We start from the raw sequence: 72089 nt of genomic DNA on the forward strand, positions 1-72089 counted from the left end.
AACAGAGGTGCTTTTTGTCCGGAGTCGTCTTTGTGAAAGTTTTTAAAGTATCACGACGTGGAACAAGTGTGTAAGTCCCCACACATACCGCAGTCAAAGATTCATGAGCTTCTGAGAGCCTTGATGGCTTATTTATGTGTCAGCAACTTCTGCAGCCTAAGTGCGTTCTAAAAACCAGACGAGGGTCAATGGGAGTCCCATGGACATGGCTTAAACGGAGCAGGGCAGGCAGGAGGATGCCACCCGGGCTGGGGGAAGGAAATAGAAAGATCACGAAGATATCTAGCCAGTGTCTTTTCATTTAAAGTGCTGGGAATGGACCCGAGCTGGGCTGTTTGCTGCCGGTCTGGTCCCATTGCACATAGCCTGTGAGAGCGGTTTGGGATAGGGCTGGGCCGTGCAAGCAAAGGGAAGATAACAGCCTTTTGGGACAGGTGGCAGAAGTGCTGGGTCTGAGCAAGCTGGGCAGGGCTGGGCCAGGATGGGGCTCACGGCGGGCCTCCCCTCTCTATTCCTGCTGAGTTTCGCCCCTCCTGAGGGAAGGATGTGGTTTTAGGAAGCGGTGCCATGCTTCTTACTCAGGCAGAGCTCAGCTGCCTCCACCTTGAACTCACCTTGAGTTCTGCTCTTGTCTCTCCACGTTTAACGTCACTTAAGACAATATCTGTCTAAAGGGGAGAAACCCGAAGTCAAGGAGGGAGCAGAAAGATGAGCAAACACCCTTATCTCCCTTCCCAAGATTTGTTCCTCCTGTATCCCTGCCTAAGGTATGTGAAGGATGCCAGACATGAGCCTCCCTTGCCTTTCCCAGCCTGGAGCACAACTTTTGTCAGAGCAGAGATGACAGGGAAACCTCCAGGGAAACCTTCATCCCGGTTCCCAGGGACAACACGTGTTACCCAATGTTGCCCAAATTGCCCACAACATCGTCAGAATAACTCCGCGGCAAGTGGCTTTTGCATTCCCCAGGGAAACCGATAGCTCTTGAGTGCTTTTGATCCCGGATTCCAGTTTAGTCAAGTTTCGGGTTGGAAAAGATAAATATGAAGGCCTGAATTTTATGACTTGGGGATCTGAATATGAATCTGCAGTCTGGGCATGAGAACACACCAACCCACTGCAAATCAGGAGGGGAAAATCAGCAAAGGCTGTCACTGAGGCTGTTTTTCTGGCTTTGAAGCAGAGTCCAAGCTCAAACTTTTCTGATGAATCGAAGTCGTTAAGTTTTAGTGCAGATGAGTTATGGCTCAACTTCCAAAACAGTACAAATGTTTAATAAAAATCATCTCATTAGTGGCCTTTTAGAATTGTCTTGTTTTACCAGTGAAAATTAAATCTGGGACATCTCTCCCCTTTCTAAATGCCATCTTCCCAGTACACTCAATTTATTAACACTATCAATTCTCTCTTTCAAATCTGTCATTGTCATGATTCTGTCGTTGTCATGATTTAAGGAGACTCTTTCTCTTAAACCGGAGATTTCCCAATCGGAAAAACAGCCGACTCCAGTCACGCCACTGCGTGATTTCGGAAGTGCGTACAAAAGGCCCCGGGGGTACTGAGAGCATACGGGTGACAGTGGTCCCACCGAGGGGCTGCTGCGGACCCCTACTGTGCCCAGGTGCGGCAGGGCAGGGCAGGATGCGGGGTCCCACGGGGGATGCCCACTCTGGGTTCGTGTGAGTGTGGGTTCCGCTCACGGCTGCACTTGGCCCTGGGCTGCACCACATCCCCGCTTCCTGCAGCCGGGATCGCAGGGGTAATGTGTGCATTCGACATGAATTTCAGTGAAACCAGATGCCAGCGTCTAAATTAATACTAGTGTTTTGCAGATTCTATAACCATTAAAGCATCGAATTAATTAAGTTCTGCGGCTTTCTTTAAGTCGAACGCTATCGCTTTATTCCCATCGATGGGAGGCGGGTCAGCGCACTTGGGCACAGTCACCAGATACTTTCCAGAAGTTTATTTGTACATCAGAACACGTTCTGAACCGATTCCAGGAACACTCTGCTTCTTATCCATGAAGCCTGCAAGCTTTGGAGAGCTTGGTATAAATAGCGTGCACCAGCCCATAACTCCAGCAGAGCAGCCCCCAGCCCTTGCGACATGGCCATTAGAAGGCATGTTTGTATTTTTGGGGGGAGAAGGACGTAGATTCCTTTCTTCCTTTCTTCCTCTCTTCCTTCCTTCCTTCCTTCCTTTCTTCCTTCCTTCCTTCCTTCCTTCCTTCCTTCCTTCCTTCCTTCCTTCCTTCCTTCCTTCCTTCCTTCCTTCCTTCCTTCCTTCCTTCCTTCCTTCCTTCCTTCCTTCCTTCCTTCCTTCCTTTTTTTTTTTAAAAAAAAAACTTCTGGTTTACTGTGTTCTTTCCTTATTTTTATTTATTTTTTTAAAATTACTGTTATTTTTTTGGAGAGGCACTTTCCCCTAACCCCTCCACGACACAGCCAGGTAAAGACAACAGACAGCGCCTAAGTAACAGATGTTCATGTAGGAAAGGGGCTGACTGAGGAACTCTCTCGTTCATCCCCATGCAAACAAAATATAAAAAGTTTCCTAAAGCACAGGAAAGCCCCAATGACCTTACAATTCACCCCACACATTAAAACAATGGCTGCACGGCTGCCTGCCTGGGAAGAAAAAGCAATAGACTTAAGAGGAAATTGAAACAAAGACATCGGAGTTGATCTGGTACATCTTTTGGATCAGATCAAAACAACTGTGTTTGATTTTGCTTGGCTTTACAGGGAGCACTAGGAAGAGCAAACCGCATCAAGGTGGGGCCCGGGGCTGCCAGAAGGGCAGGTTCGGCTGAGCCTGCTGCTGAGCATTGCAGGAATGTCTCTGAAGGGCTGTGGAGCTCTTTGCTAAAAAGGGCGAACGCATGCTCCGGCAAAACCCAGCCCTGGGGCCACGGCTTGGGTCCCAACCTCTCTTCTGCCCTCTCCCGCCGAGCTTCAGAGCTGTCTGTCTATCTGTCTGTGTCTGTCCGTCTTTCCGCCGGGGTCTCCCCGGTCCCGCATCGCCCGCTCGCCACGGACCAGCTTTCCCCACTGCTGTGGGGCGGTGGGGATGGGGGGGGGGGTGTCCCGCTCCGCGGGGAGCTGCGCCTCGCAAAGGCTCGTTACAGCCCTTTAGCGGAGAGGATGATGGGTTACAGGAGGGGGGCAGGGGTTACCCAACTCCGAGGGTCACAGCAAGAAGAGCGCGTTTTTGCACAGACTTTCGAGAGAAACCAGAGGAGGAGGTCGAGCCTTGCTGCGCAGGACAGCAGCGCTCTGCGCAGCGACGCCTGAGCAGCGGGAATGAACGCGCACAACCTATTCTTTTTTCTCCCGTTTAATCCCACAATTACCATTACCCCTGCATGCCTTCCCCTGCGTGTCTTCATTCAATTAATACAAGGAAAAAAAAAAAAAAAAAAAAGAAGATAACTGTACCAGAGGCCTTTGAAACGTCGAGCGCATCCAGGGGTTGACGTTAGGAAAGCGCTCCGCGCCGCGCTGCGCGCCCGGGGACTGGGGCTGGGACCAGGGACTGCGGCTGGGGCTGTCCGGCCGCCCCGTGCACCCCTCCGTCCCGACACCGTGTCTGTCGCGACAGCCGCCCAAGGAGGATGTTGAAGAGTGCTGCGGTGCAGGTCGATTCCCTGGACATTTCGGATGTGGGAAGGTTTTCTGGCTTTGCATGGCCAGATATGGGGATGGGGCTCGAGCGAGCTCACCAAGACCCTCTGAGGAATGTAAATATTTCTTTTTTTTTTTTTTTTAATTTTTTTTTTATTTTTTTCCCATGAGAAAAAAATACAAAAGCTCTCTCTGGGGTAGGTCCCTGCGCGGGAGTTTGTTGACCGCGTTCCCTCGCTAAGGGACGCAGGCAAACTCTGACGGCAAAGGTTTCTCCCTTCGTTGCCAAGGGCCACATTTCCAGCAGCAAAGTGCCGTTAATACTTTAATTAGATTTAAAGAACGTCCCGAGTATAAGGATGCGGTTTATTGGAATATTGCGAGCGTATTTCAAAGAAGTCAAATACTGGGAGTTAATCAATATTCAGACACTCGAGGCTACAAAGCTAGGTGAAAACAAAGCCTTTTTCAGCAGAGTAGCAGTAATATGCTGCACCTGAAGTAAGTCACTGCTGGGGAGCTCTGTCAGACACTGCTAATTAACCTACTTTTCAACTGACTCGATGTCAACTTTTTGTAAGTCGGGAGAGAGACGCACTTTCTCCGGATTCCATCGTCGCCCGCCGCTATCCTGCCCCGCGCATCCCCGCGGGGGGTGCCGGCTCCACTCGGAGCCCCCAGTGCTCTGGGGGCCAGACAGCGTCGGTGCGGCGATCTGAGCGGCACCCGACTTTTTATTTTTTTCCTCTCTCTTTTAAGTGGTTCTTGGAGCGTGTTAGCCCAGCGCTGCTGGTAATGACTTCTTTTTTTTCCCCCTGGATTGACCCCTGCCTCCTAATTGTTACAGGAGGGTGAGCAGCCGTGGGACAGCCCCTTTCAAAAATCGGTGGCTCAGTAAAGAAAGCCCGTTTTCCAGGGAGATGCACCACGATGCTGCTTGTTTTACTTTAAGAAACCTCATTCGAGCAGAAAGACAATGCCGAGCTGTCCATTACAAACCCAGGAGCGCCTCTCATGGATTCTTTAATTCAACAACACGCGAGGCTCCTGAACATTGTCCCCCTTTCCTACATAAACAAGAGTCCTAACAAAAACAAACAAACAAAACAACAACAAAAAGAAACCCAGACCAAACAAATTAACCACAGGCAAAACAGACCTAATTATTATTATTTTTTTTCCTCTATGTCTTAAGCTATCAAAGAAGAAAAAAATTTCCTTTCCCTTTAAATTTACTTAATGCTTTGATTAGGCACAGCCCTGTGCCAATTTATACCACCTGCAGGTCTGGCCTATGGCTACATATAGAAGAGCACAGTCTTACAGCCTTTCCTTTAGTAAATGCTTCTGCTAAGTGAGAAGGAACAACTGGATAGTTGGTGGCAGGTGAGCTATAAATAAAGGGAAATGAGGAAACCATTTAAAAAATCAACAGGTTTGACTGCAGCTCTAGGGCATGATTTGTGAGGAAACACTGCCTGAATAAGATTTGGTCTATAGAGGATGACAGCCTAGGAGAGCCTCTGAATGTACTAGAAACTCTTGTTAAGAACACAGTGAGTGCGAATGCTTTATAGAGTACTATAGACAGCAGAAGAGAATAGGCTTAAATTATAGTAAAGGACTTTGGGTGGAGATGTCCAGCTGAAAGGAGAGCTGAGTGCTTGGTCTGACCTGGGAAGCTTCTGAATCTCCATCCATAGTGAAAAGCCAGCCAGAGCTTTAGGTGTGATGTGAGCATAGGGATCCTGCCCCGAAGAAGGAATGTCACACTGAAATCTCCCTGGCTATGTGCTATGCATCTTGGGCAAGGGAAGTGTCAGGTTCAGTGCTAATGAAAAATAAAGCCAGAGAACTTAATCTTGTAGTATTGGTATACTCAAGGGGAAGGAGCTTTCATTCTGTGCTCAATTCCTCTGCTGTTACTTCCTAGCAAATAGGGCTAGTTTTGTGGAAAATAAAGCAGGCTTTGGCAGCAGAGGGAGTATTTTAAGTATTTAATCATGGACTTACCATATTGAACAATTAAGAATAAGGCAAGTGAAAGAGAGAGCTTTGCTAGGTGAGAGTATTGTGAAGATGTCCAACGAATGTGTGCTTCACTGAAGACAGTGTCCCAAGGTACTGAGAAGTTCCCAACTTCAAAAGTGCATTGCCATGGAGGCAACAGCTTTCCTGAAGCAAGTGAAAGTCTGTCTTTCAAAATCAGTGTGGGTGTTCTCGTTTGAAATGTCCAGGCTTCTTAGTTTTAATTCTTTTACCCACCAGATGACTGGGGAAGGGAATCAGCACATGGCCAGACTCTGAGACCTAACTGATTTTGCACCTGTGTGAGTCTGAAATCAAACAAACAGCTCTTTCACAACTGGGGGCTGAGGAAAAACAGCGTGTGTTATCTTGGGTCTTGGTTTCTCAGTGTACCAGAGGAAGTTTACAAGGGGTGGTGGGAAATATGGAGGGAGCTATTTCTAATGGAAAGCAGAGCACAGCTCAACAGTACTCTTCCCTGGAATTTAGTTGTCATCCAAGTGTTTCCCATAAGCAATCCCATTCCAAATATATCCACCTGGTAGCAACGAGTACAGCTTTAGAGTTTAAAATGATTTTTTGCTTATCTGAACCTGAAAACATTCTTTCCACTGAGAGACAAGCTGCTTGGTGGTGAACTCCCACTCTTTCCTCTGCTTTGATTTAAGCTTTTTATTTTTTTCCATTTACTGACATACTTATGGAAATAATTTGCAGACATATTGTATGTTTTAAAGTTTGAGATACTGTGCCATTTGTTCTTACCCAGACTCTCAAGTGAAGTCATTGTGGGGGGTTCTGCTCTAACAGTGGGTGTGAGGAAAGCTTCATGTATTTCACAGGTTTGTGAGTATGGGTTTTGCAATGTTGCACAATTGTGCTTTCACTTTTTACTTTTCATTAAAAAAAAAAAAGTGAGTCTAGCAGCCCCAGTCAGAAAAAAATAAAAAATGAATTTGAATCCAAAACCGATGCTTTATTCCCAGTTCAGGTTGAGGAGAGGCTGCGATCAGCTGTAGTTATGAGGAACCCCATGTACCATAGCGGATAGCAAATTTGCTATGCGAAAATCAGATTGGGACAAATGTGGTATAAAATAAATACCATATGTGTGGCTCATCAGCATGTTTTTTCTTTTCACGTTTAATTATAGCAAGGCTTTGAGATCTGTCATTTGTCTTAAACTACTGGTGAGGGTCCAGCTTTAACAGAACACAGTCAGATTCAGGGATTTCAGTCCCATCATCCTGCACGAGATTAGCCAGACCGTGTGCTGCACGACAGAAAGAATAAACTTCACCTGTGATAATTTCATTTGGAAAAGTTTACTGTGCATATGTTTTGAGAAGATAAACAAAAGCACATGAGCAGTGCAGCAATTACGATGCCAGGCAGTCATTTGTATTGAATAGGCCGTTTAGAGTGGAGTTCTGGCAAGTGTAAATGTCTGCTGTGCAGCTTACAGCTTCTCTGGGGCACAATAAGATTTGTGAAAATGTTTCCTACTTTGTGTTTCTTGAGCAAACATTTTCTTTGGAGGAGTCAGGGATGTGTGTTTTTTTCTTGTTTGTTCTCCCTGAGCACAAATGACAACATAATTATTACATGCAAGGTGGTGGTGTTGAGGGACTTTCTGCATGTTTGTTATTTTCTCTTAATTAATTTTTTTTTCCTCTGGCTAAATTTTTTCAGATATGTATTAATTGTCTGTATAGCACTCGTACAAACCCTACAATTTATGAAATTACTATTATTACAGGGGATGGATACTGTCACTTTTGCTTTCATATTCTGAGAACTTGTTTGTTCTCTTTTTGATACCATGAAATGTCAAGGCTTTCTGTTTAGGAAAAATCTTGCAGCTTGGATTTTGGTTGCATGGACACCCACAGAAAGAGATTTTTATTTGTGACAGATAAGTGCTCTATTGTGAAAATCTGGTGCGGTGACACCTGTGCAAGCAGCACAACGCAGGATGGTACTTTATGTTTTGGGAATAGGATTTCTTCTGTCAAAGATTTTTATGGAGATTTTCTGAACATACAAACAAAAAAGGTGACCTGAAGATACAGAGAAGTAAAACTCTCATTGTACAGAACTCTCACTTAGAAGAAAAGTGTTTGCAGCAAGAATTCTGTTCTGCTACAGCCAGTGTCATTTTTAGATGTCACACATAGCTGGGGCAAATGAGATGGGAATGTTGAAGGTGACAGGAAATGAGCTCTGCAGAATTATTACAGCAGCAACAGATAGTCATGTCCAGTTCTTACCATGTGCTACCAATTCCTCATGAGCAGTGACTCAAAGGTTAAACCCAACTTATGGGGCAAATATTCTCTTTGTTCCCTGGACCCTGGTCCTTGATTATGCAGAAAGCCAGTGAGGCTGATGTGTGCCATGACAAGACCAGTGGGCAGCAGGTGGGAAAGGCTTTGTGCTGCTGCCCAGGATGAGGCTGTGGCATAGGCTGTGAGCTGGATCTTGGACTTGCTTCTGAGTCCCCAAGGCTGCAAGCATCAACTTGTCCTTGCCAGATCTTATTGCTGACTCTGAGGCTCATACCTAGTTTGGTAGAGATGGTAAACTCTTGACAAATCAATATAGTTCTGACACATCAGAGGATGCTTATGTTTTTTCTTTTTTTAGCTGCTACTGGCTTCTGTGTTACATGTAGCTGAGTTTGGTGGAAAAAATAGCTGGTACATCTGGTTTTGTTAAAGAGCTGGTGATGTCTGGTGCAAACAGCCTTGCTGACACCTGCACCATTAATCTTGTCCTGTAAGGGCTGGTCTGCTCTGCTTTCTGATTCACAGATTGAGCCTGACTGCTCAAGTATTTGCTCAGTTACACATCCGCAACCTGGCAAGCAGGAAAAATAGCTGTCTGCTGGTAAGTCAGAAATGTGGGTTGGCTGCTCACATCTGTAGTGGTTGTGGCATTGGATTCGATGCCTTAGTTTCCGAATATGAAAGTTGTTAGTAATGCAATGCCTGAGCATTTGAAAGATTTTTGATGTCCTCCGAACCCCACAGATATTGGTCTAATCCTTACTGCTTGTGACAGGACAAGGCAAAATGACCGTTCTAGATACCACAATCCTAGAAGCATTTCACACACGTTGGCACCTTTTTTTTTTTTTTTTTTTTTTTACTTGGCTTACCTTCAATACTTTTGGGGAAAGTGGTTGTATCTCTTTAGAACAAGATGTCCTTTTTTGCACATTGTCACTTTTCTTAAGCCTGAAAGTGAATATCCAAGTTACTTCATCACCCTGATGTGTCCTACATGTTCCAATTGCACTGCTGTGGTGTAAGGCTGTTGTAGTTATTTTTTCTTTGGCTTGCACACATTTTTTGGAGCATTCCTGACTATGTCATTCATTGCATTAGATCATGTGCCAAATGTTTTTTTCCTGAGGATCAGCTATATGTGTGAGCAGTGAGATAAATTTCCAGATCAAAGGTTTCTGATGTTCTAGGGGTCTCTGCTTTCAGATCACTACCAAAATGGTGAACAAAAGGATCTCATCTGACTTCAGATTTATGTATATGAGAAAAAAAAAAAACAAAACAACAACCAGCTGGAGCTTTTGGATACGATATGTCTGGCCTAATTCTGATATGGTCCAGTTAGCTGTGCAGTGTTCTGCCTTATTTACTGCAGGGTAAACAGTGTCTGATCAACTCTCCCATATCAGTGTGTTCCACTTTCCTTAGGTAAGGAAACCAGAGGAACTGCTGATCCCCATAGTTAGAGCAATGTCCTGACCTTCCACAACTTCTTTTGTTTGAGGGACTTTCCAGCTATGTCTCCTGTGTTCCCTTGGATGGTGCTGCTTCCAAAGTGTGCCGCCCCTTCTCAGCGTGTTTCTGGTCAATCTGTGATGTTACGAATACCCCAGGATATATGGATAGCCTTTATCACAGTTTGCTTGCATTCTTGCTTTATTTTTAATGATTCGCATGTATCTGATAAACAAACATTTGTGTTTGTCTGAACTGTAGACCAGAATGCCCCTTTTGGCTGGTTGCTTGTTTGTGTGCAAAGTACAGAGTGTTTTGTAGAAATTCAGTACTAAGAAAAAAAAAAATACCTTTCAGATGTGCTTTCACTTAGGAAAGAGAAAAAAAATTCTCATTTTCCAACATTATGCATAGTTATGGTATTCATATTTAATTACATACAGAATAAATATAATGCAGACCCCAAACTGGTGAGATCAGCTTTCAATCACAGCAGGCCATAAGCTCTAGTAATTAACCATACCTCCACAAACCATCCCTACTAATAAATCCAGGGAAAAAGGAACACAGCAGAGGAGAAAAAAAAGAGAAATGAAAAATAGAAGACCTTATAGCGAAGGGCCAAACAGCACCCTGTTGTATACACAGTGCATCCCTCAGAAACATACAGTAGTCAGGAATTTGTTTTTCAAACTGAAGTGCCTGAGGCTGGGGGTCTGTAAGCTGTGTGTAAGTCAGCATTCCTTTGAAATGAAGATGATGGCTGAGCAGGAAGGTTGTGTGGTGGGTGACTTTCTGCCCCTACACCCATCACTCCCTGAGCCCCTTAAGGGAGCACTGAAGAAGATAGAGAGGCACAGAGACAGCGTGGGCAAACTGCTTTATCAAGCAGCTGATTTAAAGCAGTGAGGTCTGGGCTGAATTACTGATTTGTGTGATTGAAAGTACATGGAGACTGTCCTCTCCTGTGAGGGATGCTGGAACTTGAAGTGAAATGTCATGCTGCTTTTTAAAAGTGTTTAAAATAATTCCTCTCCGCTTTATATGCGGTGTGCTGCCTTTGGAAGTCCTCAAACCGGAGCTGTAACAAAAAGAATGTAAGCTGAGGAGTCATTCTCCATTAAAAAAAAATAAATTCCTAAAGAAATTCTAAATGAAACAATGGTAATTGTAGAAAGATCACCTGTTTCATTCCAGTCATGCCCCCAGAGATATTAAACACACTTACTTCACAGACTTAATTGCCTCAGGATGAGGCAATCCTGTATATCTTTTTTAGAACCATTAATAACCTACTTCACCTGATTGCAGCAAGTATTTTATTAGAAGATTTGTCAAATGGTAAATGCAAGGACTTTATGCACAGATAAACAACAAAAATTGACCAAATTTAGCCTCCACTTTACAGCTAAAGCTCATTTTTTATTTTAATCTTCCATTTAATTTGAAACTTAATAGCTTTTCAAAAATTAAACCTACGTGATTTTCCTACAACACTTATTTTGATTAAATCAAATATGCTCACTTCTTCAATGCTCAGCACCTTGTTACTGAGCATTGTTGAACATGTGCAACTTTATATCCACTTTTTATTTCTGATAATATATAGAAATCATTCTGAGTTTATAGAAGACAAAAGGAACTAGTCACCCTCCACTTATATTTCTTGATAAACTTGAGCTTGATGGCCATTTGAAAGATAAAATCATTAAGGTTGGAAAAGGTATCTAGTCCAGCCCTCTACCTACCACCAAAATAGCCTACCAACCGTGCCCCTCAGTGCCACATCTTTATGTTTCTTGAACACCTGCAGGGACAGTGACTCTACCGCCTTCCTGGGCAGCCTGTGCCACTTCTCTTTTGGAGAAGTTTTTCCCAAATTGCAGCCTGAACTTCCCCTGGTGCAACTTGAGACTTTCCCCTCTCATCCTATCTGAAGAAGTCCAAGCAAGAAGGCAATGGGAATGTCTGCCTTGATACTGGTATGGTGGAAAAGAGCCTGCAAATTTCAGGAGATTCAACTCAAGATAGAATTTATCAATTGCTAGAAAGCAATGCAATGATACTGCAAAAAGTAGAGCTGTCATCACAGTATGATTGGATCTTTCAAGCATGCAATATATCCAAGCAAAGGGAGGCCACCCTGATAGGCCATGTTAGGAAAGATGCAATGAAAGGCAGAGCACTGGGAAATGTCACTGACAGTGAAAGGTTGCAGTTAGGTGCTTTCTTCAATACTATGGCTCACACTGAGATAGAAAAGATGAGGTTGGATATTAAGGAACAATCTCCAACTGCTGGGATGATGTGACAGGGTACAGTCCATTATGGTAGGCATAGCAGCCTCTTTGCTGGAAATCTGGAAAGCGAAGACAAGAGTGGTTTGGAGCTGGTTTGGAGGCAGGTCCAGCTCCTGCTGCAGTGTGGCCTTGTCTCTAGCTCTGCTCCCCAGTGTTCTGCTCACCTGCCTCTGCCCTGTGTCAAGGTCGGCTGATCACGTAGGCAGAGCAGCAGGGAGACTTTGCTATGAAATAGCAGCAATTGTCTGATCTTCAGTGTGTGACATGCATTTCTGGCTGGGGGTTAAATCATGGAGTGGGAATGATGCCTGTCTGACCTACTCCACTGCTCCTATTTAAACAGTTTTTTAATTACAAATCTATACTCCCATGTTTTCTTACTTTTAATTAAATGAAAACCTAGCATGGTTTTGACATAGCCTTCCCTACCCCCAAATGTTTTCATCTGAAAAACCTCCGTGGTGCCTCATCGTGTGTAATTTAGTTTCTCACCTCCCTGCCTTTTGCACTATCAGCCTGCAACCTTCAGAGTGCTGCAGTCAGGAACTCCTGTCTTCTGATGGGGGCACGGTTGAAAATGGAAAGAAGAAGAGAGCATGGGGATGGGAAATTAACCTCTGAAAGAATACAGCATTGGCTTTTCATGGTCTCATTATTTTGGTTTTCAACTGAAATATTAATTTTTAAAGTCATAAAAGAAATAAATATTCTCATGGTTATTAAAATTGCAGTTCTCATTTACCTACAGATTCACAGAGTACTTTCTTATGTACATTTGAATGGAAGCCCATGAGGAAGCTGTTAAAAATAAAGGAAATTCCCACTATAGATAGATAGATAGATATAGATAGGATTTCTGTATGAATATATTGATTTACTCTGTTGTCTACTGATGATTTTTAGGAGAAACATTGGAAGATAAGGGCCAGTTGTAAAGCCAGTGTTAGTGAAGATTAAGGATCCCCCATAATTCTTGATGAATTATTCTAAGAGGGAAATATGTATCAGCAGTAGATCTTGACTCTGCTTGCTTTTTGGCAGAGAAGGAGAGGAGATGGCTTTTAAACAACACGCTGTCTATATTCTGAGGAGAGTGCACAGATGTGTCATTACACAAACTCACTGCTTCAACTAACAGGCCAGAGGAGGAAGATATCTTTATGTAAAAAATGCCCTTTAACCCCAAGCTTTTCCTGAAGCTTCTATATTTCAATTAGAAATCTAACCTTGGGCAACATTAATGCACTTCTCTTTCAAAGCCATCTTTATTGCATTACAATGAGATGGGATATGTGCATTTACCCTATAATAACAACATGAAGAGGTGAAAATAAGCCTTTAATAATATTACCATCTCATCAGTTATGAACTTAAAAGCATTCATATATCAGTGATAGAAAATCCAACAGTTTCCTCTGTGGATAGTCCTTCAGCAGTCAACAAAAGGCAACTAAGCATGTTCTGAAGGTGGCCAATGTTTATTTTTTCTTCTTTCTAATGATTGTATTTTTTTCTGGATGGTGGCACATCTTCAGCAAAATGGATAGAGGACTTCCTTGTCAAAGGGTCCTGTTGCAGATATGCTTAATAAGCTTCCACTTCATAGCCTAATGAAAGGTAGGATTTGTACACAAACTTCTTTTTAGATGGATTGTCTTTTAGGATGTTATTTCCTAAGTGCTCCAGATAGAGCCTTTATTTAATTGTGCTTTGAAATCAGGCCACTTCAAGTCAATGAATGTTGTGGGGAGTTCAAAATCTGTTTGACTTGTGCTTTGTGAATGCCACTTTCACTTGCTAGGAAAGGAATTGGTTTCAATACTGGTTTCAATATCTTCACTGGATTTGGAGTGGGCGTGGTGCCACAATGATTGTGACTGTTGGTGTTCACATACTCTTTAAGGCTCATTTTAGGTGGTTTACATTCTGTTTGAAACTGGGATCAAAGTATCTGTAACAAGCTTATCATTTTGCAGAAGTATTTTCTTGAATAGTTTTCTAGAAGATTCTGATCTGCATCAGCTTCTGATAGAAAATCATATTTCCTTCTGTTAAGGAGCAGGATCATAAAGTTATAGGACCAGGGAATACTTCCAGAGATGGGTCACTCAATCTTCCTTTTCCAGCTATAGCTTTAACCATTTCTTTTGGTGTTGAACTGTATGTGGGAGACAACTTGAGACTTTGTAAAGGAGTCTGGATAACAAATAATCTGATTTCTATTTTAGGATCTGGAAAAGCAGAACTAATAATTGGAGTGTGAGATTTGTAGTTTAAAATTGTACATTTATTTCTCTCTCCACGAAGGCACCATCTTCAGATTCTCAATATACTGTTAGTTGTAAGTGATATTTAAATTTATAAAAGAACCACTGTATGGGAATTGCTAGGTCACAGCCTAAAATTAACAGTGATTGAGCACCAGGTGGAGGGACCGAGCCAGCCCTGGGAGCACAGGTGGAAGCAATTCACCTGTGCAATCAGAGGGGGGTGGACCCTGTGTCCACTCCTCCCTAACCTCATTTAAGGGCTGGCACCCCTAAAGGAAGTATCTCTACTTGGAGATCACCTCTTTTGGTGTATTTGGTGCTCCCTGATCACTGGACAGGGGTAAGTGATTCCTTCTTTATTGCTGTATTGTAACTGCTACCTTTCTTGAGTTTAGAGCAACTGTATCTGCTGCTACCAGTCTTATAATCACCTATGTTAGTACTTCACCAGCTAAGTTTTGAAGAACGTCCCTTCTCGTTTTGTTGATTGCTACTCAACAGTATTGATAGCAGAAAGTCTTTGTGTTACTGTTTTTTGTGACTCTTCGCATAGCATTAATTCATTTAATCCTGCCAAATTCATCCTGTGCTCTGAGACCTTTTCACGTGGTTTCAAGTTTAAAAAAAAAAAACTTAATAATTTCCTGCTATCATTATGAGGTAAGCTCCTCATACTGATCGGTTCCTCAACCTCATTTACAACTGGCTGACTGGCAGAGCGCAGAGGGTCGTTGGTGGTGGTGCAGAGTCCGGTTGGAGGCCTGTAACCTGCGGTGTTCCTCAGGGGTCTGTGCTGGGTCCAGTCTTGTTCAACATCTTCATCGATGACCTTGATGAGGGGATAATGGCCACTCTCAGCAAGTTTGCCGATGATACGAAGTTGGGAGGATTGGCTGACACGCCTGAAGGCTGTGTTGCCATTCAGCGAGACCTGGATAGGCTGGAGAGCTGGGCAGAAAAAAACCGGATGAGGTTTAACAAAAGCAAGTGTAGAGTCTTGCATCTGGGGAGGAATAATTCCATGCACCAGTACAGGTTGGGGGATGACCTGCTGGAGGGGAGCTCTGCGGAAAGGGACCTGGGTGTCCTGGTGGACGACAGGTTGGCCATGAGCCAGCAGTGTGCCCTTGTGGCCAAAAAGGCCAATGGCTTACTGGGGTGCATTAAAAAGAGCGTGGCCAGCAGGTCAAAGGAGGTGATCCTCCCCCTCTACTCTGCCCTGATGAGGCCTCATCTGGAGTACTGCGTCCAGTTCTGGGCTCCCCAGTACAAAAAAGACAGGGATCTCTTGGAAAGAGTCCAGCGGAGGGCCACGAAGATGGTGAAGGGCCTGGAGCATCTCCCCTATGAGGAAAGGCTGAGTGAACTGGGTCTGTTCAGCCTTGAGAAAAGGAGACTGAGAGGGGACCTGATCCAGGTCTATAAATATCTAAGGTGTGGGGGGCAGAATGGCGAGGCCGGACTCTTTTCAGTGGTGAGTGGAGACAGGACAAGGGGAAATGGTCAGAAACTGGAGCATAGGAAGTTCCGCACAAACATGCGCAAGAACTTCTTTACAGTGAGGGTGACGGAGCACTGGAACAGGCTGCCCAGGGAGGTGGTGGAGTCTCCTTCTCTGGAGATGTTCAAGACCTGCCTGGATGCCTACCTGTGCTACCTGGTGTAGGGAACCTGCTTTGGCAGGGGGGTTGGACTCGATGATCTCTGGAGGTCCCTTCCAACCCCTACAATTCTGTGATTCTGTGAACTCAGTTGTCAGAATAGACTTTTCGAAGTCAACTTGAATGGTGAAGTATTAACTAATGACTGGTTTATCTTCTCAGATTTCTCACTGCCCAGGGAAAACACCTCCACTGTCTGTGAAAGGATTTGTTCAATGCATCTGTGGCATTGCAAATCATCACTGCTCACTGTTTGAGTGAAAATGTGTGTTCAAACACCAAAGCTCCAATCTTTGGTTTCTCTGCTTGACAAACACTTCTGTTTTCTTTGTGGTGCCCATTTGCTCATTGAATATGTGAAGATATTAGCAGGATTACTGTAGTACAGATATCGTTATACTTCTAGTATATGAGCAATGTGTACTGATTATACTGATCTGTTCTTATTTGTATGTGGTACTGATGTTTTCTTATTATAACTGGCTTATCACCAACGTACTTGAATAAATCTGAAATCATGTGCCTGGTTAGGGCAAATGAGAAGACATGGGTGACAAAATCTCATACAACCCTATTTGTTAGTGTTGGGTGTGCTGCTACATTCTCAAACTTTACACTTGGTGGTGGCAAAGCTTGCTAGCGAATCTTACTATGACTTCAAATTACATCAGCTCTCAATCAAAATTAGTTTATGATAGAAATAAAAAAAAGGCAGAAATATATAAGGATTGTGGGGAGGTGAAAAAAGATTTGACCACTGTTCATTTTGGTTCTCAACAGGCACTTGTTAGATAATAGGTTTTTGTCATAAAAGCCTATTATAGTAGTTGCTAAGGATTTCTTTTTCCTTTCCATTTGACAGTGGAAAGATTCTGTTTTCTTTTAGATTTACGGTCATAACTACTATTTACTTAATTTATATACTTAATAGTTTTGCCATTGTGACCTTAGTTTAGCTCAACATGACCTAGTGGAACATCTTACAGCCACTGAAATATTAAGATGCACTGTTCACATTGTAAACAGGTTTGGTTGCTCTGAGTAGATGAAGTAAGTCTCTGTGTTCATCAAACATTTGTGCTGGAAACTATATTGCTCAGTTGGTGTTTCTTGGCCCTTGAACCCAGAGCTACAACTCAGGAAGTATTGTCTCTTCTCCTTATCATTGTGTTGAGAGTAATACTTGGTAATCACAGTATAATCCAGAGTTTAAAGGAAGAAAAGCATCTTCCAACATGACTGACTGATGGTTCCCTTCATGGTCTCACTCAGCTTAATTAATCAGGACGCTACTATTGACTGCCTATTATCTTTATGTATGTCTGGTACATTCCTTTAAAAGTGAATAAATAGCATGCAGTGATGACTTTATAGAATGTGAGGCACGTAAAATTGCCAAGCAGCAGGTATTAAAATACCTTAACATTTATTTTCTATCGTATTATAGCATACAAGAAAGGAAGGGCTCAAATGATACTGTGAAGTTGCAGTTTGAAATAACTGAAGTTAATGCTTTTCTTCACAGTCTGTAGTATGTAACTCTGCCACAGGATACTAAGATGCTATTTGAGTTGAACAAATTATTGGACAGTTAAATAGAACAAAATGCTATCAAGAGCCAGAAACGCCAGTTTCAATATTCAGGAAGTGGTTCAGGAAGTCTCTGTGCAACAAATGGCTGAAATTGATACTATTCCAATTTGTCTTGCAATGTTCTTGGCCTCCCTCCCCAGGCATCCTCCATCAGCCACTGCTGGAATAGGATACTCCAGCTAATAAATGTTAGCTTTACCTACCACAGCTGTTCTTGTCCCGAAGTAGGTTAGTTGGATAATCAGCCAAGAGACACCACATTCATTCATAGAGATATGGCTGCGTAACCTTTAAAAAAAAAAAAAAAAAAAAAAAAAATTAGAGCTAATTCAAACCCTCTGTCCTCACTGACTCAACAAGATGACTCCCATTTTATAAGTTGGGCTGAGTGCTGTAAGTTATAATAGCAAAAGTGGAAAAAATGCAAGTTATTTCTACTACTGTGTTAGTGGCTTAAGCTTGTGATAAACTGTAGCTTAAAGGGTGGAATAGACAGAGCATGACTTTCAATTTCTTGTAAAATATTATAGTTCTCAAGTATATTTTTGTACTAACATCTGGTTATTTCAATCTCCGAAGTAAACAGGAAAGAAACAGAAACCACCTGGATTTTCTAACTCCATATGTAGATGCAAATACAGTTTTGCCTTGCTTCCTGTTTTCTTTGATTTTTTTTTTTTTTTTTTTTCTTTTCCTGCTCAACTTTTCTCTTACAAAGCCTCCTGATTGCTTTATTTTTGAGTTTCCTTAAATAAACGTAATGCCTCTGCTTTAGAACTGTTATTCTGCAGATGCGTAAGGAAACTCTGACCTCTACTGAAGCCCAAAGGAGACTTACTGTTGGTATGACCCCACTACAGGCTTTCACAGCAATAATCACTAGGCCTAGGAGGCGAATTTTTATAGTTCAGCAATGTAAGAACCGACCTATTCCACTCCAAATTTCTGTTTAGCTCAGGATATGTGTTTCACTCTGTTTCCAGTGTTGAGTCTTCTCATTTTGTTAATTTGTGTAATGGACAGTGTAGAAGTATTGCCTTGGGAATTCAGCTGTCACACAATATTTGGCTCACTAGGCTTCAGTACAGTTAGACGAAGAATAAATTTAGAACACTGAATTGAAATCAATTCAGTTAATTGAAGTCAGTCAAAAGGAGCTTTTTGTACGTATTTAAAAGAAGAATGCGGACCTTTTTAACTCTAATCAACTACAGAACATTATTAAGTTCCCATAAGAAATGGTTTAAGTGCAAAATGATAATGAAAAATGTGAGTGAAAAAATTTTGTTCACTTTGAGTAGCTCTACAGTCTAGAATCTGAAAAGAAACCACTTTACATAATGGAAGGAGATACGTACAAAGCAGTCAGACTGAAAAATACCTAGAATTATAGGGAGTAGCAAATTAGAAAAGAGCTTGTAAAGTGATACAGCAGCAAAAGTAATTTCAGACTGGAGAGAGATCTTTTTAGAAACCAAGGAGGTGCTAATGCTTTTATTATGTGAAATGGTGCCTGCAATATACCACACTGAGTCCTGGGAGCCTCTGATAGTAGAAAAAACTATCATCAGTGAGAATCAATTTACAAAAGGGAGCTGATCTGGGAAATTCTTTGGAGGCTGTGGCGGAAGTTTACAGCAAGATGTTGATGTTTTCTCTGCTTTAGAAACACTTAAGAATCTGATACTAGGTATACTAAAAGATGAATGTGACAAAATTATATGAATAACTAAATGTTTACCAACTTTTTTTTTTTAATCTCAAATTGTGCGTTAACCAGAGAGGAGACTTTGAACTGGATTTTTAGGCAGACTGGTTGGTTCCCTCACTGTATAGTGCATTGCCTTTGAGAATCCAATGCTGAATTTATCTGTGCTCAGAAATACACTATTTCTTCAAAATTAATCTCATTCTCACAATTCCGCACTTCTTGCCTCATTGATGAAGGTATTGAAATGAGTAACGTGGCTACAAGGTTTTCTTCAAATTGTATGAGTGTCTGCAGTAGGCCAGGATAATGGTCTATCTAGTTCAATATTCCATACTTGACTATGGCCATGGATGTGTGCTTAGGGAAGAACATAAAGCAACTCTACTTTGATACTTCTCTGACTTGTGCTCTAAACTTTTTGTGGGGTTTCCTCCTGTAGAGATGTAATATTTCACTAGTTTTGACAGGTTTCTTTTACAAGAGTATCTTCAGTTGCTTTCTGAATCAATTTTTGGTGGATTTTTAGTAGTTCCAGTACCTTCCAGGGTTCCTTACCTTAATGATTCTTTCTATATTAAAAATTCCATATTTTTCTTCAAGCTTGACAAGTTTCACCTGATAGCCCTTCAGTAGTTCTAAAGTAAACAATCATCCTTCATGTACCTTATTCATGGTATTTTTGATATTAAAGATCTTTAGTCTGTTTCTGTTAGTCACTTGAGATTACCATTCTGTTCTAGCTTCTTTTCTGGGTATGTACAGCTGTTTGTGCTCTCATCTTAACTTAGAAATTTGGATTCTAATTGTGCAGTTGGAGTCTGATAGAGTGCACCCTGATCAGATAAATAGAGCTCAATACGGATTTGTTGAAAAGATCCAATGAAATGAGAACTGAGGGGAGGAACGTGCTCCTTTTGTAGATGCACTGGGACAGTTCAGACAGAGCTGTTTTTGCTGTTCCTTTCAGTGTGCATTTTTGTAAATCTCCAGCTTACTATTAGTTACAGAGAAAAAGAATCTTGCAGTTCTTTTAAGCAATTGGACAAAACACGCTGCACGAAGATATGAATTATATTTGTTGGATAAATCATTTATTTCCCAAACTTGCTTTCCTCAAAGAACAAAAAAGTTATCTTTAAATCTTTCCCTTTGGTTGTTTTTGATTTAATGCCCTGGAGTTCTGGAAAACCATAAGGTGAATAATAGTCAGCTGGAAATGACCACCCAAAAGAGTGATTAACAGGGAAGGCAGGAATTTAAATAATGCTGGAGCAGCATTCTGCAGATGCACAGGGTTTCAGCAGAGTGGCTTATGGCTAGGGAAGTTCAGCATGTTTATGAGCCTTTGCAGGACTAGGGCTACGTGGAGGATACATTTTCTCCCTCCTCAGAACTACTTAAACGATACATCTTGGATAAAATTCATCCCTGATGTACAAGTTAAAAATAGAGACTAGAAACAATTCTTTATAGATCTAAACACTTGCACAGGATAAGGACTATTGAATATTAAAAATCTGTGAGGTAACATAAAACAGAACTGGGCGGACGTTCTCAGAGGGCTCTGTAAAAACGTAGAGAAAGCTGAGGTAACAGTCAGACTAGGAATAGTTTTTAAAAATAACTTTCTCTGACTTCTTCAGGGTCCAGTAATTTTTATGTATAAAAGAAATACTCCATACGTGATCTCAACTCATTACAAACAGAATTTCTCTTTGATTTCTGGTGTGAAAAGGATCCTTTTCTAAAATACCATATTTGCACACCAGGTTTATTTTGCATGCGTTTTTCTTCCATCTTCGGGATGCGGAAGGTGAATTCTGCTCTGTGCTAATCAGCCTGGATGGTTAAAGCCCAATTGTGTTAAGCATTTAAGTTTACAATGTTATATAAATAAAGTGCTATATACAAATGAAATCATTAAACACAAAAACATAATTACTGCCGTTTGCATTAGGTTTATGTTGTGTTCTCAAGATGTGCAACCAGTTTGTGTGTAGCAATTGAAGGTTATACTCTTTAGATTAGAGGGAGTTCAAGCATGTGGTACAGGAAGAAACATCAAAGGTTAGACTGTTATTATTAGGACACTTCAAAGAAAAGAATTTCTGAAGCCTTTAAGTTTTACAGCAGGTGCATGAAGAGGTGCCAGGTCATCTCAGGGTGGTCAAGAGTAGAGTACATTGAAACTAGATTGCATAGGACTCCTTTTATCTGTCAAAGACAGTTGGGATCCCGACTTAGAGTTTTAACAGTGATTTTGAATACTGGACATCAAGCCTCTCTAATTTCAGCTGCTCTCAGCATGGAAGCTTGCAGTCATGGTCTCTACCAGTGGGCACATCTGGGTAACAGAAGAGTGGTCCTCCTGGTCATGTCACAGCCACAGAGCCTTCAGTGTGCACCACAGCCGCGCCTGGGTCAGGCAGGCTGAATGCTTGGTGAATGCTGTGGGTTTTGAAGTAGATCTTTGCTCTGATAATTTTGGCAATGTGGGGGAATAACCTCTGGCTCTTACCCAATGCCTACAACCAATTTGAAGACAAAAGTGCTGTTCTGGTATTTCTTATTTAGGAGAAATGCAAATGTAGGATAATTATATTTGTAGTTTAAACAAACTAGAACAATAAATCCAACACCTGATCGAAGTGTGATTGTATGCCCCTAATGGTGTTTTACATAAAGCTATATGGAAAATAATATTTTTACAATCAAATTAAGTGACAGTGATGGTTAATTTCAGCTGATTAGAGCAATGTATGTTCAGAGCTTGGAAAGAAAACATTTATTTCCTTTCACTGTATGGACTTTTCTTTCCTGGAGACTTGTATCTCAGCCCTGCCTGTGCTGTGCTACTACCCGTCAATTTAATACTGCTTAACAACTGTATTCTTCTCTGGAACATCATCAGCCAAAATGACTCCATCCTAATAAAATGAAAAAAACAAAATTAATTATATATAGCCAATGAAAACATATTCCCTGCAACCAACTGCAAGAGTTTCTTTCTGCTAATGAATTAATACATTAAATAATAATAGTTAAAAACCATTTTGCATTGCTTTGATCATTCACTTACACGTCATTAACTAGACTGAGCGTCTTAGTGTGAAAAGGCTGTGTTTACAAATTACACCAGAGAACATGCTTCACGCTGAAGATCAGCACATATATTGTGTTTTATTTCAGCTGCACATGACACAACCTTAATATTAGAGCCAGATGATTAAAAGAACATTACCTGAGCCTTGAGAGTCACTGAATGAGCTATGCTAAATTGGTTGTTTTCTATTTTGTGATTAATTGTGCTTCTAAACCATATTTTAGTGTGCTTTGTTTTTCTGTCCCCAGTCATCCCATATTATTAAAGAGAAATTCTGCATATCTCTCCTGGAGTCCAATTAAGGATTTGCATCATGACTAGATTTTTCACTTTAATTACTGTATATAAAGTAGGTTTTGACTTATTTCCATATTTATCAAACTATGCAGAAGAAGCAAAATTCATCAAATAAACAGATATCTGTGGCTATAATTGCAGGCTGCACTGAGCATGCAGGAAGAAAATATGAGGGTCCAAATTTCATTATGTAGAACATAATAAACATCTGAATAATTAAACTGTGTGTAAATCACACGCTTGGCAGTAGTAAGAACAGAGAAGAGATACCTTAGCTTGATAAGGAAAAATACCATATTTCTAAGTGTATTTTAAGAATATATTTGAAACATAATTCAATCAGCAGTAAGTAGAAAAACAAGAACCGAAACCTTAAATTGGTGGCTTGTTATCAGTTGAGGGAGGATGACACGTACATTTAGACACATTTTTTCATTAATAGTAAAATATGCTTAGCTCTACCTTTTGCACCTGTATCGCAAACGTGTTGCAACCTAGAGGATGCTAACGCTGACATTGAAGTGGGAGGCTCTGTTGGGACGCACAGCCAGCACTGATAAACTGAACTGAATCAAAGGTTTGAAAAACATGCAGTTGTTAAAGCAGAGGTTTAGTCAAAAGTAAATGTGGGAAGGTTTTTTTTTTTTTTTTTTTTTTTTTTTTTTTTTTTTTTTTTTGTTTAAATATCTTCACTTAGATCCTAGTTAAAAGGAATACAAGAAAGTTTCTTTCTTCAGTTATTTTTACTTGCTCTGAATAACTTTTTCTATTTTCTGTGAACTAGTAATATAATTTATTTCTATCACGTATATTTTGAAGTATGGTGGTGTTAGTTCTATAGGAATTCCAAGGAAATCACATTCCCTACAGAAATTTGGAATATTGTGCTAAAATAAATATTAAAGTTTTGGGACCAGGCATAACCCAGTGTAATATATTAGAGATGCTATAACAAAGAATAGGAGTGCAAAGAACTTTTATGACAATCTGCACTTAAAACAACAGTCTACAGTCCAAGATTGTTGTAATTCCTCTCTTTTGAAGTGACTGCAGTGTAACACACTTGGGCAAAATTGAATCTACTCACTCCAGAACAGAGCTGGAGTTTTAGAAAATGAGTTTGGATTGCTATTTTGATTAGAATTTGCAGCTGCATCAAGTATTTTTTAATTCACTGGAAAACTTGAAAAAATATTGATATTAAAAATATTTTATAATATTAATGAACAGTTAGTAGCTATTCTACCATAACTGAACTTTTTCATAGACATGACAGACATTTCTTTCCTGGAAATTAGAACTTGTTTTATAAATTTATTTGGACTACTCTGCCAAGAATACAAACAGTAATGGAGAAAGAGAATGATAGAAGAAGAAGAAGATAGAAATGATAAGGCAGAGCTACAGAACTTACAAAACAATGTTTTAAAAAAGCACCAAGAAAAAGAATTAATGCCTGTGCAGGCAAGAGAAAGGGAAGCTAAGGAAAATAGCTGCATGTGAGGAAATTCATGCAAAATTTTAATCTGTACCCATCAACCCACCAAATTCATACACTATAAGGTAAGAGGAAGATGCGCTGTTAAAGCAAAGTGTATCTATTCTTGTGGAAGGAAGACTGGAACTGTGCCTCAGCATGTATCCTAAATTGAGACCTATCCAACATTCTCCGTGTACAGCCATCATTCAGTAGAAAAGTCCAAAGGACTGTGGGAGATGCTGAAGGCCTGGATAAAAGCATATATAGGGCTCATTCTTAAATGAAAGAGAAATAGTCACACAGTGAGCATCCATTACTTATAACATCACTTTTAAATAATGTACTGCAAAGCCTTGACAAGATGCAACATTACCATGAGCAGCTTAGGTGTGGTTAAGCTTAGCTTAACCATATTAGGGACCATTATCTGTTATTACATATACAGTATGCTGCTTGCGTGTTGCACTTAGCAAAATGCTAACATGCCAGTTCTGAGGTAGATAAGGATGACAAGGAAGGCAGGAAAATCAGAATGACGAGAGCTAAATAATGAGGCATGCTCTTGAAAAAAGTTTAGAGTACCTATCTGTCAAGGTAGCAAATTTCTACAGGGAAGGTAAGAAGAGTGATGATACAAAGGATAAACTTCACACATTTTCCATAGGATTAACTGTGTGTACTCACCTAAATCTCCTAGTCAGTGGTTTCAGAGAAGGTAGAAAACCTCTGATCAAACATACCAGTGCAGATTAATATTCTGATTAGGAGAGTCTCAGTGGAACAATTCATTCCTTTACGCACACAAAAAATAAGAAAAAGATTGAAGATGTATCTTCCTTCTTGGGTATTCTCTCTTCTGCCTGAGACTGAGCAACGTCGTTATGAACTAAGGGAGAGTTTGCATTACTGCTCATTGTGTTTATTTCAGTATGCAAATGACTGAATGAATAAAAATGAAAGAAAAGAGAGAAAGAGGAAGGAATACAAAGATGTTAAAGCTGCAATGATTGGCAAAAACCAGCAATAACTGATAAAATAGCAAGTTAGCCTTTGAGGAGACTGACCTGCCAAATCTATATATAGGTATAAAAATATTAAGCCAATGTAAATTTTCTATGGTAAACAGTGTTAACAAAGTCAAATCTTAATGCTGGTGATCAAGGACCAAACTCAAAAGTTCTCTTTCTAAATCTTGAATTTTTTTTTCAATGCCACAATGTAAGTATTGAAGTACTGGTTTTGCACTGTCATCCAAGTTGCTGAAAAGAGAAGTGGTAGATAGCAGGGCTGAGGAAAGCCAGCTGTTCTTTACTGACCATAGTGAGCAAAAATCTTGTGCTCACAATTTCTGGACTGAGATTGAAAGCCTGAAGTGGAAGTCATTATTCATGGGAATAGGAAAGGAGAGTAAAGTAGCCGAGAGAGCAGTAAGAGCTTGGATATTACATCTGTGCCAGCAAAGAAGGCATACAGGGGAAAGGACAACATCCTCTTGTTTGAAGAGGAACGTACTACATAGAAATACATTCAGGTTTACTGACTCTTTCATCTGTTTTGCGTCTCTTCTTCCACCACCATCCTCCCCAGGGGCTCACTTTTGCATGGAAAGTATTGCATCAATGCCTGTGATACAGAGGAAATGGAGATCCACATCTCATATTTCTGAGACCTGGTTACAATTTGGTTGCAATGCACAAAGTGGCCAACTGTGTAGTGGAGTTTATTAGACTATCCAGGTGTTTCCTGTACTTCCAGGGAAGGATCAAAGTTTGTAGTTACAAGGGTGTATAGACTATCAGAGTGTATGAAATATATCACAAATGTATTCATTGAAACTCTGTCAGAGCTACTGTTGGAACTGTACTATTAGCCTTAGACTTCAACATCCATATGAGCATCAAACCAGATGAAGCAACATCTGTTTTCCTGGTAAGGCTGAGCTCCCTCAATTTCACCCAGCCACTTGACAAGCATTCAGAGGACAGGAAAAGGTATTTGATTTTATTTGTATGTGGCCTAGCTGTCTGAAGTACAGAGGGGCTATTTTGGTTTGGTTCAAATATTTTTCAACTACATTTAAACCTGCGAGTTATTCCAACCTCCCTAATTGAAGCAGTGTCTTCAAAATCAGCTGGGAGTTTTAAATCTAGGCTTTTTCCTTTAGTGAAGTACCAACTTCATCTTCCTAGGTTATTGTTAGTGAAGACAATCATTCACTGAGTTGTGTACAATACGGCAATCAATTGAATCCTGGTATTTGTCCTTGAAAATAAATTGTGTACTTGTCCAGTGGTTGAAGTTCACAACTTCTGGCTCAGGAAAGTTAGATGACATTTCTTTGACATTCCTGCTTCTATTGACAGATTGTAATATTGACTAATATTGAGACTATTTTTCCTCAGTTGTGGTAAGTTAATTTAAATTTTCTAGTTTTACTAAAGTGACCCAAAAATGCAGTTCTTCAGATTCAGGTGCAACACTTTTCCTCCTTTGTAGATGCTTTTAATTTGTTCTTATTATTCTCAATAGTAGTATGGATATGCTAATTAATTAGTTTTTTTTACCACAATGCTGCATTTTTATTGTGTTTTAGGATGCTTTAGGTTGTTTAATTACTTGACATGCTGAGAAATAGGACAGTTAATATTATTAATTACTGGCTTTTGTTTTTTTTATTCAAGGTGATTTTTGTCCAGTTTTTCAAACTTTTTTATTGTTTCATATTATATCCATTTTATTAAGCAACTATCTTTACAAAATATTGCTTCTGATATTCATGACCTTTCATGATATTACTGACCTTTTTCTTCTTTTTTCTTTTTTTTTTTTCTCCCTGCCAGTGGGTTCTCTAGATTTTTAAACTGAAAATCACTTTGGAAATAAGGGATAAAATCTTGAGTCAATACCTGACGTTTGCTGTTGTTGCCATGTAGTTCCTGTTCTAGTCACTTTGATAGCTCTGTGACCCACTGAATTGTAGCAAATAGTAACAAAGAAATGACAGAAAATAATACAAATACTTATAATGATGGATTTAATAGAATGCATTTTATGGTAAAAAGTGCATACATTCAAAAAATATTTTTCTTGCACTACAGTGACATTTACCAATCTGTCACTCTTAGTTGACTATTTTGGTATTATTCTCTTTGAGTCAATGAGACGTGATGCAAAATAAAGTGAACTGGACAGCATTCAAAAGCTTGTCTTTCTTCGCACAGGGTGGTACAAAGGAAATCTGTCTTACACATAAAGCTGTTTTTTGCCTAGTGTGAAGGAATCCTTGAATGGCATAAAACCAAACAGGCCCTTCCAAGATCTCTGGTTTAGGAGCAGCAGTGAGGCAGGAGCCCTCTGGCAGTGGTGGTTATGTGTTCCTTGGCACCTTAAGGCAGAGCTTTTCTCATCCACAGGAAGTGATGCCACAAAAGCAACAGCACAGAAAGTTTTTCTGAAGGTCTTCGTATGATCAGTCCCATTTGACTCTGTTTCAGCTTACTTGGTGGCATTACATGTCTTATCTTCTGATTCTGCTGCTCACGCTTGATGTGTAAAGTAAAACTATCCAGAGTTGCTTCAAGTTTACATTAATGCCTGTTGAGAAATTTCTAGGAGGAAAAATGCACACGTAAGCTTCTTTACTGCACACGTAAGAGTCTTTCTTCATGGTATCTTTTGTAATTCAGCCGACATTTACATAAAATACACTATTTTAATTATAATAATTTCTACAAAATGTAGTTAATAAAACACATGCTGCTTCAAAGTTTTTCCCTGAAGCTACTTATAGCAGACTTAAACTGTTAGAAGTGAAGCAAAGGGAATTAGGAAATTCTTAATTGAAAGTCACTCCTGCTTCTTCTCTGGAGAATGGGATCACATTGTGTTGACATTACTTATTTGAATATATGAAATGCATTTTGGCTATCTAAAGGGTTTTGTAAACACTGTAGTAAAGTTCTAATTACCTGTTTACACAGTACCAAGCAAAAGGCAACTGCTGTCACCACTAAATGCTAGTTTCTTCTTAGTGGTATAAATTGTATACTGCTAGCTAGTAAAAATACTATCAGAAAAAGCAAAATAGATGAATACCATGTGGTATTGACAGTTTGTTGTGAGACTAAGCTATAAAGAGGGAGCATAATTCACGTAATTTCGATCTGGGAGTGCTGGTGTTTCTTCTCACTTTAAGTTTCTGTTACAAAACTTGCAGCTCCTGGTTTGTTGCCTCTGTGAAGCGGGAACTGTAACAGACTGAAGCTGCTTTTTTCATGTCTTGCTCTCTTTATCATGGTGAAAAAGAGGGTAGGTGGTTTTAGAAGTTGTCTAATACTCTGGAGCAAGGCTAACGTGGTGAGGAGGGATGCAAATACCCTCATCTCCATCAGCTGCCTCTGCCAGCAGCAAAGTGGGATGCGTGTTTTGGGCTGCGTATCTGCTGTTAGGGGGATTAAATGCTGCTTCTCTAATGTTCATGGCAGGTAGGAGAGGATACATTGGATGTATTTTTCAAGAGATGCTTCTTTAGATCTTTGTCTTTCTGGACATGATGTTGCTGCTGACAGAACAGTTCAGAATTGTCCCCTACGTAGTTCCTTCCATTTTGCTGCAAATAGGCAGTATTAATGTGTCAGGTGATTTCTGACTTCTGGAGAACTTGGAAGTTCTAATTTCTTTCCAGAATAATTTACGCATTTCGTATTTTTGCCCACTTTTTCATGAGCATGAATAAACAACCGAAGGAAAGTGTTTACACTTTCGATACCACCAAAGAATACGTAGCTTGAAATACTACAGGCCTTTTAAAACTTAAGCCCTCAAATTCAACGCTCTGAACACAGGGTTAGTTTGTTTTTATTTTATTCTTTTTCCTGTGTGATTATTGCACTTGTGTGCTGCTTGCCTATATTGGTTTTCATACAATGGTGTAGCAGTGTAGCCAGTACTTACCCACCTGCATTTTTCTTGCGCTGTACGCTGTATTTTTTTAATGCCAAGTTTTACCCCTAAGATATAATACCTTAGCACTGGTAAGGGATGGATTATCGCCTAAGCATTAAGTGCCTTCTCTGATGTCCATCACTTCACTTGAACTTGCAGGATGACAGACTGAAAATTCTCCAGTGGTTTGCATTGAAGTCCCCTCTCAACCTGCCTTTGCCGTTCCTCCTGGATGGGTCTATTACAGATAATCATGTACTGCATATTTCAACGATTAAGTTAATCTATTAAAGTTAATCTTGGATTCTGAGCTTTCCACTCCTGTTTGCCGTGATAATCCTGAGTGCTTTGCGCTTCCAAATAGACTGCAGAGCACCTTGAAGTTACAGTATTGTAAAACTGATGGTTTTTTTTTTTTTTTACCAACGAACTACCGTGGTATAAGCAAAATAAGATTTGTCATCCATTTGCAAGTTGGAACTTCACTATAAATAGAATGTGTTCAAAAGGTGTTATTTAGTCGTTTGTGTTATGCAGCTGCCTATTTAAATCATTTAATTTTGGCATCTACTCTAACTCCCGGTCTCCATCAGAGACAAATAAGAAACCATATGTGAAGGCATCTGTGAAAATCTTTCTTTTATTTATGACAACATTAAAGAGAGGTTCTGATGTCAGTTATTTAACAATAATAGACGTTCCTTTGCACCTATAGTGCTAGCTTACTTGGGCATATCCCTCTGTGGTATCTTATACCTACTGCTGTTTGCTTCATTATATACAGATGCACAGCAGTGAAGACAGTAATAGTCTTTCTTAATTAAATAAAGCTAAATGTTAATTAGTCAGAAAAATTGATTTATTTTCAGCTCAAGAAACTTTTCATTGCATGTCTCTTCTTAAAAAAAAAAAACAACAAAACAGGTTGGACATTCATTTAAGACTTTACATTTTTTTTTTTCCCCTTTATTTCTGCACTGTATTTGGACTCTTGTGGTGGGATCTAATCGTCATAGAAAAATTATAGGTCTACAGATGTTTTCAAGATGTTACTCTGTCAGTAGCAGATTATCCCCTGTAGCAAAATCTCATTAAAGTGCAATTTACAGAGCTCTGCTGATGTTGCCATCAACCAAAATTAAAGGCATTAATTTTTCAAAGTTCACAGAAGTCCTTACATAAATGATGTAGCAGTTTGCAAGAACAATTTACAGAAGTGTTATTTGCAGAATTAACCTACATTAACAGAACAAATGTTGTAAGGGTATAAGAAAGGATTGGGCAGTGAAATTGCAGCTGTTTATGGCTTGTGTGTGGTAATGGGTGCAAAGAATTGCTGAAGCATAACAGTAACTTCCTTGGTGCAAACTTGGGAAAGTAAACCAGAATCTGAGCTCTGTCTGTGAAGAGTTATGCTTATAATAGAGTGATCACCGGTTGGGGACGCCCAGGGAGACCTTAAATTCTACTTGGAAACATCTGTACTTGATCTCTTTTTAAAATATTCCTATTTAGAGAATGAGTTTATGTAGCTCATGTTGTGAGTATGCGTCTTCAGTACAAATGCTTATTGAGGTATTTATTGTCATAGGAGGTCTGATCTTAAAACTTCTGTACTGAGAGAAAATTTCAGATGACTAGAATTATATGCACCAGTACCAGAATAAACCTTAGTTAAATCAGTGGCAGGACACAGATGACTCATTTTCAGTATTTAGAGCCATATCTATATGTAATGACCATATTTAGTAAACAATCACCTGCCATTTGCAACCATTCCAGAATGCTGACTCATGTAATTAGCTTCAGAAAGTCTCCACAGCCACAGTTATCTCTTCCACTTTTGTACGTGTTGTACTTCAATATCCAGAAATTAGCATTCAACATATGAGTAATCCCATCCCTTTACCACAGAGAAATTGAGCATGTGCTTAGAGTTAAAAGTCACCATCTCTCCAGAGCTGGAAGCCAACAGAAACATTTTAACTTCAGCACTTACAAGGGATGCGCTCCCCACTCACACATTCTTCTGGGTATTCATAGAAGTTTTTGTATCACCAGAACAGGCCAATATAATTAAATCAACGTTTTTACTTTTTTTTTTTTTTTTTTTTTTTTAAATGTGTGTGAACCTATCTATGGCAAACAGAAGTTTAAACACAAGCCAGTAAATCTGAGACCGTATTAAGATATCTTCAAGGAAAAGCCAATTATGGCTGTAGCTTATATTTACTCCTCTGTACTGTTATTTTGGTTAAAATTTAAATTAAAAAAAAAAAAAACACCAAATACGTCTTGCTATCTTCCACTTGGTTCTGAATTTCTCCTGTTATATCTTCATGAAGATTCAGGCATTTCAGAGACTGTTGTTTTGTCTTGAGCAGTTAGTTAATTTGGGTTTCACCCTGCATATTACACACGGCCGTAACAACTGTGAAGCACCAAGCCCATCTCAAGGGGTGGCCAGGACAAACATTTTGCATTCCATCACCAGGTGAGCACTCTCTTAGTTGATATATCTTGGTTCTTCTCAGTTGGTTTGAATTTCCAAGGTACTTCACACTCTTGTTGGTATTTTAGGTATTAAATGGTCCATTTTTTTCAGGACAGATGCTGAATGTTGCTTACCTTTATATTTGACTGCTGAACTGTAGGGAGTAAAATGAGACAGAAGCACTCTTGAAATCTTTCCAAGCAGTGAGCTGCTGAAGGATAAGGCCCCATGTTATGCTGGTGCTGTTGTCTGTGGCTGCAACACAAAACAGGTCTGGGCTGGACAGGAGAACTGGAGGGACAGCATAAATTCATTTAAGCTGCACCACTGCCAAACAGAAAACCACAGCCCAGCAGATTGCTCATGAGTCATGCTTATCCTTGGCAACTAAACAGCATGGATGTTTACATTGTCTTTCACTGCTAAAGATGGAAAAGTCAGGGCTGGAAGTGCCTGTCAGTGTGTCTGGGTGCAACAGAGCTCAGCCCTCAGCCCAGCCAGGGACTGGGGCTGACCAGCTGCCCTCACCAGTGTAGAATGAGGTGGGTTTGTGTGCCCACAGGAAAGAGAAATGTCACCTCTATCTAGGTGATGTGGAACAAGAAGGAGGAAAATCTAGCATGTATAGGACTTGCGTACGTGTCCTGTGTTTGTGTCTTTTAGGTCTGTGGTTGCAAGGCAGGAGGTCCTTGAGGTTCTAACATGCAGCTGGTTGCCATTGCTGAGTGTGCTAAGGAACATGGAGCATGATCAGGCACAGCCTGCAAACCGGGACCTTCAGCTACATGGTTACAAACCCTGCGACAACTGAATGATCTTTAAAATTGCTTTTAGCCTAAGCCATTCGGTAGTTTTATGAGTTAAACCCGGTATAGATGCAATTGTATTTGTAAGGCAGAAAATAAATCAAGCAGCATTTGTTGTCATTTTGTAAATGGTGGTTTATTTGCAGGAGCTACAAAGCAATTTATTATTAGAGATACAAAAGTCTGTTTCTTCCTGTAATATTCAGTTAGTCTGCAATTAGAAGGGACTTGCTCTATAATCCAGGCTGTTGATTTCACCCAGAGTTTTGCCTCAAAGTTTTTTGAATGATTCGGAGTATATAACTTAACAACAAAAACCAAACCTGCATGTAGAAATGATTACAGTCTTCGCTAACCTGGTGTTTTGGTGATTTGGTAATTCTGGTGTTTGAGTGTAGCATTAGTGGTATACTATAAGATTAAAAAAAAAAAATCAGGGACTGCAGCTGAATGTATTTAAATAAAGCTATCCAACTAACGAAGCAAGTACAAAGCCATGCTTTGTTTCATATTGTAGTTTTAATGATGTAGTTAGTGAAGGAGACAATGCAATCCCTGATTGAAAATTTGTCTTTTCCCATGAGCTGTTTTGACTTGTGCCTGTAAACATAGTGCTTTGTTTGTCAAACAGTTAAGTGCATTAGGTTTTCTTCATATTCTAGCTGCATCTGACTGATCAGTACTGATCATTTGCAGTAGGAATATTTCCACGTAATTTGTAAAATTGTGCAATGGAAGAATAGTTTGCCAAGGAAGAACATTGTGAAACAGCATCTCTTCAGCTATGTATTTGTATTTCTCAATATGCGAACATACAATAAATTTCAGCTGTCATTCCTCCCCATACGTGATAATGCTTAGGCATTAAAGAGTTAATATACAAGTGAATTTTAACAACCAGTAAACACGTGTTCCTGATTTGCAGGAAAGAAAGAGGTTTTTTTTTTTCTTTGGTCAGCTCCTATAAGCTGTCCCCCTAACAGCCTTACCTTTATGTCAATTTTGCAAAACTGTGCCCTTCAGATGAAGTTGCTGTGTGTACACAGCTATATTCTTTGAAGAGCAACAAACTTGCAGCCCCCCAGCGGGCAGCCCAGCCCGTACCTCCATGTGCTCCCACCCGTGTGTGTGGCCAGCCCCGCCTCGGCTCCTAACCCAGAAGTCAGGGTGTTCAAAGTCTGCTGTGCAAGAGGCTCCCACAGGCTGGGGGCTGCTAGCTGTGCTCAGTGAGGCTGGTTTAAGTTACAGCAACACCCTGGGGACCACTGTGCTGGCTGAGCACTGCAGGGAGATGATGCTCCCACGGCTGAGGGTGGCACTGCCTCCTCCCCAACACCGCCCATGGTGGGAAACCTCCTGGGGATGCAGCTGGCAGGGCTGACCAGCTCAGTGCAGGCCCACATGAGTAAAGCATTCCCTTCTTTTGGCTTTCCAATTAGCTGGAGCCCTGCGATGCTGAAGGATGGTATTTAAAAGTAGTTGGAGATAATGTAGCTAGTGCTGTCGTGTGGCACCATACTTATTGCTATGCTTCCCCAGAAAGTAAACAGGAATCAATATAAATGTGTTATATTAATATTTAATACATGTTTGGCTACGTCAACCTAGAATGTGTTTTAAAAAGATGGTACAGTGAGGAGAACTGTGAATGTTTTCCAAGAAAACAGCACTCCTTGCAGCTCTGGGTAAATGCTTAAACTTAACTTCTGCATGGTTTCTTGGAAAATGTGAGAGCCATATGAATGCCTGTGCCTTATAGAAAGTCATGAAATCCAAAGGAACAAAGTGCTGTTCACTATTAACAAGTAAAACTCCATTCTTTTCCTCTATAAGGTCCTGATTAATGGACAAAAACCTTCTTTTTCTTTTTTTTTTTTCTTTTTTTTTTTCCCACATTCTTTTTGCAGTTCCTTAAATGTAAGACAGACAATAAATTATTTGTGCAGCTCCTACTACATACCAGTTCCTATTTGGAGCTTGACTGAGAGGCAGAAACAAATATGGGTATTGTGTAAACCACATTGGGTACAAAGACTGTGTATGGATTGCCACTTATAGTCAACAGCTGGGAATCATATGAGTCTTTATTAATCTGAATATTAGTTGTTGCCTTTTTTTTTTTTTTTTTTTTTTTTTTAATAGTTTTGACAGCATGGTGGGAGAGAAGACACCAGTGATTCCTGACTGATAACTATGCTCTCCAGGCAGGCTTCATGCCAATTTGTTTGCCCCTTTTGAAAATAGCAAGATATTCGTAGTTTTCTTTTAACAGCCTGGGTTTTCTGTAAGTAGAAAGACTTGCAGGAGACTGAGTTTTTGGACTGTACCAAAAATAGCAGTGCTAACATACGCTGCGTTAGAAAAGGAGACAATGGGATTAAGCAGGAAGGAGAGAAGAGGCAAGAATTTTATGATGAGGGCATCACCTAATGAGATGGAAGTTCCTTGGGATTTTCAAATATTCACCACAGAAGAGCAGTAAAAGCAGTATTCATCTTCACAGACCATGCTTCAATTTTAAAATAGTGACTGTGTCTTGAGGATGCAGACTGTGATGGGAAGAACGATGGGATTATGGTTAAAGTGAGTACTGTATACTGAAAATCTGTCATCCCATTGCATCTTTACCAGTTTCAGTCAAGGGTGAAACTCTTGACTGAGTCACTCTCAGTGCACCTCAGTTTCCATGCTTGTTAAAATATGTTGACTGTACAGCTAGACACAAGGGACAGCTGGTATATGTGTCCCAGTAGATAAAGCCTTTATATATATTTTATGGTGTTATCGAAGTGCATCATGTTATTGCTGGGTTGAAATTTTTGCTCTTTACTTAAACAAGATTCTCAGTGACCTCCCTGGGAAGAGCTGCAAAGGTCAAGGCTATTACATTTGGACCATTATTACACTCTGGGTCTAGAAATAGGAAATAAATCACAGATAATGAGGAAAAGTTTCCAAGAGTTTGTTTTTTTTGCAGATAGAAAAGCTGAAAGAGGAGCATTTTCTTGTTAAAAGGACACTTTCATACAGTATTGAACTAATGATAATTTTCCTTTCTGTTTCAACTGTTTGCAGCTCTGAAAAGATGTGAACACTGCAGAGCTCTCCAAATCATTATCTTTGCTGTGCTTATGACTGTAGGCTTAGGCGAGATCTGCAAGTTTTTAGTCCAAACAAAATGTGATGAAAGAAAGGTGAAAGTGTTTTTGGTTTCCATCATCTAGTCCTCTATATTCTTTTTATGTGATTGTTTTAATAATTTAGCTGAATTACTCGGGAAACAGATCCTCTTTAAATCAAAGGAACAGACTCCCATGAACACAAGCGTGTTTGTTGTAAAGATCTTTATTTCAGAATAACTTTAATGAAAACAAGCAGCGCTGGAATAAACAAACTCTACCAGTGATATTCTGTCTGTGATATGAAGTGACAACGATTTTAACAGAAGCTTTTCCTACTGATTTAGTTAATTTGGTGTAGACAATGTGTGTAGGCAGGGCCTGGTGAGGGGCAGTTTGCCATTGTGAACAAGAGAGGTGTTGTAGGGGAGTAACTTGGCTGTTTTGCCAGCTTGACTCCAAAAGAATTAGGAGGGGTTTTAACAGGGACGGTCTTTGTCTTTAGAGATAAATACAATTATTAATTATTATTATTTTTCATTATATAGCTTTTTGGGTTTAGTATTGTTCCTTCAGATTTTTGCTGTGAAAATAGAGTTATATACCACAAATAGGTTACAGGATTGCCTTTACAAGAAACTCATTAAGTGCTATATTATTGGATTTATTCAGTGGCTTATGTTGGAAGAAAAGATATTTCTAGTTTTGGTAGCTAACACTTTGAAGTAAAAAATGTTTTTGTATAAAATGTTAGTATTCAAACTGATTCATTTCCTTCCTTAAGTTTGAGATTATCTGTCATCAAAGTAGAACATAGTAAGTGCATGTTACTCTTGTGCTCCTGTTCCCTGATTATATTGTTTATCACATTTGAATATTCTGGAAATATCTTTGTAAGTGAAGAATGAGAAGCACTGAATTTCTCATTATAGGTAAAACACCGTCTAAGCCACAGTAAGATGTTAGCTTGGAATATACCATGTAAACTTTACATTTATTTGAGTTTTCTTTTCAATGGAGAAGATTTCACATGATTGCTGCATGTTTTTGGCTGAATATTTTTAATCATATTGTTAATGCAGCAGTCACAAAATGGTAAAGCACATCTTAAAGCAAACACACCAAACAACAGAATTAAGGTTGAATGTTCATCTCTAACTGTGAATATCATCATTTTTTTTCCTATCATTTTTATATGCTTAACTCTGCAGCTATAATATTGCATTAACTTGATTTTTACAGAGACCATTTTGCCCTAAGTATAAGAAAAATGTTGATCTTTTATGTTGTCAGCCAGGGCAGATGCAAATCCTTCTACTTTTTATTGAAGAATTAACCATCTCCCTCTGGAGCACAAATGTCAGCATTACTGGTATAATTTTATTTTTAAGGCTATGGTCTCTAGTAAGCTGATTGAATGGTATAATATATTATATTCAAATCCAACTGCTTATGCACTTTGTTTCACAATGCCTTTGAAAATACATCTTGTTCCAAGAGGAATACAAGGTATGCATAAAAAGCTGTTTGTTGCATAGCTCAGAAAACATGGACTCAATTACTATTATATTTAAGAAAAGCGGGAGACTTTTTGATTTAAAAAAATATTTTTATTGAGTTTGTAGTAATAATATCAAGTTTCAGTGCAACAAATTCCTTTCCATTAGAAAACTGAACTAAAACAATAACTCTTTAAAGGATAGTGAGTGTGTCAATTAATGCTGTGTCAAGTTGTTTCACCATATGCATGTATTTACTAAACCAGGGTAGCTCTGAAGGCTTGCCCTAAAAATTACCTTGTTTGCTCAGTTGAAAACAAATCTGAAGATCCCATTTCATTTTCATGCCGTGAGGCCACGTTGGAGCGCATTCCATGTGTTGACGGATGCTTCAGGTTTTATTTATGTTAGTAGTGTTTGCGTGGCAGATAAAAGGCTAAGAATAACCATTGCCTCACTTAATTGCAGTCTCCTTAAAGCTTCTAAAAATATATTTATGTTGGAGAGCAGGCAGTGTAATGAGTCCCCCAACTGGTACTATCCGTATTAGCTACTAATAACCAGATCAGTGGCAATCAGATGTTCCTGAGAGAGCTTTTTTGCCCTTAGACAGAGAGCTAGTCTTAGAATAGTAGATAAGGAGGTGTACAATAGAAGTAGAGGTGTGTGATCAATATCTTAACAATAGATAATTGCTACTGACAGTATTAGCAACAATAGATAATAAGGCATGAAATCATTATTCAACATAAAGCAGGCCAACAAGTAAACTTTTAATGAACTTGCATTTTAGTCATATTCAAGCAAGATTTTTTTTTTTTTTTTTTTTTTTTTTTTTTAATCAATGTGTCTCTGCTTTCCTGTTGTTACCTGACCCCACAGTTTGGTCACACTGAGCCAAAAGTAGTGAATCTGACCACAGACAGTGACTGGATCATGCAAGAGAAGCTGTGGGAAGTGAGTGCTGTCTGGGACTTGGACCAGGGCTGGGTGTGGGATGGGGCATGTGAGAAAGATGGGAGGAGGCAAGCAAAGGACCTTTGCTAAGCAGTGAAAGGAGATGTATCCAACCAAACATGATAGCAGCTTCCGTAAGTTGTCATAAGGCACTTATACATACCTTGAAATCTACTTTTAGTTGCCAGTCTACATTTCTCCATCAGAAATGACAGTAGTATAGTAAAGGAAAGAATGTTTTCATCCCTCAGTTTCTGCTCTTTTTCCTTATGTGAATCACTCTTTTTATGTATACATTCAGATATTGAGAAATCCTGAAACACAAGACTAAGCAGCACTTGGATCATGCTTGAGGTCATTGAGAAATCCATTTTGCCTCTGAACAATGCATTTGTTCAGATAAATTCAAAAAGCAGGCCTTCCCCAGGGTTGTTAATGAAAACTTTCCAAGTGCCTGAAGTTTAGAGAATGAGCTTGAATTTTTCCTTATCTTTTCTGACTTTAGAACAAAATCTGCAGATTTTTTAGTTCTTGGACTCTTCTTTACACATATTCATTTCTTTACGTGGAGTCATTTCTCCCTCTTGAAGGAAAGATTGGGTGTGACCACCTTCTGTTACCATTTAATGGGAACCTGGGAGGTCACTTTCACATAGCACACTAAGATTGAGAGAGAAGAAAAAATATTGGAGCCAAGCAAGGTCAAGCATCTGATAATTAGGAGATAACAATATGATGTTTGTCTGGGCTTTTTGATTCAGTGAATGTTTGAGTGTGATGATGGGAAATGGTCATGTGCCATTTTGCATGACGTGAGAGCTCTGCGTGATTGGGTGTTGGGGTGAGACTCAGCCACACTGCTCAAGGTATGGGCCTGCATCCCTCTCTGGCTCTTTTCAAAGGACACAGAAGTTCATTTGTTTCTTCTTGTAAGGAGAACTGTTGGGCAGTTTTGTTGACAAATATGGCTTATAGTTGTTTGTTCTTTACTACTGAACAATTTCTCTTAACTTACTTCAAAAGTAATAAATAAGTCAGAACCAGTAGCTAAAATATAAACAACTAGAACGTGTTTGCAATGCCTGGCACATCACTTTTATTTGCTTCTTTTTAATTTACTTTCAGAAGTGCTATTTTCTTACACATTTAAAGAACATTTATATGATATGTAAACAAGAATGTCGTTCTAGACAAGAGAGCTTGAAAACAGAGTGGTGTGCATTTCTGATGCTGCTTCAAAATAGGAAGTGCACCTACTTAGGTTCAGGGATGTTGAAGTACCATCATCTTTCACAGCATCAGTACCATACTCTAAACTGTTATCCAAAATAACAGTCCCTCCTGAAGCTCCTCAGGTCAAGACCTGGAGGTGCATTGCTCTGTGTGTGCCCTTCAAGTGCTGCGGTCCCCTAGCTGGAGATCAAACACTACCTTCCCCATGTGGAAAACTGGGAGAAACCAACACATGAGGGTGCCTTATCAAACTGTGTTTGATAATGAAGGCTTCAAAAAGATAGGTGGGTCAAAAAGTCAGTGTCTTTCTTTTGGTCTGTTTAGGTTCTGCATTGCTATACAAATTATAGAGGAAAAAGCTCAGAATGAGAGATGGCTGTTATTTCCCCTGGGAGACATTTCATTATTGGCAAGATCTTCTCTTCTGTATGTTCCCCATTTTTGTTGTTGTTGTTGTTGCTCAATTTCTTGTAATTTTTCCAAGTGTTATAACCTAAAACAGTTCTTGTTTTTCTCTCTTTTTCTTTACCAGTGTCTTAATTCCCTATGATAAAACTGGTATCAACAGATTTTTGTGCAGTTCCTGGAGGTGTGCAACATCTCTCATATTTTATTTTTTAAATTAAAAAAAACAAACAACACTTCTCATCCAAATATTCTATCACCATAAGACTAGCTTAGGTCCAGTCATATAATGAGTATTTATACAATAACAATTACAACATGAATGCTTATTATTTTTTAAAGTGACTTAGGAAAAGAGTGTTGTCTGTTCTTGCGTGGTCTTGGATAGACCATGAGGCTGCTCTGCAGAATGTAAAAAGCATGTAAGCAATCAGTAAAGGGAATTTGGAAGTGAAGGGAAGTGAGCACAGAATACCAGCTGATGAATAAAACATTTCCCAAAGTTCAGGAAAGTCAGCTGCTCTATGTTAAAGTGGTTGCCAGGCAACTCATCTTTTTTAAAACAAGTACTTCTGTGGCAGATAACTCATAAAGACATTGAAATGGTGAAATTAACTGCTCTTGAACAATTTCTTCGATACATTAGGTACAAACAGGCTTTCATTCATCATCAGGCATGCATATCTTCTCGTTATCACTTTTTTTCCTTGAACAAATACACTGTTTTGTCCAAAGCAGTGAAATTTTAACTCTTTCTTTTCATCTCATTCCCCATGAGGGAGCTGCTAGGTACCTCAGGCTTAAATCCGGGCATTGGTATGAGCCTAGTTCTGATGAAATAAGGGAGCTCATTCTGCATTCTGAAAATTCAGCATACTTGTTTGGTGAGCTTGGAGCACTTGTGTAGAGGGCAGCTTGGCTGCAGCCCCCTGAATATTAGCTGTGGGGCAAACTAGGGCTGCAGGCAGAAGGGGAGACTCCAGTGGATGGTCAGAAAACTTGAGGAAAAAAGCAGGCGTGTCCTGGTGGTTCTTGCTGTGGAGAGGAGGGTAAAGCAGTAACTGGAGGGGAAAACTGATCATATGGAATAATTTATTTGACATTTTTTCTTGCCAGTTTTTAACTGAACAAAGTTATATTTTTTCTTTTTAATACTATTATGTTCATTATTCACGATTGCTCATTGAGCACTTTAGTGAAATGCTGAGCACAAAGTATGTTTGCAAACTGATCATAATGCCTGGATTTTCAGCACTTCGCTACTTGCTATTTATCATTTGTAACTGATCACCCTCGTAGCAAGATACTCTTTCTACTTCCAGCCTGGATGAATGGAAGTTTTACAGATGAGAGGGAAAACCAAAATAAGCTTTCAAGGATTGTAGCTTGCTTTTGAGTGCAACCAAAAATATCTCTACCAAAGAAGAAAGGAAATACTAAAACAGCCCTTACTAATTTCGAGGCAAACTGGCAGCACTTCAAAAACTGGCAACGCAAATTCTTCCTGAGCATCAGCTCAGCTCTGGCACTGAATGCTGCTTGGAGAGGCCTGTGCTCACCAATTCTAGCGGCCCAGCAAGAGAAGCAGTGCTAGGTGATGCTCCTTTCCTGTCTGTTTGGTAGCTGCCAGCAGCACAACAACAAAAAAATGAGAAATACTCGTTTAAACTTTAAACCTTTCTCCTACTGAGTTGCCTTCTGGTGGCAATTTGGCCACAACTGTTGTTTGCAGCGCCAAATTGAAAAATCAGTTGAGTGACCAAGCAAAGTGCATTATCAATAAAGTCTACAAGCCTACAAAAAACAAACAAACAACAACAACAACAAAAAAAAAACAACAAAAACCAAAAACAAAAGGCTTATTCAGATAGAAATTAATGCTGTGTTGAGGTGTGTTGTCAGTAACTCACAATCAGACTGTGAAAATGCTTCAGTGGGGATACATGATTGATGTCCAAAGACTGATCTATGGCTTTGCTGCCCCTGTATGTGGGGCTGCTGTGGCTGGGCAGGAAGGCACTCCATGGCTGCGCTTGCTTGTTTGTAGAATAACATTACTCAGAATGTGTTAGGGAAAGAAATCACCTTGAGAAATGGATAATATTTTAATAAATTATACTTTGTTAAAATTGAGTGGTGAAGTTTTAGGTCTGTTGGCCTTATCCAGTCATACAATCCCATTGAAGTAAATCAAGTTAACTGTGTGAACAAAGCACAGACAAATTTAACTGCTGCTTAGATAAGATGCACTGTTAAACAACTATTTCTTTTTGCCTTTCATTTACTCTTTGCCCATCTTTCTGAACCTTAGCTATTTTTGCCTCCATGATCAAGCTTTCCCTTGAGCTCTGCAGTGATGGAGGTGACAGTGGGACACTTGTGCCCATACCTCTGGCTGTGCCCAGAGGCAGCAGCAGCTTGCCCAAAGCTTCTTAGTACCCAGGGAGTGCAGCCCAACCCCCGCTTCCCACAACCCCATCAAGTGTTGGGCTGTGATGATAGGAATGATGGTAATGTACAGCTAACGTTTCCTCCTTCTGGAGTATATAAATGTGCATGTACGATTCATGTGCATAATTCTTTATGTTGCTTGATATACAACATGTTTTTGCTTGTACTGAATGTGCTGCAAAGTTTCAGAAACACAAATAGTTAATGAAGCTGTTTAGGTATTCAAAATACCCAATATGTGAAACCTGGGGCTGGAAGGTGCTGTTCTGGGAGCTGCAGCCTGTTATTCAATTCCTGGGGTCAGAGCAGCAGCTGTAGAAATCAATAAGGCTTACGAAGATGAAATGAACTTTGAAAAAGAAACACTGACAGAGGATATTCTACAAAGCCACTTTTGATGAGCCTGAGCTTGTTCACACTGAAATTGGGGGGAGTTTTAACACTTACTCTAATTGCCCTTGGCCAGAGACAAGAACTTATAGGATTCTTTAGACAAAGTTTTTCGAAGTCCGATCACCTGATGGACTGTGAAGCAATCTTTAGAGTTAGAGAGCTGGCTGGGTACACTGATGCTGAAACATGCTGAGGAAGTGTCTGTCTGTCACTCCTTTCTGTATGTCACTGATGTTTTTGAAGACGGTGAGTCTTTTTTTTTTTTTTTTTTTCCAGGTGTAACCAAAATGTGAGATCTTGCATGTTAAAGCCAGGTATGCAGGTGTTAATATCACAGAGCTGAGATCATCATATAACATGATAGCAGAACAGACTTTCAGTACGTGTCTGAAACATTCAAGACGCTGCAAGTACTGACAATAATTCTGACATCTGATATCCTCATAGAACTTTCCTTTCTCATTTTCCTGTACTTGTCTGATTTCAAGTCCTATCAGCTTTAGCTGCAAGGAGAGCTGTAATCTGTCCCTTCTTTAGGCCAAAGAGAAATATTTACAGTACAAAGCATGTAGCACTGATTAACATCTTCCTATAAAGAGTCAGAGCCATCAGAACAGCAGAGAGGATGGGCCTCGCTTTGTGTTGTGTACTTAAAAAAAGTAGATCTCAGTTAAACATAAATCTTTTCTTATAAAACAAGTGAATACCCACTAGCTTGCTGAGTTGGAAGATTTTTCCATGTGTCATCATGGTATGCTTACCAAGCCTGAACCTTCAAGAATGCATAAAGCCTCTGAACAAAGATGAGCATAATAAATGGATAAAATAAGTCTGAGAAGATAATTTTGGACCTTTTAAAAGTGCTGTCTCTTTTCAGCTGCTTTTTCATTTATGCTTGCTAGATTTTCTCTCCATAACCACATGGGTTCAGGAGAGATACTTCAATGCAAAATGACCAAACGTCACTAATAGTTGACAACCATGCGAAGACTGACAACCATGAGATTGTGATGTCAAGTTTTGGGTTGAACTTCCAGTTGTGGTCAAAGATATAAATATAATTATAGAATACTGTTGTTGTTAGGTGCTATTTCTTCATTAGCTCATACAATTGAATAAATACCATACTTAACCTAATCTTCAAAAGTGTCTTCAAAACATTTACTGTCGTATGGTTTGCATCACTCTTTTTATGGCCTCCATAATTTATAGTAAAGTCATTTAAAAATATATACCTCGATTAGATCTACATTAGTCTTATATTTTTTTATGTCAAATTATGTTAAAATGGAAATAATGATTAATTTTGCTATAGGAAATTTCATCAAGTTATAATAATTTCAGTCTTATCTCTTTGAGCTGCATGTTTCTCCTATTGCTTTAAAACTAATTTAGGCCACATTATATACAAAATTAAATCTTACTTTTATTGCTACACCCTTGGGGTTCAATGAAAAGGCTTTATGAGCTAGAAATTAAAAGTACTGGTTGAAAATACTATTACATTATACAAGCTATTATTAAGGCAATTTACAAAGTTGGTATTAAAACTATGCACATTTTTCATTGTTAGCACCCATATATTCAGCAAGCCCATGGGACCATTTGGTGTATAATTTGGCAAATAAAAGCATCTGAAAGGTAAACAGTAAGTCCACACTATTTGTTGATAGGGAAAATTGTGCTACAGTAATTGCAAGACTGATGTAGCCCAAGATTGTTACAAATTTAAGATAGATACACCATATTTCTTGTAAAAATAAATCTGAAACTCCATATTCCTCACATATCAGAGGATAAACAGAGTTGAGTTTGCCTTCTCATAAAGGAAGAAAATATTTTGTGTTCCATTAAATCCAATTCAGCATAAGTCTCATTTTTGCACCTTGAATGTACTGACTTTCTTTACAGTTGCTTTTTGGCTCCTGTGTAAGTACTGCCACAGTTTGGATACTCGATAATTGCTTGTTTCCACTTGGACCTTGGGTAACATAATGCATGGTTTAATGCTTCAATGTTTTTGAATAGTGATTTAAAAAAAATTTTCACAATATGATTTATGGCAACTGTGAGGAAAAAGAAATGGCCTTTTAATTTCAAGGGAGGTTAAAGAGTGGAGGCAACTAAGAAAACAGGAAGAATATCAAACAGTTGCTCTAGATGACAATAATGAGCAAGAAAGAATGAGCATTTGGACGTTCTTTAATATATTTACATGTTCCACATTAGAGCATCTTGCTTTTACAGCAAAATGGGAAAGGCTTAACTGCCTTTTTAACAGAAAGGGAGAAGCAGCCTTTCTCAAAGGCAAGACCATTAACAGTGCAGCATCATTTCTTATGGGGAAATTTGAGAAAACTCTGGACTTGATTTTTTTTTTTTTTCCCCAGAGTCTTCCTGTAATTGATGCTTGATGTGTCTGATGTTATCCACTTTAGGAGAGGGCAAGGATGTCCAACCTGTCAATGAAGGGACATGAGCTAGAAACATTTCCAGCTTTTGAGTTCTTGTTCCTATCCTTTTTGGAAGGCTTGTGGCTAAGAAGCTGTCTGGGAAGAAAGAGCTTGTGTAAGCATGCTGCCTTATTGTTGGCATAGGGCTTTCAGGGGGAGTTCTGGGAGTTGCTGGGAGGCAGTGACCTTTGCCTTGGATGCTCAGTGACAACCAGAAGTAAGAATCTATTGTCAAAGAGACACTGTATTATCCTATAAAAAAACAACAACAACAACCCCAAGCCCCATAAAAAAACACTCTGCTGTGTTATTGAGCATAAAATACCTTTGACTGTGTTGGGAATTCCATGTGGCAGTGTTATGTGTGGCTGTCAGGTGTTGGCATGTAATGCTGGTCTACATTGTGGATCACAGAATTGTTGGGTTGGAAGTGGAAGTGTTGGGTTGTGTTTGAATGAAAAATTGTCTTTTAAATGAAACACCCTAAGTTTGCAAATTTTAGGAAGTTTTTGTTTTCCTCATGTGGGAGCCATTTGACAAGGAAAATCATTTTTCATAAACAAATCTGCTCTAACCTTCCAACTTTATTCCAGTTTTTTACTACAGGTTTACACTTTATTGAAATCAAAGCAGCATCTCCCACCCCCCAAATATGTATTGTATTTAATTTGAGCATTTTTCATTATCCTCTTCCTTCTCCTTAAAAGAAGATGATTCTTTAACTGTTACAGCGTACTGTAATAATTGCTATTATTAGCTATTCATATTTTATGGCTTTGGCAAAGTTGATTTACAATTAATTTGATAATGTATAAAGTAATTCAATTTTATATTGCCTAATTGCATACACTAATTTATTAAATGTAGTAGAAGATAATAGATTGAGTGCAAAGAGAAACAAGAAATTATTTGTACTCAGAGCAGTATCAATGTCAGTGTTTGACATGTTTGTACAGTGCAAGCGAAAAAAGAACTTTATGTAATGTATCAATAAACCCAGAGATTACACTTCAAAGCCTTTTTGTGTTGAAGAAATGGAGCTTGATTTTTAGTCTTTTAAAAGTATCATAATGTACAATACTATAAATTTATAAATAATGTGTTTTATTTTTGTTGCTATTATGCCTCTAATGCCAAAATTAAGGCTCTAAGAACTGATAATCACAAGAGCAATTATTTTAAAAACACAACTTCTCAGATTTGAGTTGATGAATTAATTTTTGAAAGTATTTAAAATGAAGGAATCAAAACGAAGCAATGATGAATAAGATAAGGTGTGGGACTGACCATACTGCAGGTTTACAGCACAGCCATCTATAGGTGCATGTGCTGGGACTGAATAGCCCTAGAAACTCTTTCACATGCACAACTTCCCTGCTGAGCTGCTACCTTCACCAGAATCATAGGACGTTTTGGGTTGGAAGGGCCTTAAAATAATCCAGTTCCAAGCCCCCTGCTACAGGAAGGGACACCTCCCACTAGACCAGTTTGCTCAAAGCCCCATCCAGCCTGGCCTTGCACACATCCAGGAAAGGGAGGTGGGGCTCCTTACTCAAGGAATGCAGTGATTTTAGGATGTTGTCCTACTTAAAGATGATTTAAGAGCTGTTTTGTTAGTAAAAAAGATCTGACTTGGTACTAACGCATGCTTTCTCAGTAAGACTGCTGAAAAATCACATAGATGAATGCGGAGTTTACTGTGTATGCCTTAAAATGATAGGGACTTGTTCACCTGACTTTTTTCTCTTCTAAAATCATGTCTTTCATATCCTTACACTGAGTCATGCCTCAGTTCCACTAATTTTAGCAAAAATGTCAAATTCTTCTTAAATATTTAAATTTTGCAAGCTGTAATACGAAGTATAAATGAGAATTGAAGATTCACATAGAATTTAAACTGTGACATTAGTAGTTTACAGGGGAAAAAGCCCCTGTGTTCTGCCTGTTCCTCATCTCTTTAAAAAAAAAAAAAAAGTTTTATTCAAGGGAAAGCATGTTTAGAACAATCTTTGTTCCCAATCCTGCAAACATGTCTGCATACACCTTTACAAATGTGAAGAATCATAATAGTCATGAGTTATCTATACAACTGCCCCTACTTACTTGCATGCTGGATTGCTACTCATGACAGTGGACACTATTTATACCATTTTCTACAGTATAAAAATGAAACATTTTCAATGTGTGAAGGCTAAAATTAAAAAAAAAAAAATTCTGCAGTCCTTATCAGAAGTTATTTTCTGATTTCTTTCAAAGATGTATTGACTGTCTAAGTGCAAAGCTGTTCTAATGTGTAAGGAGGATGATAAAAATGAATAAAAAAACCTTTTCTAATGAATGTCCTGCAGGATTGGTTACAGTGTTCTTGTTACAATGTTCTTTGTTGAAATAGCACCCAACTCTAAATGAGGGTTCAATTCAAGGACATAATTTTTATCAGTATATTTATTACTGTAGTACAGTACATTTGACATATATAAATGCAACGATGCGATATTTGGGCCAGGACACACAACCTTTCTCTTCTTACAAAGTCTTAATTTTAAAATCCTGAATTATGCTGAGCTAATTTGTTACCTTTGACGCTTGTCTGACGCTCACCTATTTTGAATTGATGGGAATGCTATTACATTGAACCATTTCCTGGGGTGCAGCCATGTATGTCTGAAATCTAACCTCAATGAGCTCTTTGCTACAAGAGAAACAATACCTACTTATGGCTGACACCTTACCAAGTAGATATGAAGTACAGAACCTATATGCCAATGTCAATTCCATACGCAGAAGCAAGAATGATTTCTTCTGTCATGTTTCATAACAGTCTTACATACACATGTGTTATAAATCTACTACTGCAATAGAAGTGCACCTTTGCCATTGAAACCCTCTGTACTTAATAATGCATTTGGCAGTGGTTATTTTGTTCAGTTACTATTTAATGCAAACAAAAAAAAAAACAACAGAATTTTCAAACATAGCCAAGTAGAAGTTCTGAAGTCCCTGTTATTTATGATCCTGCTTTCTGAAGGTCAGATTATTTTTCATTTGCTTTAATAATTCACTAGATGTGTTAAATGTTTACTTCATGTCTAAATGACAACCAGTCTTGTCTTAATTAAATATATCTCCTGACATTGTTTTCATATATCAGAGAATTCAAATCAGTTAGTAAAATGTTAAGTAAATCAAATCTGTAGTCACTCTCTACTCTGAATATTCACTTCTCTAGTTTCTTCCCACCTGCTGTCATGCGTTAATTTTTTTAAAGCATCATCTATTTGCAAAAAAAGAAAGAAATTGGTATTGTCTTGTGTTGTTTCATCCTTAAAGTGAAACCATTTGTAAGAAAATTATGGGTCCCTAGTGCTGAACTTCTTTGCATATTAATTTTGTTAGCCTTACCTCCTGTGGTCTTTAGTTCTGGAAGGCCTATTAGATAATACACAAGATAAATTTTCCCTTGTATCTTACAGCTAGTTGGAGGGGGGAGAGGAAGACCTTTTTCTTAAAGCTTAAAAAATTGCAGTATTAGCCGTGCATATTTTCCCCCTATTTTATTAATAAAGATTAATTTAATTAAACACAATATCCCATTCTGTATTGGTTGTATTTGTTTCAAGTTCTTGAGAAATGTATTATTATGTTAAAATAAGCACCTCAGAAGATGTGAGAAATCTGTCCTGCATATATTCTGTCAGATGGTGTCAGAATGGACTTGGAAGACCTGTGATGCTCATTAGGGAGAGTAGTCAAAAAGAAGCACTGGGCATTTCTCTTTGTTGCAATGGAAGATGCATCTGGGTATGGTCTTCAGTTAGATCAGAAGTTGGAGGTGCTTAGATGTGCTGAACTTCAGATTCTCTTTGCACCTGAGAGCTAAACTTGTGGTTTCTAGAAAAAAGAGCTGGTGTTACCTTCCACCACTGACAGACTCTCAAACCAGGTACAAGTTACAACTGGTTCAACTTAATTAGCTCTTTGCATTTAAGTCTCATCATCATGGGTAGATGTTGTGACCTTATAATGATGTTTCTGTTGTCTTGTTCACGGCATCTTTGATCTATTTAGACTGTGGGGTGTCTTGGTGAAGACCAGCTTTACTGCGTGGAGCACCCAAAATGCTTTTGAGATCTTAGTTTTGAATGCGGCCTGTAGGCACCGTCAGGCTGTGGGTACAACTGCCAGTTTCCTTTGTTTTTTACAGCTAGAAATGGGATCTATCAGTACAAAAGGTTTTCAGACTATGTTCTTTTATCAGAGCACTTGCATATCATGTGCAGGGACTTGATCACTGGTAGAGGACATTTACCACATTTTCCAATTTCTGCTATTGCTTTTGCATATGGTTTGTAGGAATCAAGGAAGCGGAGATAGATTTTTATGGCAGGTTCTGTTTGAGGAGAAGTGACATCATCAAGAGATGGGAAGTGGAGAGCAATGAGCTTCCCTGCAGGGCAAGAAAGAGTAAAGTAAAAGGCATGGTGGTGTATTTGGAGAAGCAGGATGTGAAGAAGAATGAACAGAAGGAAAGAATAATAGAGACAACAGGAAGATGAGTTAAGAATGAGCAAAGAGACAATATGATTAGAGCTTTTTTTCTTTTTCCCCCACAGGGGAGAAACATTTGCAATGAAAACAATTAAAATCCATTAGACTCTCCTAATAATGTTTTTCCATGCACATAACCATGGCAGTTGCTGAATGGATGGGGGAAAAACAGTAAGGTTGGATATTTTTGGTGGGACTTGGAACTTGCAAAAGGGAGACTGAATGCTTTTTATTGTATGATTGGACAGAAGTAATTGTAATGTAGTGGGAGAAGTGGTCTGAATGGATATTAAGGGATGGAAAGTATTCAGTGACCTATTGTAAACTGTTCCTATGGAGAATAGCTGTTTTCATCACAGTTAAATTTATAAAGATTTGTTTCCTCTCTATAATGAGGGGAAAATATCTTCTGCAAGTATTCAGTACGTAAGTCAAAATATTGCTCTGAATTTGCAGCAAGCTTATTACAGCTTCTTACTGAAAAGAGAATACCCTATCAGGAAGTTTAGTGAAGCTTTGAGTAGAGTACAGTATCTGATAACTGCTGGTCTTTAAGCCTGATGAAAACTGAATAGAAATGATCTTTCAAGTCTTTTGAGATATGTGTCAGGCAAGGTGTGGCAGTGTCCTTGTGAGAAGTCATTGTGTTGTGTGTTTGAGTTTGTGGATGACCTAATGCCTTCTGACTGCGATAGCACCACAGTTAAAAACCAATACCTGGTGACTTGCACTGCTTCTCCCTGGCCAGTCTGTGCTGTTGTGCTGATGAACCAGAAAGTGACTTCAGTGCTCTTGCTGATGAAATTGCAATGCCAAATGGACTTCACCTAAACATAGCTTTGTAACATATTTTATGTAAGGGTAGGTAGAGATGCTAAGTACGCCTTCCTGCATGCTATACTGTATTATTAGTGTTCTTTTTTTGTCAGGCTGCTGTAGCTGTGTGTGAAAGTCTTCAAGTGCCTTCCTTTACTGGGGGGAAAAAAACCTAATCCTTTTTTTTTTTTTTTTCCAAATCCTTGGAAAAAGATACAAAAATGTAGAAGATTTTGGTCATATTCCATTTATTTACTCTTCATGTTAGATAGTTTCTAATTTCACATTAAAGAAGTATTTTTCTTTAATATTGTCACAAGATTCGTTTTCCAGCAATTAATAGGTTGATTATATTTTCTAGTATAAGCAAATTTCTGTTATCACTTCACATTTCCATCTACCAGTCTTATTGCTTGCATCTGTAATAATGCCAGTAATTTCTTCTGCAATTTTTTTTTTTTTTTTCCCCAGGTCATAAATATAAAATAAATATTCTTATGAATTCATGTCTTCATGATTCTTCCCTCCATTTTCAAATATTTCTTCTCTTAACATTCAAAGCCAATGCGTTATTTTCTCTCTCAAGCACTTTATTTTCTAATCAGAATGGTTCTGAATATTGTACTGATATTTCTTCAGATCTCATCTGGGATAAAATTAGTGTATTGTTGCCTCACTGATACTCCTTTAACCCTTTCAGTCAAATTTATTTGGCTTGATTTCTATTCTGTGTTTGTTGCTAAGTATTAAAATTTAAACTTTTCCAATAATGCTTACATTATCTTGATGTAGATTATTTCATAGGGTAAAAATAATAATATATCAATTTCTTATTATGTGCTACTCATTTTATGTTGGTGAAGTTGAGAGAATGACATTGGTCCAAATCTGAAACTTCTCTTATTTCTTTTCTCACAATGGGTGTTTTGTCAGCCTTCTTCAATTTACCAGCACCTTTAAAATCTGAAAAGGAATCTGCTTCTTCCCGATTTGACAAAAGCTTTTTTTAATTTTTTTTTTTAAATACACTTACAGACATTCCAGTTTCCGGATTTAATCATTTTGCTGATCTTGATTTTCTTCTATAATTCTTCTTATTTCCTTAGGAAGTGTAAATCTGCCGCAGCATCTGTTACCTATCCTTGTTTATTAATAATTAGGCATGAATGTAATTATAAATTCTTTTAATAATTTACCTTTACCACCTCTGAGAGGCCCATAACTGATCTCTTGTTTAAACATTTCAGATCTTTGTCTTGCATTATTTTCATGTATCATTCTCAACTGTTGACCACATTGTTGATTCAAGCAAAATCTCATCCTCAGCTCTTGCCAGGAATTTATCTCTAAATGTGTTATCTCTTCTAATTGGACATTTGGGAGAGAACAGATTGCTGGAAGCTCCAGCCCTGTGTCTCCTTAATTCATAGCTGCTTGGCCCTTGACTAAATTAAAGCTGCATGGAGATGCCTGGCGTAAGAACTCAGTATTAAGAGCAGCAAAAGATGAGATACAGTGGAGCTATGTGCTGTTATGCTATTTAAACTTCCTATTTTGATCAGACTCCAAAAACTAACATTCACTTTTCTCTTTGGCTACTTTTGCCAAATTAATGCTACTGAAGAAACCTTGAGCACAGAGGGATTTCCAGTCACTTAGTGGCTATTTTGACTGAATATGTAGTGGAAAATGGGATTAGCAGACCAGAAATCTAGTCCTCTTCAGGAGGTGAACAGATGTGCTCTTCCAGCTTCAGCTGTGCTGGTGGAAGATATTAGTAACCGCAGCCTGTCTCTGGGTGGTTATCAGCAGTCCCAAATCCCTGCAATGCTGCTACTAGCACTGCTCATACAAGCTTTCCCTAACCAATTTTGCTCAAAAAATGCACTAGATTAGTGAAGACTTACTGTTTTCTAAACTAACCTGAACTCTTTTGACTGAAATAAGCCAGGCAGTGCTCACACAGCCTGCAGATCAGTAGGGGCAGCAAAGAGCAATGGGCAGCAATCTGTCTCACTGACATAGCTGCTGCAAAATACATGTCTGGCTAGACCCCAAATTCTGCTAGATACACATTTTATCTCCTTCCTATCCCCATGGTAATTCCAGTTCCATTTACTCTTCTAATTTCTGCACTTTAGACTATTCTGCTTTTGACAGCAGCACTTTGTTTATTTCAAAAGCTTTCATTCTCCTAACGGCTATGTGGAGTAATGATCTGGTGAGCAAGGAAAAAGAGAGGCTTAGAGCACACATTTATACTCACTCTGGTTGTCTCTGTTTAATAAAATTTTATTATTTACTACTTCTAAATTCCTCTGTGATAAATGGCCAGAATCTACCATGTCATTTTACGTTGTATTTTTGCACCACAGAAAAAAAAATTAAATACTTGCTCAGAGAAATATATTGAGAAAGACTGTCTGCCCCATGGTGCTTCTGGCTCACATGAGAGAAAACACAGATGTACTGGACACATTGTGAAAGAGATCTTCTGCTGGAACAAAAAGATACCCCAAAATTGTATTACCTTTCACAAGCTGTAGATCTGCTGCTTCCATGCCAGCAGATAATGTGTGTGTTTTTTTTATTATTTTTTATTTTATTTTTGCGTTGCAGATTGGCCAAATGCAGTCAGCTTTTTGGTTTCAGATTGGCCTATATGTTTCAAACAGAATGGTATTTTATCCATTGCTTAAAGCTTATCGTTGTTTTTCAGTTTTCCCTTTTTAGACAAAAAAACAAAACAAAACAAAAAAAAACCTGTTACCAATATTTTTGCCATTTTAAGCTGATTTTTTTTAGTTTGGAGATTTTCTGCCAAAAAAAAAAGAAAAAAAAAAAAAGAGAAAAAAAGTAAAAGCGATCAAATGTTTAGATTGCTTCAAAGATTTCAGAAAACATATAGTCTTCATGGTCTGCAGGTTTTCAGAGAGAAATCTGAAAAAGAATGAGAATATTGCAGTGGAAGAGGGAGCCAGGTCCAGATGCACACGACAGTCTTAAAAGAGTGAAGGAAATTGAGGGCAGCTGAAGGGAAAGGTGCAGTGGGATTTATTGGCATCAAAAAAAAGTCACAGGCCTAGAGAATTTTGGCCCGACAACTATTTACTGTGTGTTTAATCACAGAGACTTTGGAGGGAGCCAAATCTGCCTGGAGAAAGCAGAACTGAAAAAGTAATGCTATTTTATTTTTAATGGGTGAGAAGCTAGGTGGAGGGGGAGGCTGGAAAATCAAACCAGATTTTGAAGAAAGAAGTGAGGCAGAACCCTACATTCATTTTTGGTCAGTGTATTAATACTAACTGTTTGACAGTGACACATTTTTTTCTTTAGGGATTGCTCTGTTTTGCATATTTGGACTGATGCTAGCATGAAGAGTAACATTTAGGGATGAGCAAAACGTTCAAGATTATTACATGTAAAGCAGGCAGATATGAGTAAGACTTTCTTTTGTGTGCCTCGGTGATGGCAGTAGGGAAACACAGGAATGCTCTGCTGGGACCATGCAAGAGGCAGAGCATTGCCCCCCACCAGCATCACCCATGGGTGCCCACTCATGCAAGAAAGCATGCAGGGGGAACAGATGTGCAGCTGGGCTGCAGAGGGAACAGAGAGTGTGCTGGGCTTGGGTTTGCAGCGGGACTGGCAGGTTGCTCACAGCTGCACTTTATAGCTCCTGCTTGAGAACAAATGTATTTACTTAGCTGGGGGAGGATGGAACAGAGGGAGCGTGGCCCATTGGTAACACATAGAGTCTGCTGTATAGATCTGGGATGCAGGAAAAAAATATGGACAATATGGATGCTCTGGATGGAGGCTCTTTCATCTCATTCCAATGATCTGCTTGGGGTTCAGGGTCTTTTAATTTTGTTTGCCTTCTGCATAGCTAGATGAGGAGTGTATGTGTGAAGGCTGTATTGTAGGCTCCCTAGTAATTGGTCGTACACTGCAGGAAAACTTGCTTTTTTTGGGGGGGGGTAGGGGTGAAGGGACAATGATGATGACAACTTGATTTTAGAACAGAATCAAAGCTTTATGAATTCGCCATTTCTGTAGTATTTTGCAAAGTAAGTGACAGGCAGGTGCATGTGAGTCTGAGCACTTTTCAGAGTTGCCTGTATTGCAAAATGAAAGCTTCTCTAGCTTTCATGTGAAGGGTCACTGTCTTAGCAGGCCCTATGTTTTCACTGTTTTGATAATGTCTCCATGGGATTGACATGCTTGAGATGAACTTGCACAAAGTTTATTTGATTCTGTTGTTATTTTTTCTTTGTTGTGTTTTTGAGTGCTTTCAGACTATGGCAAAGATAGTATGGCCATTTGGATTGTCCTTTGATGTCTCAGAGTCTGGCCACCACGTCTCTCCCATTGGTATGTCTTCAGACTTTCCCAAGGAGAAAAGAACGCATTGGTTATGCGCAATTTCTATTTTAAAATGAATAGAAAAAGAGTTACTAATTTAATATTAGCATCATGAGCCCTTCTCTTTTGCTTTAATCCAACTGATCTCGGCGTGTTGCCATTGTCTAGAGAATACTGTAGAAAAAAACCAAGCAGTTCTATTAAAAAAAAACCCAACAAACCACAAGAAAACATAAACCCTCAAAGAACAACAAAACAAATTGTTTGGTTTGTGCCCACATGAAGTTTATCTGTCCTCATTTTTTTTACACAGACAGGCAGACATAGGAAAAATATGGGCAAATATTGAAGAGAGAGGTTGTTATAACAGCTAAAATAATACATTACAGAAGTTTGGTGCTACAAGTAAGAAAATTCCATTGTCACAGTGGGTGAAGGAACAGAAGGTTGACAAAGCTTTGGAAAAGACTGGATTCTTATCACAGCAAAAAGGTGGCTCTGACTTTGTGATGTTGTCAAAAACCCTCAGTGCTTTCAGTGGCCACTAAGTAGCTTTAATTAAGAGCTTGGATGATGTTAATAAGACAGGAACAAAATGCTCTTGAAATTCAGGTAGCTCTGGAAAGAGTTAGAAAAGAAGTAAGTTACACAAAGTGCATACCTGGTGTTTCCCTCTATTTTTTATATTTTGGTGGATTTATAGCTACTTTTTAATACTTTCCTTCATCATCTAATCACTCTGCAGAAGTTGAATAAAAAACAGCATTGTTAAAGGACAAATTTTCTCAAAAATTTAAGTTTTTCTTTGTGGCCATGACTATTCATTTAGTTATGGCAAGGTGAGCAGACATTTAAGTCCTTGTAGGACTGAGGCCTCTGGCTTTTCTTCTTTGATTAACTTCATATGATCAATTAAGTAAGTTTTATGAATAAACTTAGATTCATGAATTAAAAACACCTAAAGATTGAATTATTTTCTTATATTTTAAAATGTTTTGAATGTCATGAAACTAGAACTCTGTATGAACAGAGGAGGGTAATAGGTCAGGATTTGGAGGTACACGGTAGATGTTTCAGGAATCTTGGTTTTGGAGTGGAGTAATGAGATTTTACATGTTGTATAGAAGCTTTTATTTAGCAAAGTGTCTGTGCACAGAGTAAATAATTTCTAAATTATTGACTGCAGTAAAAGTTGCATGTAATAACTCCAGTGTGTTTGTTTGCTGAATAGAGCATAGCTGGTGGTGGACTGGGTGAGGAGAGAAAAGCACTTGTCTAACCAGTTGTATACTTGACTCTTCCAAAAGCGTTGTCATCATGCACAGGTTCTCAGTGGCAGGAGTTGTCTTCCAGAGGTCATTGAGAGTTCAAGTAATGAAGAGTTGGGGTGCTGGATTTTTGTTTCAGCTCACAGTTCTCAGCTGTCTTTATATCAGCTTTAAACGTGATGGTAGAAACATTTCTTTCTAATCCAGATAAAATTTAAAAAGACAAATTAGAGGCATTAGTTAACTCCAGGCTGAAGCTGAAAAACCTTGCCTTTCTGAGGCTCCCCATGCACAGTACAGAGGTAGCCCTTCCTTTACCTGGTTTGTGCTGTTCAGCCTTCTTTCAGAGCAGAGTTCTCCAGAAGACCAACCTATCATATCAGTCTTTGGGATTCACAAATCCTTAATTTTTACATACTCTATTCTACTGCTTGTATCTTATACAGATCTGATCCTTCCAAAACTTTGATAAAAAAAATGACAGAACCCAAGCCTCCTTAAATTCTATCAAAGCAACGTTTTTCATTGAGATCTATTTTAAATCTAAGGGAGACAAACTATGAGCTAGAGATGTATGTAAGCGAGGCATGGATCAGACATTCTTTCCCACTGCTTGTGACCCTGTCATCCTGAATCATCCCTTGTACTGTTGATGCACTTGAAGAGCACAGGGTCACTGGTAATTAAGACAGCTTTATAAAAGTGCTAGCAGTTGCAGCTGTAGGATGAAGAGTACCTGGAGCGTGGAATTTGTTAACCATGTTGAATTCCCTTGGAAGAAGAACCCCGTATGTTTGCACATACACTATTGTCTTGTCGGCTTGTGAGTTATGCAGAGTTGGATTAGGTCGCTATTTGGATAGGTAATCTCTAGCAAGAGTGCCAGGTGCTGCAGGAAGCATTGCTGATGACATAGTAGCTGAGATGCTGTCTTGGAGGTGTGACTGAGCAGTGCCCCACTTGTCCCTGGAGCTTTTAGGTTGATTATGGTGGTGTCTTTTAAGTGGGCAGCTCTAATCTGAGGCATTTAAGTAATACAGGCACATAAGGCATGGATCAAGGACAACAGCCTGCAAAATCCTTTTTTGATCTATGTGAGAATGACAGGCACTGTGTGATAGCTGCAGTCCAGGTGGGAAAGATCAGTGCTGCTCTCTGAGCTAACCAAAAAGGTGTAAGGGTCTGCAGGAGGGAATGATACAGGTGTTACAGAGACACCGACTGTGGAAAGAAACCAGATAAAATGCTGTTGAGGATCTGAAGTACATGAAATAAAATCTGGGAATTGTCTTGAATGCCTTCAAGGGTATTCTGACTCCATGCCCAGTGCCTATCTTGTCAGCTTCCTTAACCCAGAAATCCTAGAAGAAAGCATAACTAGGAGAAGTACACCATCATCTGGCACATGCGGGCTGTTGTGGCAGCCTTGGTAACTGTTGTGTATCACAGATATTAGCTAACAATTCACAGATCCACACAATGTATTGCAATAACTTATGGAAGGACTAATTTCTGTTGCTATAGGAAATTTTAATATGACAAAATTAGTTGCATGCAGATTTGCCACTGTCAAGCCATCTTCACTTGGAGGAGATGATAATAGCACAATGCACAGAATAAGCAAAAGTATGAATGCAGTGGTTTTTTTTTTTTCTTCTGAAGTGCATATTCCCAGTACATAGCCCACACCTCATAATGTGTTAGAGTTTGGCCGCTGTGCACCATTGCTAATATTGACTGATGGATGCAAGGACCATCAAGAGATAATATTTCAGATAGTGTTTATGACCAAGAATTTTGCTTGGATTAAATTTTCACTGGATGGGTGGCATGTTTATTCACTGGAGGAGCTTTATAGTAGGGGTGGATATTGGGATGGGTAGGGTGAAACACTTCAGGGACCCAAATATAAAGGCTTTTTCCATGGAGGAACTGGCTATGTCCTGAAATGCAGGGGTAGACCTCTCCATCTTTAAATATTCAGACTTTGTCTTGACACTTCTGTGAACTTCCTTTCATCTTTGGAACAGCTATCATGCAACAACCTCAAGTAGTTAATCTGCTAAGTCCAGAGCTGCATGCACCAAAATTTGAGGCAGACAATGCATTCTACTGGGCTGCACTATAGTAAGGGCTGTTACAAAGATATGTTTCAACGAATTTGCTATATATGACTGGTGTGTGGACAGAAACATCACAGTACTCATGGGGCAAATGAATATCTTGTTATTCGTATGCAGTGGACTAAATATAAAATAAAACATATGTGTTACAGAGAGATGGGCCAATTTTCCTAGGTTCGTGGCCATTTCTCTAACCCACTGGTTATATTGAGCTGACCTTATTGCTGTGGCCATAAAAATTATGTAAGATTTCCCCCTGATTCTGCTGACCTTAATGTCACACCCATTAAAGCACAGGTCACGTAATCAGTGACTTTTCAACTTCGTGTTGTAGGTATGTTCTTGTTCAATTATTTCATCCTATGTATCTCAATAACAGAAATAGTAATAAGAGAATATCTGCATGTGAGACTGAAAATCTTATCCTCTCTTTTTGTGTTGTATTGGAAATAAAAGTGATAGCCATCAGGTTGAGTTCCCTCCTCCTTCATCTCTGCATCCTGTGACTTTCCAATATTAGGATGCTAGGCTGGGATCCTGTAGGCTGTTACCTTTCGCACATGCAGCAGGGAGCAGATACAACAGGGATTGGAATAGAAAATTTCCTTGAACTGTGAGCATATCTATATCTAGCAAACTTGAGATAAATATCTCTTTCAGTTTGAAAATGCTAAATTCATGAATTTTCTAGTACTTCCCAATGTTCATACAAATATTTTTGTTTTGTGTGTGCAAGTACCTTTGCATTGGCTCCCACAAGGTGGTGTTGGTTTGCATATTAGCGTGGCAGTGGTGGCATGTAGCACTCCAGAGACTTGGTCAGGTGGCCACAGCAGAGCCCCTGGAGTGCAGCCATGGCAGGGCAGGTACCATAGAGGTGGCAGTCTGTTCTCACCTCCCTTTGGCCACACTACTTCAGTTTTCCTCGACTCTCATTCTGGCTTTGTGGCCTTGCAAGAATATTGATGAATTCTTTGATTTGCTCTTTATTCTGGGGTGCCAGAATCTCTGGGATAATTGCCCTCACAGTGCAGTTTGCCATAGTGAACACTGTCAGAACAGTGATGCATAATTGTTGTCGTAGCCAACTGGCATCCAGCGCAAGGATCTTTCCCTCTGACTGTTTAAATTAGAGTCTGCATTGTCTTGTGTGATAATGCTCACAGAGCAATGAGACAGCATGCTTTCTATGAAATGTCTTGTAGCTGGTGATCTTTTAAGTCTTGGCTTGTCTTCTGGTCTGAACATCTGTGCTTTATCCCTCTTTCTATGCTGCATTCATTGCTGTTGGACATGTTGCTTGAGGCAAGATGAAGTCTAGGGCTCTCCATTTCCCATCCTAATTGTGGTATTGTGTTTTTACTGCATATGCTCTTAATAATCTTTTGCAGTCTACCCAGAAATGCTTGTATAAATTTCATAAAACTTTCTCGGATCTTTTGGAACGTCAGCAGAAAAAGTAGTTCAGGAGAAAAAAGAAAGGAAATTTTTAATCAGTAAAGCCTTCTCAATTTTCTCTACAATATTCCCTACATAATGTTTTAATCTAGGTCAATTAGTAACTGGGTGGTTTTGAAATCTGTGGTTTTGAAACCTGGAACCTGGAGGGTAAGTCCACAAAAACAAACAAACAAACAAAAACCAACCACAAAAGCAACAAACCAAAATCCCCCCCAAACAAGTATAGAATCCTCCTCTGATCTCCTAAATTCTTCACTTTCTATTAGTGTTTCTTAGAGGCAGGGAGAATTTCTCTGAAGTAGCAGGATAATAGTCTCTGGGACAACATCTGTGTAGAATGAGTAAAAATGCCAAAATGATGTTCAAATTATTGTTTATTCACAATCATTTTCCAGTTGCTATTGTGACGCCCATCTCATGGTTGTGGTGGCAATGATGATGAGGAGATGGTTGGACTAGATGGTCTTATAGGTCGTTTCCAACCTTGTGATTCTATGATTCTATGGTCCCAGTGGGCAAACACACTTAATACACCTAAGAAGAGTGCTGTTTTGAATCTGTGTATATATTGCAATATTTCTTAGAAAAATATTAATGCAATCAGAAAACTGATAACTGAAATTTTTGTCTCATGCAACTAAACAGCGGCTAAACTCTCAGAAGCCATGTGACGTTCTGTGGTGATGATTGCTGCAAGGTGTGCAGCAGCTGGGAGGTGACTGCATTTTTTGGTTCTAACAAAGTCACACTTGACCTTTGACCCCATGTTTCACTCTTGGTCCCGAGTGTGAGGTCATCTCACAGCGGCACCTGCCCCGCAATGTTTCTTCCCCAACATATCAATTGCTCTGGCAAAGCAATTGCGTACTTTCTAAAGATCTGCAGGCATATTGTTCCCATATGCGTGTTCCCCTTCAATGAGATATTCAGTTGTCACTGCTGGGGAACACAGTGCCCCATTAACCTCCACCCCAAACCTTGAATTGTGGAGTCTAGTACTGAAAAATTTCCCCTAAAACCAGCAGCGAGCACTAAATATTTTTACACAGTTTTTTATTTTATTTTTTTCTTTTTCGCTGAAGCATGTGCTTAATGCCACTGGTTAAGACTAACTCACCTACCCTGTTTTTGTGCTCATGGCTGATTTCCTTAAAATAGCTAAATATAATTGAATTGATAAATATAAATTATCAATTTATCTACAATTCTGTGATTCTGTGATAGATGAATCGCAAAGAAGAATTCTCACACTTTGGCACTTCAGTGAAAGAAAGCAAGGAGAATGATCCCTGCACTGTACTATTTATGTAAGAAATTCAGCATTAGAGAGAATGAAACATTGGTGAACGGCTGCAAACGTGACCACAACAATCTAGCTGTGTATTCACAGAGAGAAAGTTATTAGTGTTGGAAAGTGAACTGCAACATAGGGGGAAAGCTACTGGGTTCTTAACTGTTTTTCCCTCCTGCTTTGGTTATCACAGATGTTAGTCACATCATACAATGCACTTCTGGAAGGCACTCAGTTACTGCAGTGATGAGGGCACTATAAGAACTTATATAGAATAGAAAAACTGTAAGCAATGGTGTCCTGTGAGGATGAATTCAGGGAAGATGATGCCTCAGGGCAATGTAAGCTAGTGGGTGGTTTCACTAGCCCAGGAAATGGAAATAAATCTCAAAGCCTCAGTTCCTTAAAGGATTTTTTTTTTTCTTGGCTTTTTTATTACTGAACAATCAGGAAAATAAAAAGCAAACCAACTTGAAAGTGCCTTAGGGACCTTCTGCCCACCAGGAGTATGGAGCCACCTTGTCACCAGGTGCTTTTGGGCATCACCTCTTCTGTTTATCTTTCCTGCCTCAAGTAGATAGGTGGGGATGTAGGACATATTGACCTGCTGTCACCTATAGTGCCTCTACCTTGCACAAATCAGTTGTCAAAGCAAAAAATGACTATATTATACTACTAACCTAATGATAGCCTATTGAAAGACAGATTTTCTTCCTCCCCGCTCTCCATAAACACTTGGGTTCTCCTCTCCAGTGAATCTTCAGAGTCAAACAGGTCCAAACAGGTGCTTTATCTCAGCAGGGTGGATGTGCTGCCATTGCAAACCACAGCAGCAGTGATTGCTCCGTGGTACGGGTCAGATTCCAGGTGCCTAATGAGAGCGATGGGAGGCACAGAGAGCAGAGCTGGCCAGTAAAAGGGGCTGCGCTAGCTTGGACATTAAGCACAGGCGACTCCTCCTGAAATCAATGGGAGGCAAAGGCCTCTCAGCACTGGAAATGGGAATGTAATCTCTGAAGTTTAACTTTACAGAGCGACTGCAGAGATGTCTTCCTCTGAACAGAAATCCCTGCATCTTAACCGCATTTAAGGCAGATGGAAAGAAATAAGTACATCCAATTCTAGTCACTAGGTAATTCTAGGTGGCTCTAGATAATTGGAGGCAATTACGCTGATATGAAATGAATTTTGTTCTTGCTGTCTAAAATCAAGGACTTGCTTATGGGAGTAACCACAGTAATAGGAAACCTTGAAAGCTAATTAATGCACTCAGTGAAATATCCCTTAAGAATAGCAGGGCCAAGAACAGAATCATGGAGTCTTAATTCCCATTCCTTTCCACTCATCAGGCATACTTGCAATTTAAAGTTTAGAGTGTAGATGTTTTTTTTTTTTTAAAAAAAAAGAAAAGAAAAAAGTACTGTGGCTATTTTTAAATAGGGCAATGGTAATTTTGTTCTATCATTGATATATTGGTAAAATGGTGATGAAACCACTTGAATTATTTTTCATCAAGTTGTTATCATTTTAAGCAGGTTATGCAGGAATTAGTTGGATACATTAGAACATTGAAGAGTGAAACACGATGCGTCTTATCTACTGTATGTCAGATAAACTGGAATTATGGACATGATATAGAAATAAAGTTCTCTAGATAAATTTCACAATTTTGCAAGAATAGTATAGGTGTTAAGCAAACCTTTTTTAGATTGGAATATACATAAGTCCTTAACTTGTTATAATGAATGTAGAAGAAGAAATGTGATAACATTAGTGATAGTCCCATACTGTGGGACTTGAGAGAAATTTCAAGTTCATAAATATGTTAAATGCTTCCTTCTTTGCTATTGTACCAAGTAATAAGCGTAAAAATGCACCATGTTGGATCTTCAATGGCTGACATTCATTCAGCCAAGTCTACTGCTTGCTGTATAAATTATGTATGTACATTAAAATATCATTTGTTGAATCTACGCAAACAGAAAGATGCACTCTGCAGTGCAAGTGATGCTGAAAAAGGTGCTATTATATTTAAATATATTTTTGTTTTATCTGAGTATTGGATTCAGTGGTCACATCCTCACTAGATATAATGTAGTTTTGATGGATTTGAGAGAACCTGGTCCCCAAGACTTTAGTGCTGTAGGGTAGTCAATTGTATTTACTGTTCTGGGCTGGCAGTTGCATCTTTTGGGGATGAATATTAATTCTCCTCTTAGCATAAGCATGTTTAGAATATTCCCTTTGTTCTGTTGCCCAGATGTGTCTCATGTCATCAGCAGATGAGCTGAACAGCAGTGGTTTGACACGCTCAGCAGCTGATTAGGAGTGCTGGTTTGAGTAGACTGTTATGAAGTAACTCATGTGGATGCAGCAGAGCTGTTTCTGTTGTGCTGTAGAGTTCAACTGTGGTAATGAAAGGCTGGTAAAGCACCTCACGTGTGTGTATTTGGGTGTATGTGCTCATATGGTCAAGCTGTCACTGTTAGACATGCAATATGCTTTGAGCAGGGAGTCAAATATACGCAGGAGATTATGATGGCACCAAAAGTGAACTTTTACCTGGGGAAGGGATCAGTGAGGAAAAATATTCTGATATGGATTAGGACGAGTGAGATGTGATTTCTAGGACAGCAGTCATACGGTAGATGCAATTTGACCATGTGAGAGAGGAGGACAAACTTCCAGCTTGCGTTTTCTGCCTCTGTCAAGTGGAGAAAAGGAAGACAGCGGTTGGTGCAACAGATGGATTAAAATGGCAGGTGGCATCCTGCAGCTTGTTTGTCCTTGTGTCAGGTACCTGGGCCAGAGTACTTGGACTGCTGCCTGCCTTGATAAGAGAAAAACCATGAAAGGGAACAAAACTCATTCATTAAACTGCGTGTGAAGTGGCTGATCAGCTATTAGACAGTTAGGACCATTTGTCTCAGGTGTCCAGTTGATTGATTTGTAGTCTCAAATCTTTTTAAAGTATTTATTTCCTGTGTTGCCCCACTAAGAGATTTTTTCTTTCATTTCTCATCCTGTAATGAACCAATACAAAACAGCAACTAAGAAAGAACCATTACTTTAGTTCGTGGTCTCCTACAGCAACCTCTGATATAAGTGAGCCCAATTTTGTGCCCGTAATTACAAGTAGGCCCAACAGTTTGAACTTGCAATTGCACCCATTTAGAAGCATTGCAATTGGGCTGTTAGTCTTCTAAATGGGGACAATTGCAAGCTACAAATAACTACTCCAGCATTTAATTGCGTATGTAAAATGATTCCTACAATATTGGAGGTCAGGTAGAAGCCCAGCTGAAAGCAGAACAAAACAAACGGAGCCTATTTGGGCAGCATGGTGGAGGCATGAACTTTCCTGGTCGATAAATCTGTCAGTGGACTACAAATGGTTGCAAACATTGAAAGTCACGTGTGTTTGCCAGGAGAGAAAAATGCTGCCTAGAAGCACAGTGTTGTGCTGTAGCAGTACAGCAGGCAGGTAGGCAGACTGCCTGGGAGTTGTCCAAAAGGCAGCCGCTGGTGTTTCAGCTACTGGAATGATGTTTGAGAAGCAGTTTGACAAAGTTCGTATTCCAGCCAATGACATACTGGTAGAGTTTAAATAGCAAATAAATTTGGCTTATGTTCTACAAAGGAAACTTTAATGTCACAGTCAAATTTGATACATAAACAATTTCTGAACTTCAAAGTAGTAGTAGCACTACCTTTTTCAAAACCTTGCCTTAAGATTGTTGCTGCTTTCTGAAGACATATGAAGAATATTATTAGATTGATATCTGCTCTTTTTTTCTTCTCATTTTTGTGAGGAGTCTTAATTACAGAACCAAATGACATATTTAAACTACATTTAAACATATGCCTGTACTGGGGCACAGAGTTATAATAGTTGAAATTTTCTTTGATAATTCTTGCTCCTCGCATTTTTATTACATAACCAGTGTCCCAGAAATAATTTTTCTGAAATTGATATCAGTGGTGACAGAATATGAAGTATGTAAGTATTAGTTTAGTGTTGAAGTATTTTTTACTGCAAATTGAAGAGTTCTTATTTTTTATTTAATATCAAACTATAGCAGTTTCAATGTAAGCTTGATATAGGAAAAAAACAAACTCTGCAAACGTTTTCACTTTTAAGCAAACTGTCTTTGATTGTGTTCATACTCTTTAATATTTGCTTCCCTTGAATGGGACGCTATCCAGTAGGCTGGCTGGGGCTGTGAGCAACCTGGTCTAGAGGGAGATGTCCCTTCCTATAGCAGGGGAGTTGGAACTAAATGATCTTAAGGGTCCCTTCCAACCCAAACCATTCTATGGTTCTATGGATATTCTTCCAGGCAGATGAGCTTTCTGGCAAGAATGGTTGTGGAAACAGTGAATATTACATGCACTTGAAAAGAGTACATCTTTAATTGCAGATATGCTACTGTAATTTGATTCAGAGTGCTCCACAAATGTTACCAAATAGTAGAAATGGGCCGTATTAATTTATTTGAAATATTATTAGCAGGTCTTCTGTCAGCTGAAGAATTGAGAAGTGAGAGGTTGTTGTAATGATTCTCTAAATAGCTGCTAATAACAGAAGAGTTGTAGGGAATCTGGAGTTCTTCCTGTGAATTGTACATATGCAGAAAAATTAGCCTGGTAATATATTATTTACTTTGTCAATTATACTTCAGCTGATACTGTAACTAACCAAAGATAAGCTGCTGTCTGTCACAGTAAGTTATTTTAGAATAACTTACTTTATAATGAAATAATTTTTGTCTTAAGAGATTTAGTTAAAGTCTGAGGCTAACATCAGTCCTGTACAGAAGTAAGGAAGTGTGCACTTTTGCAACACCACTGAGAACTGGAGAATTTGAGAGGGGTTTTTGGCACACTGTTAGGAAAAGTGGGAAGAAAATAGAAGTTACCATCTGTATGGGAACTACTGAGTCACAGCCTGAACCTCTGATTGATCACCTGAGGTGAGCCATGAGTCAGCCAGAGCTGCACAGGTGAAGGCAATTCACCTGTGTTGCTGGAAGGGATGGAGCCAGGCTCCACCCCTCCTAGACCTATTTAAGAGCTGGCTACCAGTGGGGAAGGATCTTGTCTGGAGATCCCTCCTTCTGGTGTTTTGTGGTGAGCCCAACATAAGGGTAAGCCTTCCATTTATTCTCTTTTGTTATCATAGTCCACTTCACCTAATTCTCTTGTTTATATTGTGATTGTAACATCTTGATATCCATTGATTATACATTGTGATTGTAACATCTTGATATCCATTGATTATACACCATCTGTCAGGAACTAGAATTGATCCTTGAATCTTCCAGCAGGTGCCAGTACCTATTCAGCTGCTCTGATTTTTGTGCATTGTATTCTGTCTTGGAGCACATTAGCTCTCCCATCAGAATCAGTTGTCCCAGCTAACAATGTGGTCAGACTGTTTCCCAGGTCAGTCAAGAATATGCTACCTCTAGGATGACAAAGTCCTTCTGAAAAACGAATCTCACTGTTGATGAAATTATATCCTTCTTGTATGCTTTTAGTCTTGGTTCAGTTTGTGATTACAGGTGCATTCATTCTGATTATATGTATGGGTGTATATATATAAGAGGAAATTATACGGGAGGTTTTGCATGTATGCAAAATATTAATATAACTTTATATACATACATAAAAATGAATGCTAACACATATTACGTTTAGTTCTCTGGTTAGCCTCGTGCCTGTGCTGTGTGCCAGAATAGTTCTGTTCTGGCTGCCTTGCTAGCTCCCAGATTGCAGTGAGAAGGGCACCTCCAGGGAGCTTGACCCCCTCCTTTCCCCACAGTGTGTGGGCCTGGGGCACCAGTGGGGAGGTGGCCTTAATGGAGGAATAGTATTTCTGGGTTTGTGAAAATAGTAATACTAACTTTTGGCTGTTGTGCTCTTCACGTTTCTCTACTAATGGAATACTTAAGGGATGCACTTTTGCTTGCAGTTTGTTACAGTTTAATTAAACTGATTTCGGTTGGACTACTTTGTGCAGTTTATGGCAGGTAGCTTATTTTATCTTGTTTATTTTTAAAGGAAGAATTAAAAGGGACTGGTACAGTGTGGAAGCGTTATGCAGAAATATTCTCGGGGCAGCTGTTTTTTTTTATGCGACTAGCAAAAAACCACGTATGTTATCACGCTATGTCACAGATATGATTCTGTGCCAGCAAACTGGATGGGATTTTGGTCAGTATGTTAAATAAAAAAATCCTAAAATGACATTCAATATTGATTAATGTATTTGTACATATTCATTCATGCACAGTTTTAAATATTACTTTCTTCTCTTCCTTTTTTTTTTTTTTTTTTTTTTTCCAGGCTGTTACGAAGTTTGCCTAAATAATGTGCAGTCTGCTTTTCTTAGGTAAACATTTTCCAAACAGTCTTCATTAATGGCTATAAAGCAAATCCCAGTGCAAGCTTATCTTTTATGTTCTCGCCTCCTTATGTCCGCATTTCTGAGAACATTGATGCTGGAACCAATACAAACCTTCCCAGCTGTCTCCAAAATTAGTACTGAGAAGAATAAACTGTTCTTCAAAGTAATAATTTTATACAACTAAATAAATAAATATTGTCAACACTAGGTCAAAAATACATGCAAAATTACATCAAATTCACTTCATAAGATGGATTGTATGAATGCATTTCAGTTCCTCTCTCATCATTCTCCTTTATATTTTTAGACAGTCTTTATGTGAATACAATGACTCCAATATCAAACATTTTAAATGATGCTTGAAATATCAGTCACTTGACTTTGATGTCACACACAATTAAATTCAACCCATCTTCTCTCAGTTAATAACAGCAATCTCACCAAGTCTAGTGCCTAATTAATATAAGCTATTTGTCACATAGAGGTGACACATGTATATCAGAAAGCTTGAAATATTGTTTTGTGCTGCAGTATAGCCAGCCAGCCCTGCAATATAGGAACTGTCTTATGTATGATTGTCTTTAAAGATTTCAAAAGGCCTCAGAGTTTGGTGTGCTCAAGCTGGGACTCGACAGTGCATAGAAGGCGCTACTGATGTGCTGGTTCCCTTTAGGCTGCTAAATAGCAAGGTATTTAGGGAGAAATGCTGCTGGAATTGAAAGGTTCATACCTGATCATTCATTTAGGCGATCGGCAGAATTATGAATACATCGTGCCAGTGGTAATTTGCTTAACCTGCAGTTTTTAAGCTATGTGATAGAATACACAATCATACATTTTATTATTGTTGTGTAAGCATTTTTTTTCCTAGTACTTACGCTCAGCACTTTTTAACAGTGTATCTCAACTAGGATTGCTGTTGCTAAACAAATGAGCTTTTCTATCTCTTGTTAATTATCATTTTGTAATAAATAACTGTATAATAAGGTTGGCCTAATCCTGCCTGTCTTAGGCAAAGGTTCTGTCTACTTCACTGAGTGTTTTGCCTGCATTAAGGCAGGGGCTTTGGGACCAAAAATTGCCTACATCGTTAGTAGCAGTAAATTAAGGATAATTTGTTATTGAACTCTTCTGTGAATAAAGCACAACAGATAAACCCACAAAATAAGAAAAGGCAGGAAATGTTAGTTACCCATGGATTAGTAACCATAGTAATATCTATGGATTTTCAGTGCATTATTTTTTCAGCAAGTGTGTGAGGGTTTTTTTTTTTTTAATTATTATTATTATATGCATTTTTGCTTCTTTTAGATAGTAGCAGTAGGATATTTGTAAATGACAAAAGCCACCCACAGCACTCTTGGGCTTTTTTCAGTCCATAAGTGAATGTGAGAAGTGCTGCCACAAAAGCTCTTCTCAACAGTCAGAAGAATCACTGCCAAAAAGTAGGGAACATTTGATGCAGAATTCAAACCCATACAGCCTCTGGAGTCCTCTCTCTAATCACAGCTAATGTGGCATACATGCTGATAATCATGATGTCATTCTAACTTGATGTGTACTTCCATTTCTAACTTACCTACCTAGCAGAGTTTCTTAAATATAAGGATAAGTCCTCAAAACCAATCCAGCAGACATGGTTGTAGGTCCAGGGTTGGGGATTTTTCTCCCCTCAAATCTATCCATCACTATCCTTCTGTTAGACCACCTCCAAGAGTATGAAGCACAGGGAAACCTGAAGCAATGTCAACGTCTGGCCATTGTAATACTGAGATGAGCTCTTCCTGTGTTTTTGCATGGCATTTTAGGGGACAGAATGATGTACAGTATGGAGTGAGAGGGGCATTTAAGTGAAAATAAATTGAATTTCCCTTTACTGCTTAAGCAGGTGTGAAAGGTTAATTTCTCATCTTGTTAGAAATATGCATATTCCTATTTGTGGCCATTAAAATACATCTGATCAAGGTGAGGCTATGCAGTAAGATCTACATGTTGAAGACAATAATACTAAGTGTTAAAGAGCAGAGGATGCCTGAGTCCCTGTACTATTTGTGGGAAAATCTGCTATTTGATCTCAGTGAAAATATCCCAAGTTAGCCTGTAACACGTTTGTGGTAGGAGTGCTTTTCTCAGCTGTGATATCTGCAGACATGTAAGTTACACACCCTGTAAGGAAAACTTAATTGAAAACAATGAATATGAAAATGATTTAAGCGATGTGGTGGATAAATACCTGAGTGTGAGCTCCTGAGATGCTCTAGTGAAGAAGATTAATGTGGTAGTAGATGGTGGTAGTAGTAGTAGCATGTTGATCCCATTATGCCAGACACATCATAAAGAGCTAGCTGTAAGGGGTTTACAACCGATGCTTAAACTGAGCAGCAGGTAGAGAGTACAGGCACAGTGTGCTCTGTGAGATGGAGTGGTTGGACACTGAAGCTGGGCAGTTGAAGATTAGTTTTCAGGTGGATTTGTTTGACAGAGAAATTATTCAGCTGTTGGAACAGTGAATGCAGAATTGCAGGAAATACTCCATTGCTTGACATTTGTATGTCAAGTCTGCATAACTTTCTAAAGGACATGTTTTGGTGCTCTCAGTACTGCAACCTCTACAGGTAAAGTGTGTTCTCTCTACTGCTAGTTTTTCTATTACCTATGCCATTGGCCATCTTATTTCTTCACACACTTGATTGAAAATGCACTGTGTGCCCTTTTGTTGATCCAGTCCTACTATTAGAAATTTCTTTAAAGTGAATGGAAAGAAAAAGACCTACTGAATAATTTAATGGAGTTGAAATGATATAGGATTTTGAAAATTTTGTAGAATGTGGCATAGGATGTGGGTAAATTGCAAACAGTGTCAGCTGTGGGAATAAAGTGGCAGGTTGCTCCTGACCAAAACTGGAATGCAATGTACTGGTCACGCCACCGACATTCTGTATATTGTGGAGTGTTACTATTCTCTCTTATAAGCTGCAGAAGCAGTTATATGTCTTCAATCTCATGAACTGTACCAAGAACTGTCTTTTTATGCACTATTTTTTTTTTTTTTTTTTGGAAAATTTTTTGAATAACTTTTATCAAATTATGCTTCAGTTACCTAATAGACAAAAACCATTATCCCTGATGGTCTGTCAGATCTTTCCTGCTACAAAGCTTCCAGGGGCTGAAATGCTGGCTACGAGCCACCCTGGCAGGCATCCAGCCATGGGCTGGCCAGCTGGCTGTGGCAGTGGCTCCTCTGGAGGTGGAACGGAGGGGCCTCTTCACAAAGGCTCCAAAGAGCCCTGGAGTGGCCATTTGGATCTCCAAGGCGGCACAATATTGCATTTACTCAGATACAGACAAGCAGTGGTTCATACCATATGCATTTATGGAGAGCTGCGTGCTGTCTGTCCCAGCAACTGCATGGCTTGTGAGCAATTTGTGAAGCTGAGCTGTTATTTATTCAAGGTGTGAAGTGTGCCCAGTGCTGTGCAGATGTTCATACTAAAGCCCATGTATTTTTCCTTTAAAAAAGAAAAATAACAACAAAAGACAGGCTGTGTTTTGTCTTATCCTTCAGTGTAGCAGATGTGTGTCTAGCCTGGCACATATTCTGATGTGATAGAAGTCGGAAGCATGAATCAGGCTGCCTTTTTGCACCAAGCATTTATGGCAGTGCTGAGGGAGCCAGGAGGGTCGGCTCTCCCCTGCCCTCATCACCTCCTGCTGCTGCTGCTGCAGCCCTGCACCCCACCAGGTGCCCAGAATTGCGGTGCAGGTGCTCAGTGCGTGGGGTATGTTTCTGTCCTTCAAACATGGTGTGCAATTTTCTGGCATCAATCAGGGAAAAATCAGCATAAGCGGATCAGTATCCAGCTACCTGAGGCTCTGCTGTTTGTTCATTAGCTCAGTCCCTGTATGTCACGTCTGCATGCATTAGGATGATGGTATGGGTCTACAGTTTGTGCTAGCATGGCTATAGTTCCAACTGAAGTGTTGATGTGCTGTTTCACATGGCTCTCAGGACTTTGTTTCCTGAAGGGGAGGCGATGTGACCTACTCACTGCATATTGCTCTGCATTTATAAAGCACGTGAGAACTTCTGCTCAAGTCACCCAGAACAGGTCTTGTTTTGGTCTCTTTAAAGGAATAAATGAATTTTATTAACTGGTGTACTAATAATCCATGCATCCCCGTTGTAAATCAAATCAGACTGAGAGAATTGTCTGATAGCCTTCTTTCACAGCCTAATGCTACAAATTCAGTTTGATATTGCTAGCTTAGACCTCTGTGCTACTGGGTTTGGGCTGCAGACAGGCTAATGGCATATACCCAAAAATCACTTGACTTGGAACTAGAAGTGGGAAAAAAGCGTCTTGAAAATAGGGTGCTGAAGCACACTGGCTAAGCAAAACCAGTAAGTCCTGCAGAGACCATTATAAAAGCTCAGTATTTGTTGATTTATGCTATACATGCAGTACAGCTATCCCCTTTGCTTCCCCAAGTCAGATGGACGTAGTGAAGTTTGGTGCTGTTGCAGGCTATCAGGTGCATTTTGACTGACTGGATGTGTATGTAACTTGAATATATCTCTTACAGCTATTAGGTTTTTCCTGTTAACCACTGATGCAGCAGAGTAAGTTAAACACAAAGACAGAAAGAAAGGCTGTCTGACTGTACTAACTGTAAATTAAAGGTGCATCACTAATTGCACCTCTCTGAGTACATCTTCTGTGCTCCTCTCCTGCTTTAGGCAGCAGATTTCCCTACAGGTGGGAATTTTCTCAGATTCAGGACCCAATGCCATTTACAAATAAGTTTGATTTTTGTCTTGGAAACCAAACACGACATTCTGCCCCGTAACAAAGGACCACCCTTGGAGGAGGTCCAACTGAAATTTCAGAGATGGCAGTGGCTGATCTGTGGGGAATCTTCCACAGCGGTGTTTCCGCACCCTGTTGTTGTCTCTTGGTGTCCTCTGGCTGGTATTGGTGCCAATGAGGCCTCTTCTGGTACATGGACTGGGAGAGCCCTGGGGTCTAGAGGAATAACGCTGGCTGCTAGCCATGTGCAAATATGCTGGGTCAGTGATCTGTTCTTTGTGAGCCGAAAGTAAGCAAGAATGTCACTTCTGTTCCTTTATGAGCTACTTTAAAGGTGAAGGATATTTTCTTTCCAATGTTTCCGTGCATTAGATTGGGAAAGTTGTCAGAATTAAACACGCTGCAGTGGGTAGATGTTTTCTTTGTTGCCAAAT

At 39.2% G+C, this 72089-nt stretch overlaps 1 long non-coding RNA gene across 1 annotated transcript; it reads left to right on the forward strand.

Annotated features, from left to right (window-relative positions):
* Nucleotides 1-14263: 14263 nt before the first annotated feature.
* On the forward strand, nucleotides 14264-45298 carry LOC125697567 (uncharacterized). The gene is made up of 3 exons (XR_007378856.1): nucleotides 14264-14307; nucleotides 42390-42427; nucleotides 44504-45298. It is a non-coding gene; the product is annotated as an uncharacterized LOC125697567 (long non-coding RNA).
* The last annotated feature ends 26791 nt before the right edge of the window (nucleotides 45299-72089 follow it).

This window comes from Lagopus muta, chromosome 9 (assembly GCF_023343835.1).
Source record: "Lagopus muta isolate bLagMut1 chromosome 9, bLagMut1 primary, whole genome shotgun sequence".
NCBI classification, from domain to species: domain Eukaryota; kingdom Metazoa; phylum Chordata; class Aves; order Galliformes; family Phasianidae; genus Lagopus; species Lagopus muta.